Raw genomic sequence first — 72,089 nt, 5'->3', positions numbered from 1 at the left:
TGTATGAATCGTCAGTTTTGGGTTTTTAGGTTATTCGAAGTTGATTTGGAGGAATGAATTTCATGATTGAAGCTTTAAAGTTGGAAGAGTTGACTGAGTTTGACTTTTTAGTATTTGACCTCGGATTAGAGTTTTGATAGTTCCTTTAGGTCCGGATGGTGATTTTAGACTCGGGCGTACGCCCGAATTTGCATTTAGATATTTTTAGAAGATTTCGGCGCTAATTGGCAGAAGTTGGAAATTTGAAGGTTTGAAAAATGGAGTTGAGTTTGATGATATCGGGTTCGGATTATGATTCCGGAAATTTGAATAGCTTCGTTATGTCATTTGGGACTTATGTGCAAAATTTGAGTTCATTCCCAGATGATTTGATATGTTTCGGAGTTGAAAGTTTAAAAGTTCATTAAGTTTGATTTGAGGTGAGATTCGTCATTTTGATGTTGTTATATGAGATTTGAGGCCTCGATTAGGTCCGTGTTATGTTATGGGACTTGTTAGTATATTCGGACGGGGTCCCGAGGGGCCCGGGTGAGTTACGGACGTGTTTCAGATCATCTTTCATTCATGTATGATGGCTGGCCTTTGCTGGATCTGGTGTGACCTCAACCGCGGAGCCATGGGCGCAGGTGCGGAACCGCAAAAACAACAGTGGCATCGCAGAAGCGGAGACTGTGCTGGGGACAGGAGTCCGCAAATGTGGAGTTTTCTTCGCATCTGCGAAGGCGCAGATGCGGCGCATGAGGGTGCAGAAGCGAGAGGCAGTGCAGATGCATGAAGTTTGTTCTCACCTGCGTTTGTGCAGAAGCGGAGATTTTCCACAGGTGCAATGGACTAGTTGGCAGTGCTCTTCCGCAGGAGCGAGATTTTGGTCGCATGCGCGAGGCCGCAGAAGCGAAAATTGGTTCGCAAATACGAACGACGCTGGGCAGAAGCTATATTTTCGAGTGTTGGTCGTTTTATTCTCATTTTTGAGACTTGGAGCTCCGTTTTGGGCGACTTTGGAGAGGAATTTCATCACACAAATTGGGGTAAGCATTCTTAACAGTTTTGATCATATTTCACTAATCTATACCCGTTTTTGGTATTTGGTTGATGATTTCGAAAGAGAAATTTGGGTTTTGTTTCTAAAGTTTCATAGAGTGAAGTTTTGAGTTTTGAATATCGATTCGAAGTCGGATTTGAGTGAAACTAGTATGGTTGGACTCGTAATTGAATGAGTTATCGGATTTTGTGAGTTTCATCGGGCTCCGAGGCATGGGCCTGGATTTGACTTTTTGGTTGACTTTGAGTTTTTGATTAAAGATCTGACCCTTATCGATTAGAATTGTTTTCTTAGGCATTATTTGATGTATTTGAGTTACTTTTGGCTAGTTTCAAGCCGTTCAGAGGTCGGTACGCACGGGATGGTATTTTTGGAGTATCATTTGGCTTGCTCGGTATTAGATTTGGCTTGTTCGAGGTAAGTAACACTTCTAAACTTGGTGCTAAGGGTATGAACCCCTGAATAAGTGTGTTATGTGTTTGGTGTTGAGGTGACGCACATGCTAGGTGACGGGCGTATGGGCCTGCACCGTGTGAATTGTGACTCAGTTATTTCTGTAGTACTGTGTAGTTACCTAATCTTATATGTAACCGTGAAATCTCTACGTGCTAGAGTAATTAAGTTATGATCCATGTTAGAAATCATGCTTAGGCTACATTCTGGTACTATTGGGACCCACAGAGGTCGTTTTACATGTTGAATTAATTGCTTAATATGAATTATACTCGGTCACGGCTATTATTTGCATATCATATCTCAGTCTCTGTTGTCTTATATTCACACATCATATCATTATTGTTTGGACTGATTATCATGATTCCTGTGAGCCCGAGAGATTGATGACTGAATGAGACCGAGGGCCTGTTGTGAGTGATATTTATGGGATCGGGTTGCACACCGCAGCAGGCTTTATTGATTCATGCCAGGATTTGGCTTATTATAGCGCTTGGGCTGGATCGGCCCCTTCGGAGTCTACACATCCACAGTGGGCGCAGTTGCTATGGATTTTTGGGCTGGATCTGCCCTGGATTCATTTGCATTGGGATGGATCTGCCTTGGATTCATTTGCATTGGGCTGGATCTGCTCTGGATTTATTTGTTGAAAGATTTTTTTGGGAAAAATAACAGTTTTTCGGACCTACTCATATCTTTGTGATTTGGTGAAAGGAATTGAGTTTTAGTGGCATCTTTGAAAAACATGCCTATTTTTCCGTAACTGTGAACGAGTTGAGCATCATACCTCTGAGTTATTTTTCTTGCACCACTTTTATTATGTTGTTATGAACTGTTGTTGGTTATTGGAGTTGGACTTTGACCTTTGTCTCAACTCGTCACTACTTTCAACCTAAGGTTAGGTTTGTTACTTATTGAGTACATGGGGTCAGTTGCACTCATACTACACTTCTGCACCTTGCGTGCAGATGTTGGATGCCGATGTTGCTGTGTACAGCGGGAGCTGGATGTGAAGATGCACTTGCGTTCCAGTTATGGCTATCACTTGTCTTTGGTAGCATTAGATTCTAATTCTATTTCATTTACATTTCAAACAGATGTTGTAATTATTTCAATTCAGTTTTGTAAAAATCTAAATCTTAGAATTTCATGATTTGTACTACCAGTCATTGGTATTTTTTATAAAAGTTCGGTTATTTTATCATTGTTGTCTCATCAAATTTCATTGAAATCGATTTATTGTTAATTGGCTTACCTAGCGGAGTGAATTAGGTACTATCACCACTAGTTAGATTTTGGGTCGTGACAAGTACTTAAGTAAGAATTACAAACAATTCAATATCTTTCTTTATCCTTCTTGGTTTCATTAGCATTTGAATTAACATTTTTTTTTCAATTTGGGTTTAAATGTTTTTATGTTTTTGGCACACTAGATTCATTTTGATAGTGTTATAAACATTATATGGAGATTAAAACTAATTGTTAAATTGACGCAAGTAAAAAAATCAATAAAAGCAAAACCAATAAATTTATATTACTATATCTGGTTTATTTGATTTAAGTAGTTAAAAAAACCAACTTAATTAGTTTTGCTTTTTGTTTTTTTTCCTTCTTGAATTAGTCTTGCCTTCTCTTAAGCAAAAACCACAACACACCCCAAACCCGAATTCATCACCGGTAATGTAATTCGGGCACTACCCGACATTTCATTTCTATTCACAGATTAAACACTAGGGTTTTAGTAGTATTTTCTAACTAGGTTTTTGCTTCATTCCGTGAGTGAGATCAGAGAGGAAGAGTGACTCGTGAGAGAAACAGGATTAGCAGCTATGGCTAGCACCAAAGTACAGAGGATTATGACGCAACCCATTGTAAGTTTCTTCCTTCTTCCCAATTTTTCTTGTATGAGCAATTTATAACTTTAATATTTCCACTTTTGCACTAACTGGGGATTTTTTTTATTTTTAACAGAACCTGATCTTCAGGTTTCTTCAGAGTGTAAGTTTACTCTCATACGCCTCTTATTTATGCTTAGTTTATTTTTCTCAGTTCAACTATTACGTTAGGGATTAATTTCCAGTTACTGTTTGAATTATAATTGATGTGGTTTGATGTGGAAATTATTTTGCAGAAAGCTCGTATTCAGATATGGCTATTCGAGCAGAAGGATCTGAGGATTGAAGGACGTATTATTGTATGTTTTTTATTTATTTATTTTTATAGAAGAATGAAGATTTATGCTTTTTTGCTTATGAATTATTAACTCTTACCACTGTTTGTCCCATTACTTTATGGTTCATTCTCTTAGTTGCTGAGCACTATTGTTTTTTTTCTTAGTAGGTTATTTCTCTGATAAAATTCAGCTTAGAATTTAAGGGCAATGCCTCCTTTCTTTTTTTTTTTGGGTATGGATTTATGGAATTGTAATTTTTTGTCCTTTTTGATATTGAGTGAAGCTCCTTAGATTTTAGTATCTGGTTTTATCATTGAAACAATTGAAACCTAGGTTAAAAATTTATGACTGAGGATTTATCATTGAAAAATGATTTTGAGATGATAAAGGTGCATAATTTGGACATACTAAGGATAAATTCCCAACTAAGCTGGATATATCACCTGAAGTTCTTTTGGCAAGGCAAGGTAAAGCATGCAGCTGATTGAAAGTTCAGAAAGGCGAAAAGCAGTTTAAGCTCACATTCCTTTAACACTCAACTAATTGTGTTTTATACGTCATGTAGGTGAACTGCAATATAAATAGTACAAAGCATCTAGCGTAATTGTTGTCATAATATCTTTCGTTCCTGTAGCAAGCTTGTAATTGACATCTAGGTAATTGACAAGCAACTTTAGTTTTTTTCTTTTTATTGCCAGCTTATACTTGAATTTGGGATAGACTGGAGTCCTTATAGTTTAAAAGAGCAAAAAGAAATTCTCTGAAGCAACGCTACAAAGACATATCCACACTGCATAGCCTTGTGTTAGAAGAGCTTTAACCTTGTCGATTGAATTCAATTTTATGGTAGTGTAGCCCAAATGACAGAGAAAAGCATGTTTTGTCTTAAACCTTCTTAGAATTAGTATTTGATTATTTCCTAGGTCATTGCGTGATTTAGTTTTGATGAAGGTTGCTTGCACATGTTCTCTGCCAGCAGATTAAAAAAATGAGTTTTGCTGGATGCCCCTGAATTATTGCTTTTGCATGAGACACCTGCACTGTGTGCTTTTGGCTAGAGTTGTAACATTGGAGGACTAGGGAGAATTTAGAAGTACTATTATTGCCGCAAACTTTACTTATGCCTCAAGATCTTTTCTTGGCCTTGGATTTGTTGACGGAGACATAATTTGTTTTTGTTGTTTAGGGCTTTGATGAGTACATGAATTTGGTTCTAGATGATGCTGAGGAAGTCAATGTGAAGAAGAAAAGCAGAAAGCAGTTGGGTGGGTAACAAAAAAATTTCACTCTTAAGGCCTAGCCTTATTTTTCCCAAGAATAACAAGGAAAAACATACTTCTCTGTGCCTTTTGTGTCTAAATGTCTTTTGTTCCCTGTGCAGGGCGGATTCTTCTGAAAGGAGATAATATCACATTGATGATGAACACGTATGTTATTGACTCATTTCTATACCTATTTTGCTGATGCATAGTTAATTAACAAATACTAGTAGTAGCTTTTAATACTGCTGCCACGGTACCTCTTATTCCATCCGTCTTCTTCCCTGGTAGGACAATCCTGCTATTTTTCTCACTTCATTTGTGTTTTTCTCTATTTAGGGGGAAATGATTTCTTGTCAGCTGGATTGCGGAAGAAGTTTGATTTTATGGGTAAAATCAACTGTTGAAATTCAACAGTTGTGTCTTTGTGGACAAGGAGCACGATGTTGGACGCACGACCTTGATTTTGGACTTTCATTTACTTTTTGCTATTTGTAAATTCAGCCTGGTTTCCTCGAGTCTAAATGTCTAATACTGCAGGGATGTCATGGCTCTGACCTCTTTATATAGTGAGGACAATTGTATGAAAAGAAGTTGCTTGTTGCCCTAGCTATTGGCTCCAAAGTCAGAAGTGCCTTCTGATGCGCTGTTGTGGTAGCAAATTCCTGTTGCTCTTTAAAGTGACACTCAAGCAACTTATAAAAGCAAAGACTCTTTTAACTTCTTATCTGTTGTTGATAGCAGGGTAATTATAAGTGTATTGTGAAAGTAGCTTTATAATCGTTTCTCTATTTTGGGTAGTATGGTAGTCACAAGTATATTACAAGAAAAGAAGTGTGATAGCTTAAAGAGTTTAGGTATTAGTATGGATGTTGGGAATTTGCTTTAGGATGTAGGTATTGTCACCAAGACGTATGAACTTGCTAAGTTGTGGCACTGATGGGTACATGACTAACTTCCTTTTATTTGATTCCTTTTCGACATGTTCGTTATAAATTCCTCAGAAAATCTCCAAGAAAGAATTACTCAAACCATTTAAACATTTGATTGTTTCTACTTTTGTCTTTCATCATTGAGAACAAATTGCCACTAGATAAATTGAATAGAACCCCAAGATGAAGGAAGTAGATGTTATGCAGAAGCTATGAGAAAAAATCGATCCCCTCTTAGAACAAATGGTTCTTATGGTAGTTTTTTTGGAACAACTAGTTCTTATTTTTCAGTCATAGATGTCAAAGCTGAAAGTATTAAACCGTTTTTGTTCAAGTCTTATTAGTCTCTTGTCTAGGACTCTGAATGTCGGGTTTAAGATCTTGAGAAAATCGACGAAGAGAGGGCTAGGTGATATTGTCAATCACATTCGTCGTCTCTCGGTAAGGAACTGGGTGGTCTCTGTTGCTCGTATTTACAGGGAGGTTAATTAGAGCCTCGTTTTAAATGTCATGTGGCCTCAAACATACTCTGTATATCATCATATGGATATGCTTGCTCTTCAATCTTTGTAATTCAATTAATCTATCAGCACTATGCCCCTAGCATCTCTTCGTGTGTTGTTGGGGTTTCATTCCCTCACTTGATTTCTAGCTAGTTTTCTTTTACGGCAAAGGGCTAAATATAACCCCTCTACTATCGAAAATGGTCTAAAAATATCCCTCGTTATACTATTGGGTTATCTATACCCCTGCAATCACACTTTGGGTTCAAATATATCCCTCATTTAAACGGAGGGACACGTGTCATCGTCCTGTTGGTCAATTCTAAATATCTCCTAATTAATTAAAAAGACTCATTACCCATACACGAAAAATAATTTTTTTTTTGTAAAAATGAAAAAACTGAAATTATTTTTACTAAAAACTGAAAAAAATGAAAATATTTTATTTTCAGTTTTTACAAAAAAACAGCCTTAGAAAAAACTGAAAAATATTTTCTAAAACAATGTTTTTGTAAAAACTAAAAAAAAACTGAAAATCAATTTTCAAAAGCATTTTTTTTTAAAAACTGGAAAAAACTGAAATATTTTTTACTAAAAACTGAAAAAAATGAAAATATTTTTTTTCCAGTTTTTACAAAAAAACTGCTTTAAAAAAAGCTGAAAAATATGTTCTAAAACAATATTTTTGTAAAAACTGAAAAAAAAATAATAATAATTTTTTAAGGCAATATTTTTATAAAAACTGAAAAAACAAATATTTTCTTTTTTTTTTCAGTTTTTAGTTAAAAATATTTCAGTTTTTTTTCAGTTTTTACAAAAATATTGTTTTAGAAAATATTTTCAGCTTCTTTTTTTTCAGTTTTTACAAAAACATTGTTTTAGAAAATATTTTTCAGTTTTTTCTAAAGGCAGTGTTTTTGTAAAAACTGAAAAAAAATATATTTTCGTTTTTTCCAGTTTTTTTAAATAAAAAAAATAATATTTTTCGTATGAATGGGTAATGTGTCTTTTTAATTAATTAGGAGATATTTAGAATTGATCAACAAGACGATGACACGTGTCCCTTGTTTAAATGAGGGGTATATTTGAACCCAAAGTATAACTGCAGGGGTATAGATAACCCAATAGTATAACGAGGGATATTCTTAGACCATTTTCGAAAGTAGAAGGGTATATTTGGCCCTTCGCCGTTTCTTTTATTATTTTGTTTCTCTTTCGATAAAAAAAATGAAATTGAAAAAAGGAGTAGTGAGAAAACTATTTTAGACATTTATGTGAGTATTATTTATTGAATAATATTTCTTACATCATTTTTATGCATATGCATTTGTTTACCGGAAAAATCGGATAACGTTAGATTTGTGTATGGTTCTAAGGATATGCGATACAATTCGATATAAATCGCGTAGAGAGATGGAAATATGTGTATTGTTGGCTGTGAGAATGAAAATAATAAGCAAAAAAGAATGAATAAGTAAAACAAACATAAGAGGATAACTATCAATATAAGAAGTGATCTTCCTTCCTCCTCTTTTTCCCCTCCCTTTGGCTCGCAAGGATTCCTCTTTTTATAGAAGAGGGTTATTACAAAAAAATAATAAAATAAAACATATAGTGGAAGGCCCATGATGACTTGTGTCTTCTTTGATTCCCGCCAAGATTCTCTCTCTTGGTGCGGTTGCAACGGCTCTTGCTTGTGAGCTCGATACTAGCTCGAACTCGTTACTGGGTCGGGCCTTTCGGTCTCGGATCGAGTTCGACCTTCGAGATGGATGTCGCGTATTTCCGACCTCGAAGCAGTGCCTTGCGGATCGATTCGGTCACGGGCTCGATAGGATTATCGAGCCGCCTCCTCGAGTGACCTTCGAGCTCGAGGTTCGTTAGTACCGACCTCAGAGCTCACTCCCAAAACCTCATTCTGGCTTTTTATCACTCGAACTCGATCGAACGTAGGAAGGCCGAAATCTATTTAGACCGTATACAGATAGTCCCCTAGTTTCTCAAAAAAGGATGTGGCGAGAAACGATATGATTTTCCAGCAGCTCGATCAGATATACACTGATATTTTTATCGATCCCGACCATGACGTATGTAATGCTCGATCATCTTATGCGTCTTTACAGTCCCTGACTTTATCGAGGATACCCGAATTTTTTCTTCCCCCGCTGGGAATTGTCAGTTACCTTCGGTCCTTGGTGACCGGAGAAGATCAATCAGTGATGAATGCGACAGGGCCCGCCTGTCTTTTCAACGAGGCCCAACATGCTTTGAATCGGGTAACTTCTGATGGCGTTTTCGCCGCCTCTGTACAAAAAATTTGTAAATACAAATCTTTCTTCTTTTTGAAGAGAAATGGCCTTTCAAACTAAATAGATAGTTTGAATTTAAATCTCTGTTGCCTTCGGGCCTCGTGGGTAGTCCCATTTGCTTTATCGGGCTCGAGCGTCCTTCAACTTAAATAGTCAAGTGTTTGTTTTAACTCGAAGAAATGAGTAGTTTTGCTCGAAATAATGTAGTCCGTAGGCGTAATAGTCGAGCGAGTAATTGCTCGAACTCGAAATAAAGGTAGCCCGTAGGCTTGGCAGTCGAATGAATGATTCGAACTTGATGCAATGTAGCCCGTAGGCATAATAGTCGAAGTAGCCCGTAGGCTTAATGGTCGAGTGAGTGATTGCTCGAACTCGAAATAAAGGTAGCCCGTAGGCTTGGCAATCGAGCGAATGATTCGAACTCGATGCAATGTAGCCCATAGGCGTAATAGTCAAAGTAGCCCGTAGGCTTAATGGTCGAGTGAGTGATTGCTCGAACTCGAAATAAAAGTAGCCCATAGGCTTTGGCAGTCGAGCGAATGATTCAAACTCGATGCAATGTAGCCCGTAGGCGTAATAGTCAAAGTAGCCCGTAGGCTTAATGGTTGAGTGAGTGATTGCTCGAACTCGAAATAAAGGTAGCCCGTAGGCTTGGCAGCCTAGCGAATGATTCAAACTCGATGCAATATAGCCCATAGGCGTAATAGTCAAAGTAGCCCATAGGCTTAATGGTCGAATGAGTGATTTCTCGAACTCGAAATAAAGGTAGCCCGTAGGCTTAGCGGTCGAGCGAATGATTCGAACTCGATCCTGTTTGCATAATAAATCTTGAACATAGGATATCAGTAAAGAAGAGAGCTTTCTTTGCAAGTCATTATACATGGGTTCATGTTTTGCGTCAAGGCTCGGGCCAATTGTATAAGCATGGTTCGTTTTGACCATTTGGCCCTTACGACGTTTCCCGTTGAAACACTGTTTGTCATGAAATAACGAAGTAACTTCCTTTGCACCGAACTTGATAATCATCACAGATGCGTTCAATGATAAAGCCCTCTGTGTACGAGGTTGATTTTAAAGAGGCCTCGGATACTCAGCAGTAGTATCATTTCCGCTATATGGCTGGTATCGATCTCTGGTCGACTTTTGCTTTTTCGTAATGGACCTAGAAGTCAACTGGTCATCTTCGACTCTTATTTTGGATTGGTATCGATTGTGCACATCGGTCCAAGTAATACCTGGGTACTCAATCAGATTTTGCTTCAGCCGCCATGAAGCCCTCGAGCTCCTTTCATTTAGACCTTGAGCGAAAGCTTGAACAACCCAATCGTCTGTGACTGGTGGCAGATCCATTCATTCCGTTTGAAAACGAGCTACGAACTCCCTTGGCATCTCGTTATCCTTTTGTATTACCTTGAACAGGTCCAACTTTCTGGTTTCGACCTTTATGGCTCCGGCATGTGCTTTTACGAAGCAATCTGCAAGCATAGCAAAAGAATCAATGGAGTTAGATGGTAAATTATGATACCATATCATTGCCCCCTTTGACAGGGTTTCACCGAATTTTTTCAATAATACAGATTCGATCTCATCATCTTCCAAATCATTGCCCTTGATGGCACACGTGTTAGAAGTGACGTGCTCGTTAGGGTCGGTTGTTCCGTTATATTTGGGTATTTCGGGCATACGGAATTTTTTGGGGATTGGTTTTGGGGCTACACTTGAGGGAAAAGTCTTTTGAATGAATTTTTTTGAATCTAGACCTTTTATCATTGGTGGAGCTCCCGGGATTTGGTCGACCCTGGAATTATATGTCTCTATTTTTTTATCGTTGGCTTCGACTCGTTTTGTGAGTTCCTCGAGCAATTTAGTAATTTCGGGAGTAGTCCCCGATTCTTGCTCATTTGACTTCTCTATGGCTGGTTCCGTTCTGTGGGTTACTTCTCGAAGCGGATTGGGCTCCGACCTACTTTGTACCTGAGTTTGGCTCTGCAACTGAGCTATCACTATTTGCTGGGCTTGTAACATCTCGAAGATCATCTGTAAGCTGACTCCGATCTCCTCCACGTTATGGGTGTCTCGAGCTACGGATCGAGTACCGTCCTGAATGCTTTTTTCCGGTTCAGAACGCTGATTCGCCCCTAGAGCTATTTATGAATTGACATCCAATGGTACTTCGGCTCGAATTTTGGGTGCTTCGATTCAAGCCTCAGTGCCATCATCGAGTGACCTTCCGGCCCCGAGTGCCAAATTGTTAGTTTCATCTTGAAGGCCGCCTTCGTGGTCGATAGGTGAAGCCATTGCTGATTTGAAGTTGCAAACTGGCGTGTACTTTAGATTTATATCAAACGATCACTGTTACCCTTAGCCCCACGGTGGGCACCAAACTGTTTACCGGAAAAATCGGATAACGTTAGATTTGTGTATGGTTCTAAAGATATGCGATACAATTCGATATAAATCACGTAGAGAGATAGAAATATGTGTATTATTGGCTGTGAGAATGAAAATAATAAGCAAAAAAGAATGAATAAGTAAAACAAACATAAGGGGATAACTATCAGATCTTCCTTCCTCCTCTTTTTCCCCTCCCTTTGGCTTACAAGGATTCCCCCTTTTATAGAAGAGGGTTATTACAATAAACAATAAAATAAAACATATAGTGGAAGGCCCATGATGACTTGTCTCTTCTTTGATTCCGGCCAAGATTCTCTCTCTTGGTGCGGTTGCAACGACTCTTGCCTGTGAGCTCGATACTAGCTCGAACTCGTTACTGGGTCGGGCCCTTCGGTCTCGGATCGAGTTCGACCTTCGAGATGGATGTCGCGTATTTCTGACCTCTAAGTAGTGCCTTGCGGATCGATTCGGTCACGGGCTCGATAGGATTATCGAGTTGCCTCCTCGAGTGACCTTCGGGCTCGAGGTTCGTTAGTACCGACCTCAGAGCTCACTCCCAAAACCTCATTCCGCTTTTTATCACTCGAACTCGATCGAACGTAGGAAGGCCGAAATCTATTTCGACCGTATATAGTATTTCATACCAAACGGTCAAGAGAGACAAAAGTCTTTCTTTTGGCATGACGGGGACGATCCTTCCAAATCCGAATGAGGACATTAATCACAATACTGCAGCAAATAGGCGGTAGAAGTAGTAAAGATTGACAAGAAAAGATTAGCCCTTGAAAGGGTAAATTAGATCTGGAAAAGCCAATAATTGTATAGGGATGCAGCCTATGAATGCTTAGGTTAGGCTATTGCCTATTCGACCTTCTCCAGCTGGCTCTGTTCTCTGCCTGCTTTAAATATTCCTTCAAGACATCTTGGGAGAGTCCGGAACCAAAGTGATGCTTTTCTGTACTCAAAGTACAAAAATAGGATAAAAAAAGAACTGATGATCAATTTATATGTAACGCATTTCTTCAATGCGCTATACCTTAACATCACGTTTGTCCGTTAAGGTATAGCGCATGGGTTACATGCGCTATATGTAAACTTTACTGACCCACTAATAATTCATCTGAACTTTACTGACCCACCAATAATTGAGGATATAGTGCATGCATAATATGCGCTATACCCCTGGACTGGTTTTTTGCATATTTAAGGAGTTTCAGAATTTCGGTAAAAATCCATTTAGGATCCTTTAGGTCTTCCGAAATATTTGTTTGCTTAACTTATTTTGCATTTTATCATAATGTCCGAAGAGCGAAAAATTAGGGTTCGTTATATTCGAGGGTGAGATTATGGTTAAGGTTGTGGTGGAGAATAACTCAGTACGTTATAGTTGTTCTCCATGGTGTCATGTTAAGTTTCCACTTACAATGGAGTACGATAGATTGGTATCGTTGTTATGTAAAAAGCATAAGTGTGAGGAAACGTTCAGTTAATATTAAAATAACCGAAAGATATCCATATTCTGTTACTCCGCAAGGGGTTGCTTGTTATGCTGAGTTTAACATTGAAGATGATGAAACTCTGATAGATTTTTTGAGGACTCCGGATGAACACCGGGAACTTATTGTGATACAAATGTTGGAAATGTACGTCAAGGCTGAATACGGTCGCAATATTGAGGTTTCGTAAAATAGGGATAACCCTCAATCATCGGGTGGTTTTTTTTGGAGCAGTTTTATCCGAACAGGTTCCGTTTGAAAGAGTTTGGCCTGATCTAAACTTATCTCCACGGGCGAATGAGGAGCGAGGACATAATTTCTCCCCAAGTTTACATAATCCACAAGCCGGGTAATAAATTTTAATTTTTCCTTGTATTACGATATTTTGTTTTATGTATTGTATTTGTATTAACACTCATATATTCCAAAGGGGGTACCGCCCATATATGAACTTTACAAGTTATGAGCCAACGGACTGTTGGAATATGCCTAGTTTTGGTATGTTGGATCATGGTGGTCCATCCGGGAGTCATCAACAACAGGATGATGTGCATCATGGGATATCAACAGATTATGATTTGTAAGTTAAGTGATAAAGTTTATATGTAATGTTTGGATGAATTTGAGAAACTCATTATTTTATTGGTTGTGCAGTGAAAACGAGCAACTTGAAGGTCCTGTCCTTACTCAATTGCCCGAAGACGATATATTTAATCGGGATCTGGCAGATGCGCAGAGTCAGGAAGATGATAGTGATTATGACAACAATGCCGATGAGTCTAGAGATGACACACCCTTCCCTGATGAGGGTGATGATGAGGAGGACGAGAATAATGAACCTGATTTGACGAGGGAGCATGATGCCACCAATGAGCATGCTCCATATATGCAGACTCCACCTCCCATTAGACTGAGAGTGTACGATTCCCATGTGCCATTTCATTAAAGGGAGATTCCTTACCTTGATCAGTTGCCCAGTATGCCGGATGTGGATGCTCTCACAAGGGATCTTGACGACATTCGGACAACAATGTGTGTTGAATCTACACCAACGGTGTTGTTAAAAAATATGCTTTTTGCTGATAAAGCGCACCTAAGCAGGGCAATGCCAATGTATAGCATAAAAGAGTGTCGTGAGATCGTGGTTCATGAGTCATCTCTGGAAGTATACAAGGTTATTTGTCGTAGATGGATTAATGGTTGTACATGGATGCTGCGTGTGAGAAAGTTGAAAATAAATATGTGGATTGTGGAAAAATACATTGGCACCCACACTTATGAAATGGACACATTCAGTGGGAATCATTTTAACTTGAATGTTGACTTGATTTCTCTTGTCTTGATTTCACACATTGAATCGTCCGTAAGGTACAAGATTAAAGAGTGTATAACATCTTTCCACCAGGTATATGGATATACCATTACCAAAAGAAAGGTATTTCTCGGGAGTAAACGTGCGTTTGAGATTGTTTATGGTAACTGGGATAAGTCCTTTGCCGCTCTACCCAGGTACATGGATGCATTGCAACACTTTAACCCCGGGATTGTTGTTGAATGAAAGCTTGACCGGAGTCCGGGAATACAAGAATTCATATTCAGATATGTGTTCTGGGCATTTAAACCAGCTATTGATGGTTTTGTGAATTGTCAGCCAGTAATATCCATAGACGACACTCATGGCTATGAAAAGTATGATATTAAGTTGTTGATCGTCGTTACAGTAGATGCTAATGGAAGCATATTTCCCCTCGCATTTGCTATTTATGCCAATGAAAGCCAAGAGACGTGGACATTGTTTTGAACCACTTGAAGGAGCACGTTGTCAGACAGCGTTCAGGTATTTGTCTAATATCTGATCGGCATGGCGGTATTTTAAGTTGTGTACAGAAAAGTGCATGGCAGGAATCGTATGCCTACCACCGTTACTGTGTTAGGAACTTGAAGGCCAACCTCCAGAGGGCTCATCCGAACAAGGACTTACATGATTTAATGTGGATGGCTGCAACAGATCACCAAAAGTGTAAATTCAGGAGGCGAATTGAATTGATTAGGCAAGAAGACCCAGAAGCCTATCGTTGGTTGATGCGACATGAGCTTAATACCTGTCACTGCCATGATGCGGATGTCATTCAAGCAGATGGTGGAGAGGTTTATTACAAAGATCTAGAGGTGCATCGTCATTGATGGAAAGGGGTGTTGAATTTATGCCACAACCAATGAAACAATTTGAGAAATATAGGAAGCGAGCACAATGACATACAGTTTTGCAGTATTGCAGCGAGCGAAATATTTTTGAAGTTCGTACTGGTCTGCATCAAAACTGTGGGAATAATACACACACCGTCAATGAATCTAGAAGATTATGCTTGTGTAGAAAATGGTCAATCTATCACTTGACATGCTCATATGCCATGAAGTGCTTTCAACATACAGGTTTCGCGACAACGAGGTACGTTGATAAAGAATATAGTGTTGCTGCATACGTAAGCACCTATAGTGGACAATTGCAGCCAGTGGGTACTGAGCATTATTGGCCGCCAGAACTATTTAAAATGGTGTGTAACAAGGATTATGAACGTCAACGGCAAGTGAAGAAAAGAACGCAGATACGGAACCAAATGGATGTTGGTGGTACCGTTTATGCGCGTAAATGTGGCATATGTTCCCAAACAGGACACGATCGCCGTAAAAGTCCTTCAGCTGATTTGGGAAGCGGTGGTAATTTAGCTCCAGGTGGCAGTTCATCCAATGTGCCCAATTATCAAGGATAAACGTAGTGTTTTATTGCAGTATTTTTGTTGTACTAAATGTCTGTAAAGGTTCAGTTTGCAAAATTTCTAAAATAAAATTATGTTTCCAATATGGTTAAATCTAATTGATATTTAGCATTAAAGAATCAATACAACAATTTTAAATATTCCCCAAGAAATAAATAACAATTTTCATTCGTCATTGTCTGGCACTATTTCATTGTCACTGTCTTCATCTTCTTCGTCAACATCTTGTACGCACCCTTCCGGACCGAGGGCATCGTAATCTAGGCCCCAGTTGACACACATTTCTCATATTTTATCTCTATCATCAATAAGACCACTTGCTTGATTTCTACAATAATATAGGACTCCTACATCCAACGTCTGTGGTAGAAACTTAGGTAGTCCCTCCCACTCGACAACTGTTGGGAAAACAAGATAATTAATGTCTCTATGAAATTTTTCATTTTCTAATAGATCTCAATACTGATCCTCCGTTCCTTGTAGGTACTTAAGATCATCCAGTGCATAATGAACGGCTAGTGTCTTTTCCATCTCTAAAATCTCCTTCATCAAGTGCCGAATCACTTCTGGTTCATCTTTGTGTGTGTTTGTTTGGAAGGTTGCAGACAGTGCTTGTAGTACAACTAGGCCATGCCAGTGGCATAGTACTTCATAATCACACCGTTTTGAGTAAAGAAGAACCCATTGTAGTTTTTCTTCCCAAATTCGCATACCTTCAGGCTTTGTAGAATGCGTTTCGCCCTCAATAATGTGCCTTGCAACTTTGAGATCAGTGTGTATATTGATAGACTTATTTTCCAAGGGATGTAGAACACCATACCACTTGTCATCAACCAAATCAGTATAGCAACCTAGCATATTTGTTTCAAGGTAGGGATCGATTGTGCTGTGACGTGTTCCATATGGATCTGTTGAACTACCTTCACCTTTTTGCCTCTACTTAAACTACTTATTAAATATTAGTGGCATTTATGAAATGGATGTTGTAATGGTTCTTGAAATGGTCTTTGAATACTGATCTCTTGGTTCAACTTAAGAAGAACTAAATTGCACGAACTTGTATATTAAACGTAACGCATCACCAATATGTGTTATGTGTATTGTCATGTCAACCTGAAAAAGTTATCGATCTGAAAAGTTGCACCCACTTGTACCCTAAAGAATCATTATCACGTGAAACGTAGCACATCACCAATATGCTTTATGTGTATTGTCATGTCGACATAAAAAAGTTATCGACCTGAAAAAGCTGTCGATCTAAAAAGCTGCATCCACTTATACCCTAAAGAATCATTATCATGCGAAACGTAGCGCATCACCAATATGCGTTATGTGTATTGTCATGTCGACCTGAAAAATCTGTCGACATGAAAAAGCTATCGATCTGAAAAGCTGCACCTACTTGTACCCTAAAGAATCATTAGCACGCGATACGTAGCGCATCACCAATATGCGTTATATAACCTAAAATCACTCTTAGCTACCTATAAAAACCTCGCACATTTTAGTTATTATTTGCGTTGTAACGAAACAAATAAAATAACTTTCCATTAATTTTTTATTTTCGAGCATTACGACATGTCTGGACGCAATGACGCACCAAGGTGTTACTGTAGCAAACATGCGCTTTAGAAGCCATATTGGTCAAATTGTAATCTGGGGCGCAAACGTTGGATGTGTAAACAAGTTGTAAGTTATTATTATTGGAAAAAATATTTGTTAATATTTTTTATATAACATGTTAATTAATAGTCTTTTGTTATCATCCCCATTGGTAGGACGAAAATCAATGTGATTTTGAAGAATGGTATGATGAACCCATTAACCAGGAATACTATAAATCATGTTTGCTAAACATTTAAAATTTGACCGGTGAGTACGAACTCCAGATCTTGAAACTTCAAGAACAACCTGCGGCAGTGAAGGAGAAACTAAAAGAGGAAAAACAAGAAAATAATCGGTTTGAAGAGAAATTTAAGTGGTTAAAGCATAGAATAATAGGCGATAATGACTAAACAAACACATGGATACGTTTAGTATAGTTTTTTATTTTTATGTTGTACGTGTCATGTATTATCTTTAATTGTTAACGAATTTAAATTAATGTTAAGCTTTTTTTTTTGTGTTCTAGTGATAAACTAATAAATAACCCGAAAAATAAAAACACATGCGCAAATTATGTAAAACATAAATAATTTTGCTATTATATATTTAATGTCATTTATACAACTAAGAATACATATCAATGAGTCCCAACCGGACGATCTCTATGATCCTGTAAAAACCCGTCCCCTGAAGGCGTCTAACTATACGGGGATGCAGTGGGTGGTCCCTAATGAACTCTCACATATCGTCTATACGTCTGGGGCGGAAGGTCTGGGACAGACACTGCCCATACCAGATGTGTGAAGACCTATGGTTGCCCTGTAGCAACAGTAGCTCTCGAGATGCAAGTTCGGGATGCACAGGGGGAAGCTCTATGACGATGTGTGTAAATTGAACAATATTAATTAAAGTATTTTTTTCTGTTTAATTGTTTAACATCTTTAAATATATTGTAATATATTTTATATTAATATTTAATCGATAATTTTTCTATATTATTACTTAGGTTGATACATTTTCTATATTATTATTTTATATGTTAGTTTCTTACATTTTTTGACTAAACTTCGGCGGGATTTTGTTTGAACTATCATCTTTTTCAGCTATTTTTGGGTAAAATAGAATTAAATACTTAATTTTCATAACTATACATGATATAATTAATAAGTATTCATGTAAAAAATACTTAGTTTGACAAATTTTCTATATTGTTGTTTTATATGTTATTTTCTTACATTTTTTGACTAAAATTTCGAGAGGGTTTTTGTTTGAACTATCATCTTTTTCAGATATTTTTGGGGTTAACAAAGAATTAAATAATTAATTTTAATAACTAAAAAGATATTTTAGTAGTTACTCATATAACAAATACTTAGGTTGATAAATTTCCTATATTAATATTTCATATGTTACTTTCCTACATTTTTCTACTAAAATTCTACATGGTTTTGTTTGAACTATCATCTTTTTAAATTTATTTTTGAATTATAACTGAATTAAATATTAAAATTTCATAAGTAATCAAGATATATTCAATAATTATTCATATAAAAAATACTACAAACTTAATATTAAATAATATTAAATTTATTTCATTCGTAACGTTTTATTTGTTAATTGTCATATTTTGCCCAAATTTTCCGGCAGCGTCTCTTTTGTAACGTCAACTGATTATTTTATGATTCACATCTAATATTTGATAATTATTTACTAATACATTAAATCCATAATTGAGTACTCTATCCGAATTTATTAAGGAGAGCACGTAATTTTTATTCTATACAACGGAATCTTAAAGAGTACTAAAGTAACACTACTCTAAATGGCCATAAACAAAGTCAACTACCATAAGCTAAAATTTATTATCAGTTTTACTACGCTAAAGGGCATTACATAACAATTAAGGACACAACATAACACTAAAGGGCACTAAACAATAATAAAGCCACATATTAATATACGTACAATAATAAAATCACATATAATAATAATTATTCATAAAATAACAATATATATTTTTACTAATTGTTTAGCACATAAATAAACTAATGCGTATAAAAAACAAAAAAAATAATTAAATAACAAATCGATCACAAAAAAAACATACAATACATTAAATAACAACTAATAAGCATTTTATATACATGAGTGTTACCAAAAAGTAAGTCGGAATACCTCGATTTAAAGTTTTTTGAAATGTAAAAATTTGATGATTTGGAAGCCGAAACGAGCGATAGACGAGATCCACTACACGACAACGCCTTGGATCCGGTGTTAGCTTGCTAAAATACGGAGAAGACATAATTTTTGGGAGACGGGTGGCCTCCAATGGAGTTTTTTGATTAAAAAATGGGAGGGAGAGGGGGGGCTGTCTTTTCACCTTCTGCTTCTATCTGGTCGGGGAAGGAGACAAGCCCGATATTTTATATAGGTATATCGCATATATTGGATGCGCTATACCTACCCGTCTTTTCAACTTCTGGTATAGCGCATCCTACATATGTGCTATATATATATATATATATATATATATATATATATATATTGCCCTCCAATTTAAAATTCAAATATAGCGCATGTAACCCATGCGCTATAACTTCACGGGCAAACGTGCCGTTAAGGCATAGCGCATTGAAGATATGCGTTACATCATTCCTTTTTAACCTATTTTTGTGCTTTGAGTCCAAAAAAGTAATATTTTAGTTCCGGACTCACATCTTGAAGGTACCTGTTCCTGTTGGTCGAGAAACCAGAGTGTGCTTTTCAAAAATAATTCTTTTGAGTTAAATTTGCCAAAGTTATTGTTTTACCGACAAAAAGTTTACCTGAAAAAAGGCTTGTGAAAACTAGCATATCACTTCAAATCAATGTTTTAATATTAATAAATTCTTATAACTAAATCACTCCCCGTTCACTTTTATTTGTCCACGATACTAAAAATATATTTTTAATGTTATTTGTCAATTTTAGCAAATCAAGAGAAGACCATATATTTTTTTCTTGTTTTACCTTATCATTAATTAATCATTTCACAAATCATAACTTCTCATAATACTATTATTATTATGGGTAGTATGGTAAAATATGCACTTCATCTACTATTTCTTAGTCGGTGTACAAAGTCTATTATGAACAAGTAAAAGTGAATGGATGGAGTAATATTTATAAATGCGAAGGCATTTGGACAATATTCGGTTGAAATAAAAAGAAGTATTTGAAAGTCATCAAATTATGTTTACACATGAAGTTTACTTGGAAATAAAGTTCAATACAAAAGAGCAAAAACCATTGTTTTACATAATACTTGTCAAATAAGTTTTGAAAATGTTTTAACCAGTATTTCAAACAATATTTGTAAATATTGGTGGTTACACCAGTATTTATAAATACTAAATTTCAGTGTTTGTAAAGATTGAAATATTATTTATGAGCAAACAATAAATACTAAAATGGCAGAAATAAAGTTATATATAGATTAGTTAGCCCAAACCAATTTGCTACTATATGTAAAGGCAAAAGGCAAAGACGCTACTTAGGCAGTCTATGCGTTTGACAGCCAAAAACGAAGCAAAGCTTTTGTTGTTTCAGTGATAAAGAAATTGAAGTAGGGTATGCATATTGCCTTTCTTCTTCAACTTTTGCAAATAATTTGCTCCTTACATTACATGGCATTTTCTCCATCTCTTTCTTCTGGGGAAGCATTACTTTGTAACTAACTTCACAATAACGTTACTTTGCACAACTTTAGTTTGTCGTCGTCTATGCATTATTTGCTTGATTGATGAAAGAAGACATAGCAAAATTAAGTATTTTGATGTAGGGATATATATATAGGCACTGTTTGAAATGGAAGCAAAACTGAAAGCAGAGAAAAAAAGTGGTGGTGAGGGTGAAGCTCCAAATCACTCGAGGAGGAGAAGCTTCACTAGGTCTTCTTGGCTTCTCTGTACTATTGCTGGTAACCAATCTCATATATGCTCTTCTTTTTCCTCTTTCTCTTCATAACATTATTTCTACTTCATATCCATATTTTTTGTTAGACTGCATTTGTTTTAAAATATTTGTCGTTCTAGATAACATGAAACATTTACTTGCTTTTTTCTTAAATTCACTTTACAACTTTAACAAGTGAAGTGTTACTTAAGTGAGAATGTTTTCAACACATATAATATATATGGAAAAGGGTTAAAAATATCCCTCTACTATTTGAAATATCATTTATGTCCTTCGTTATACTATTGATACATAACAGGCCCTGACGTTAAAAAACTGGTATAAAATTACCCCTCCGTCGTTAAGACCCTCCACCATGACAACATTCTCCCATGTGTCCTGACATATTATTGACGTGGATTCCACATGGCATACTACCTCATCGTCCCAAATCCTATTTTTCCCCATCCCCGCCCGTTCTTCCTCTAACACCACTACAATTTCACTGCCACCACTTTGAATTCACCTCCACAACCTCCAGTAGCCCCCTCAATAATATCAAGTCTGCTCAAAATAGTGTTAAAAAGATGGAGTTCAATGCCTGTAGTAGTTGGGAGGCATGAGGTTTAACAATTACAAGGAACAGAAGCTAAAGCCACCTTTAACCCTAACGAAACAACAAAATGGTTCATTAAACTTGAAAACTGGAAGACACCCAGAACAATTTCTATGGAATATTGTAAAAATCATGCAATTTTGGATTCATAAATAAACTATCGTGGACTTAACCTCATATATTCCTCAGCAGAGACAGGTGCATTTTGATTTTCTACTTTAAAGTTTTCGTTCAAGTGTTCAACCTCTTCACCTTGGGGTATTTTATGCTTTCCACACAGATTTGGTGCTTATTCTTGTGCATTTAACCTTTCTTCTTAATTTGGTATGATGCATTAAGATTATGATAAGGTATATTATTTTGTTTTTTGATGATTTGCCAAACAGTCTCGAGGAACCGGTTGTGATCAATTCCTTTGTTCTGGTTCTCAGGGGGAATATGGTTGATTCGTAGGGGGAATAATGTGGAGATCTGGTTCTCAGGGGGATATCAATTCTAAGTTTGTCATCATCAAAAAGGGGAAAATTGATAAGTTATGCGTCTTTTGTTTTGATGATTTGACAAACGTCATGAGAGAACCAGATAAGGAACCTAATACAATTAGTTCCTTTGCATTCAGAGTAACTAGTCAGATGTCTGGTTCAATTCTCAATGAAATCAGATAAGGGAACATCAGAGGGAACAAATATGGATTAGTTCCCATGGTTGTCGTATAGTCAACTCTACAGCTGTAAAAGCTGCTACACTGTACCGTCTGGCAGCAGTACAGCAACACAACTGTAGCTTGCTAAGTCCAAACTAAAAGGCACTTTATTGTATCATCCTTGATGACATCACACACACATATCATCAACATGAGGCAAGGGATTTCATCTCTCCAATACTTGCAAATCAAAAGATAATATTATCTCAAGTGCTAGCCACCACCACTCTCAAGAACAAAGCTGCTGCAACCTCAAGGATCAAATCCAAAGATTGAAGATATCTTAAGTCCTTAGGTTTGTTGAGTCATTGTTATTTTGTTCTTCATTTGTAGTCCTACACTACTTTCAAGAAGTGTCTTTGTAGGACAGATTTAAACCACTGTTTGGTTTAGTTTCTTGACTAGAGTTAGTCAAGATTTGTTGCTTTGTGATAGAGTTATTGCAAAGGGCTTACAATAGAGTTATTATAAGGGGTGAGGGATTAAGAGTTTAATTCCTAAATTGCAATAGGTTGTAATCTGAAGTTTGCTCGGTTTAGTGGAGTTGAAATCCTACTAGGATAGGTCATGATTTTTAATCCCTTAAGCAAGGAGTTTTTCACGTAAATATCGCATGTTCTTTATTCACTGTGGGAACAGATAGAGAACCTGGTTCCCTATACTGTTTGGTTTCACAATTTATTGCTTACTGTGGGAACTGATAAAGAATCTGATTCTCTATAAAGTTTGGTAGACTCTTATTTTCTATCAATTGGTATCAGAGCTATCTTTCTAAATGTTTAACACCTACAAAGGATCTTCATCATGGCTGCTCCACCAAACTTCGAGGAAAGACAATCAACTTATAGACCCCCAAGATTCAACGACCAATACTATGATTGGTGGAAAACAAGAATGCATGACTTCATTATGGCTTAAGACTCCGAGCTTTGGGACGTGATTTGTGATGGCCCCTTTGTCCCTATGAAGGCTGTTGGAGAGGGAACAAAGACTGTTCCAAAGACAAGAAAAGAATACAATGGTGCTGACCGAAAAGTTATTGAGAAGAACTTCAAGGCAAAGAAGATTCTTGTGTGTGGTATTGGACCAGATGAGTATAATCGTATCTCGGCATGTGAATCTGCCAAGGAAATATGGGAAGCTCTTCAAATGGCTCACGAAGGGACTACTCAGGTAAAGCAGTCCAAAATAGATATGCTTACAACTGAGTATGAACTCTTTAAAATGAAAGAAGATGAGTTTATTCAAGAGATGCATACCCTCTTCACCTCCATAATCAATGAGCTTCATTCACTTGGTGAAATCACTCCAACCAACAAGCTGGTCCGAAAGATACTCAGTGTTCTACCAGGTTTCTGGGAGAGCAAGGTTAATGTTATCACTGAAGCCAAAAACTTGCAGAAGCTGACTATTGATAGCTTATTGGAAATCTCAAAACTTATGAGATAAAGAGAAATAAGGATCTTAAAAGAAGAGAGCCCAAGAAGGAGAAGAACCTGGTTCTCAAGGCTGCCAATAAGGATTCAAGTAGTGATGAATCCGACATGGAGTATCTCACTCAAAGATTCCAAAAGATGATTCAAAAAAATGGTGGGATTCCAAAGAAAGGAAGTTCCAACAGGAATTTCAAAGGAAATGATTGCAGTCATAAGTGTGGAAAGTCTGGACACTTCATTAAAGTATATCCTCTTCATAAGCAGGATCATTACAAAACCAACACTGATAAGGTGGCTAAGAGGAACCAGGTCCCTGACAGGAAGTTCAAAAGAAAAGATGCGACTGACAATGTGGTGAAGCAAGCTTTGGCTGACTGAGGAGATTCCTCCAGTGAATCTGAAGGTAAAGATGACCAAGGAGATACATCTACGATGATTGCTGACAATGGATCTTTATAATATGAGTCAATATTTGCACTCATGGACAAATCTGATGATGAGGAGGAGCAAATGTGTTGATTGATGCATATCATAGCCTCATTAATGAGAAAAATGCTTTAATAGAAGTAATTGGTGACATAGAACAAGAGAGGGATAATATGGTAGTTTCCATTGTATATTTGAAGGAACAAGTGGAAGAAGTAACTAGAGAAAATAACTTGTTGTAAAACCAAACGGAAACATGGATGGACAACACTAAGGGTAAAGAAGTGGCTAATGCGGCTCAACTTGAGCTTGAGAGTGAGTTTAAGAAAGTTAAAACAATTCTTGTTGTTGAGCTTGAAAAGAATCGATAACTTCAGGAGGATTTGAAAAGGGTTAAAAATGATCTTGAAAAGTCACTTAACTGTACCTGGTCCTCTGATGTAATAACGTCTATGTACAAGAGTAATGGTGGTAAAAAGCAAGGAATCAGGTTACAACCCTCCTATAATCCCCATAGCAAGTATGTAACCGTGGCTGATAATTGGTTGTGTACTCACTGTGGTCAAACGGGTAATTACAAGGACTCTTGTAAAACTACAATTCAGTATTTTGAGAAAAATAAAGTTTTGGTTGAAAAGAGGCCTACTGTTGAGAAACCTGGTTCCCTGGAAAAAAAATATGTGTTGCCTACATAGGCAAAAAGAAGTTTAATCCGCCCGTTCTATCATAATAAGGGACCCAAACAGGCTTGGGTTCCATTATGAGTTCTTAAACTAGTATACTACTATGATTTTATACATGGATAGCGGCTGCTCTAAGCATAAAACTAGAAGAACGAATGATTTCCTCTCACTCTAGGCCTTCCAAGGTGGGAGTGTGTCCTTTGGAAATGGCAAGAAGGCTATATTCTTGGTGTTGGAAAAATTGACAAAATACTCCCATGCAATTGAAAATGTGTACTATGTGAATGGCTTGAAATATAGCTTGTTGAGTGTGTCTCAAATATGTAATAAGGAAAAATAAAGTGAAGTTCTTATCCAAATCTTGCACTTTCACTAATCTTAAAACTGGTGAAATAGTATTGATAGCCAAGAGATTCAAGAACATCTATGTTGCAGACCTTGATTCACTAAATGGTGGTGATATAACATGCCTAAATGTCATTGATGATGATGCGGAGTTATGGCACAGACGACTGGGGCATGCGAGTTTTTATTTGCTGAACAAGTCAGTTATAGAGGATCTGGTTCGTGGGATGAAGCATTCAATACTGCTTGCTACTTGATTAACAAATGCATGATCAGTCCCTTCTCGATAAGTCTATCTATGAACTTCACAATGGGAGAAAACCCAAGCTGACTTACCCAAGAGCCTTTGGATGAAAAATATTTTGTTCTCAACAATGGTGGCAAATGGTCACATAACAAAGACGATGAAGATGAAGAATTTACTAATTCTCCTGGTGAAGCTATAGATATTGCAAATGGAAAGACTGATTTGATGAGTCAAGGCAAGCAAAGCGATTAAGGAGATGCAACAGAATCTCCAAAAGGCATAGAGGAACCTGGTCTCTCTATCACCTCGATGGAAGCTGAACATAGGGTTGTTGATGCTGCATTAGGTACTCCTGATGCAGAACAAAGGAGTGAAAGTCATAATTCTATTGATGTCAATGATGTTTCAAATATGGAGGAACCTGGTCCTTCAAATTCTGAAGTTTAAGTACTTCAAGGAGCTGCTAAAAAGATTTGAGATGGAGAATGCTAAGACCATTGATACACCTATTGCCACTACTACTCATTTAGACATGGACGAACCCAATTCTCCTGTCAATAAAACTATGTATAGGGGTATCATTGGATCTCTTATGTACTTGACTGTTAGCAAACCTGATATTGTTTTTAGTGTTGGGTTGTGTTTTGGGTTCTAATCAAGCCCAAAAGTATCTCACTTGAAGGCTGCTAAAAGAATTTTGAGGTATCCTAAGGGAACGTAGGACCTGGTCCTTTTCTATCCTTCAGGAGATAATTTTGACTTGATTGTATATGCTAATGTTGATCATGTTGGATATCTAGTGTATCAAAAAGAGAACATCTGGAATGGCATATTTTTTGGGGTCATGCTTGATCTCAAAGGGTACAAAGAAACAAAACTCGGTGGCTCTTTATACTATTGAAGCTGAATATATGGATGTTGCCTCTTGTTGTGCTCAACTGCTATAGATCAAGCAACAACTAGAAGATTTGGATGTGTTTACAGATTGTATGCCATTGTTGTGTGATAATAAAAGTGCTCTAAACATTGCAAAAAACCAGTACATCACAAAGAGACAAAGCACGTTGATGTGCGATATTACTTTTTGAGGGACAATGTTGAAAAAGGGATTAATTGTATGGAGGTTTTCAAACGGAGGATCATATAGCAGATATCTTCACCAAAGAACTTAGCAAAGAACACTTTGAAAGAGGTCGTCTAGAGTTAGGATTGATCAAGCTCAACTAAGGACCTAGTCCTTCGATGATTGGCTATGTAAAGAAGGAAAGGTACAATGCCAAAAAGTATTTTTGTGGTGGCATCTAACTCAATTATGTACCGTTACAGGTATACACACATACCAGTTTCAGGAAAAAACAAGTATGAATGACATTGTAATTCTAGGAGTTTTTGCTCAAATTTTTAAAAACCGTCAAGTAACCTGGTTCTTGTGACTCAGGTTAGTAGTCTTTTCAATACTTATATGCCTTTTTAAACTACTGAAGTGTTATGTAATTAATTTATTTCTGCCTCTCTCTTAATTTTTAAAGTCCAAAATGTTAAACCTTTCTGAACTGACTCGTTGCCCCAAAAACAAAAAAGGAAAAAACTATTTTATCCTCTCACACCGAACCAAAACCAATTATTTTCTTCAAAACCAAATCAACCTTATCTAAAAAAGAATCCTTCTCTTCAAATATGCCCGAAGTGAACCCAACTCTGTTACCTTCCAAAATCCTAACTACATCTGAATCGAAACCCAAGAAGTCTTTGGTAGATTTTGATGGGACTTTAACTGAAAAGGAATAGGATAGATCTAATATTCTAGAGAGTGAGGCTAAAATTGTTGTTAGGTTTGTAGAAGCCTTGAAGGATGGAGGAATTGGTGAATGTGCTGAAAAAGGGGGAATTGAATGAGGGACCTGCTCCCTAAATCCTTCTTAGGATACTAATTCTGATGATGATTTTTTTCTCTTGAGTTCTGTGCTTAAATGAACCTCCGATCCAGTAAAAAGGATTGATGAAAAGTAGGCTGATTGATGATGAAGTGGTGTGACCTGCTGATGTGGTGATTGTGGAAGAGAGGATGAAGTGGAAAAATCTTCACTTATGAGAAAGAATTCAAATTAAAAAAATGGAGAAATTTAGCTGAGAAAGATGCAGTAGATGATAAGGGTGAACAGATTAAGAAGAAGAAGAAGAGGGAGACATGGCCGCTCAGGGAAAGAAAGGGTAGTGTGAGTGAGGACCTTGGTTCCTTAAAGTAGCAAAAGGTTGAGTTATCGGGTTTGGAGAGGTAGAAGACTCTGAAGTCTCAAAAAGTATTGTTAAGCAGAGTGTTGACTTTGATATCGCTGAAAAATGGACGAACTTCTTGACATTGTTGAGTTCAAGAAAATAGAATCACCTCTTTGTTCCTCCAAGACCCAACGTTTATGAAGAAGAAGTAAAAACTTCTATGTTGTATGTGATACTCTGATGCTATATGTGCATGGGACTGAGTTTTTTCTTGATGAGGAGAAGCTTGGGAAGATTCTTGGTGATCTGATTGATAGTTCAACCTGCTCGGATAGGTAGAGAACCAGGTCCCCATGGACCCTTGGCAGAATAGATGTCATGACCCAAATTCTATAATAGGCCGTGAGGGCACCCAGCGTCGTCGTTAGGCAAGCCGATAATGAACTAACCACCTGATTTCTCTTTTTAATAAATTTCCAAGTAATTAACTTCTACCAATATATAGGTGTTCCCACATGAGCTCACAAACGGACCCATAAAATCAATGCCCCAAACATCAAAAATATCAATCTCCAGGATGGTGGTGAGAGGCATCTCATTTTTCTTGGAGATCCCACCGGCCCTTTGACATTCATCATAACGCTTAACGAGCTCGCTAGCATCTTTGTACAAGGTAGGCCAATAGAATCCACAACTTAGGACCTTTGTAGCAGTACTCGCCCCACCATGGTGACCACCATAAGGCAAAGAATGGCAAGCTTCAAGAATACCCAATTGCTCTTCTTCTGGAACACATCTCCGGATAACACAATCGGTGAAAATTTTGAAGAGATATGGCTCATCCCAATAGTAGTCCAGGCAATCCCGTTTGAGCTTCTTCCTTTGGTTTGAGGAGACCTCATTCGAAACATTTCCACTCACAAGATAGTTGGCCACATCGGCAAACCATGGTATACTAGTCATAGAAATGGAAAGAAGTTGTTCGTCAGGAAATGAATCATTGATCTCAAGACCATCATGTGGCCTCCCCTCCTCCTCCAATCGGGACAAGTGGTTTGCCACTTGATTTTCTCTACCTTTTCGGTCTTGAATCTCTAGATCAAACTCTTGCAATAGAAGCACCCACCGCATCAACCTTGCCTTAGAGTATTTCTTGCTCATCAAATAACAAAGTGCCGCATGATCGGTGTGAACAATCACCTTTGTACCCATTAGGTACGGGCAGAACTTCTCCATAGCAAAGACAATGGCTAGGAGTTCTTTCTCGGTTACTGTATAGTTGACTTGAGCCTCGTTCATGATCTTGCTAGCATAGTAGACCAGATGAAAGATCTTATTAATTCGTTGCCCCAATACCGCACCAACTGCCACATTACTTGCATCTAGGGCTGGCAAGTGGGCCGGTCCCGGACCTAAACGGGCTAAGTGGGCCGGTCCCAAAATAAACTGGACAAACAGTCCCGGACTAAACGGGCTTTTTGTAGAGACCGGGACCGGGACCGTTTAGTCCCGGGCTAAACGGTCCCGGCCCGCGGGTTAAACGGGCTAAGTGGACCCAACATATTTTTTAAAAATAAATAAAATTAAATAGATATTAGAGACAAAAGGATGCTAAAAAAAATATCTAAGACAATGCTTTGTAAATTTTATTATAGAATTATGACCTAAATTTTAATATTCAATATTTAATATCGAATATATATAGTATATAAGATGTATATATAGTATAGTATATATATTAAATGTATATATAATATATAATATATATACATATATAAGATTTATATATAGTATATATATATATAAAAACTATATTCGATAAGCTATATATACATCTTATATACTATATATAAGATGTATTAGTATATAGGATGTATATATATTAAATGTATAAAAAGTTTGGGGTTAAAACAAAGTTGGGGGGGTTAAATGACTTTTTTATAAATAGCCAACGGCTATTTTTGACAGGCCAACGGTCCGGGTCCCTGGCGGGCTAAATGGTCCCGGACTTGGCAGGCCCAAATCATAGGACCGGCTCAGGCCCACTAAAACCGGGCCAAACGGTCCTGGCCCGTTTAGCCCGTTTGGCCCGCGGTCCCGGGCCTGGACCGGCCCACTTGCCACCCTTACTTGCATCACACATGAGCTCAAATGGTAAGCTCCAATTTGGCGCGGTGATAATAGGAGTGGTAGTCAAGAATATTTGGATAGATTGTATTATTTGTCATCGTTTCATGATGTCATGCACCAATAATATGAAGAATAAACTTGCAATATTCTAAAGAAAAAGTAAGGTACAAGATAGAATTATTATATAAAAAGGTAGAGTAAAAGATAAAATAAGATTGTTTAATAATAAGGAGGGGCAAGATGAGAAAAAAGAATAAAGGAATGACGCAACCACATCAAATTAGTCGTTCCATAGAGTCATATTTTTCATACTATGTAACGTCGAATTTAACGATACGATACAATGAAATTTAAGGAAAAATTAAAATAAATATTACTCTCTCCGGTCCACTTTAATTGATTTGACTGTTTTCATACATATTAAGAAATTCACCTTTAGAATTAATTAACAATAAAATTAACTATATTAATCTTAATTTATTTATTAGAAATATAACAAACACTTATTGGTTCTTTACTCCAAGTCCAACTTAAAAGAAAAATAATTTTTTTATATTTAAAATAAATAAATATTATGAACAATAAAAAAATTAATTAAAATAAACCGATAAAAATATATTTAAAGTAACAATAAGTACCCTCCAAACAAGTTGCAAGTGGATGGGAGTTGAGACGGAACAAAAGTCCCACACGTCACGTTCCTCATTTTTATTTGAAGAAAAGAAAAAGCAGTGAACAATTTGCTATGGCTATTTCAATATCCTCTGCCCAATTATTCGCTTCAATTCAGCCATTGCTCCCTTCTTCTTCTCGCTCTGTTTTCCTCAGAAAAAGTTTATCTTGTTCATCCTCAAAATACATGGAACAGCAGAATGAAAACAAGTCGAAATTGAAGGAATTTCCTTACGTGTCGGTCCCACATAGGGAGTTGATGGTTGAACTTATATCGACTGTGGAGAATCGGCTTGGAACAGCTCTTCTGCCTTGTACTCTGCCTACTAACGTGCAGTACTTTGAGAATTCGACTGCTACTGCTCATGCTTCTCTCTATGTCAGATCTGGCCACTCCTCTTCCCAGGTACCCCTCATTTAACCTCCACTACTTATATGTGAATACTACTTTATTGAAGAGCACAGTTTATATTGCGGTGTTTGGCTGAGTACAGAGTTTAAGGCCAAAATAACTTAGAATTTATGGTTTTAGACATGTCAAGTGATATATGCGGAGCCAGAATTTGAAGCTTATAACTCGAGGATTCTAGTCCTTTTAAGTTATTGAGTTTTAAATTAATAATTTGAATGTATTCAATGGATTTTCTAACACAAGTATATGGTTTGGCCCAAAGCTATTAAGTTCGGCCGAACCCTTAACCTAAACTCTAACTTAGCCCTTGTGCCAGGATAATTTTTTATGGCTATAATAGGATGTCATGAAGGATCAAATGCACAGTTTAAAATTAAAGAATTTCCAAATATAAAAAAGTGACATTCATTTTTAAACAGAAAGGAAAGAATGCTATGTGTTTGACTCAAAATATATTGAAACCTTTTTGAACAAATCAATCAAAGAAAATGAAGGGTAAATCCTAGTTAAGGATAATTAACTCTAGATCCGAGATGAATAATATGAATAGAAAAACATAGCCGAGTATAAATGTTGACAGTGATTATGACCAGATTTAATAGCATAAAGAAAGATGCATTAAGTAACATTAAGTGGCAATAAAATGTAAATAAAGGAAAAGATTCACTCAATCTTGAGTGGGACGGATCTTCTTTTATTTGATAAAGATGAATGATAGACAAATACAAGAACCTTAGGACCCTTGTTGGATCTGATGAAGGTCTGGGATCATAGATCCTCCTATCTCTTTAGAGAGATGTGTTTACATATATTCTAGAGAGAGGGAGAAGGAAAGAGCCCGAGAGCCCCCTTGGGAAGTCCTCCCTTCCTATATATAAGGGGTATTCCTAGAAAAACCCTAAAAGAAAAGGTACAATTAGAGGGAGTATTTAGTAGAATATTCCTTTTGAGGATTCCACAGCAGACTAGTTGTTTCATCACTGCCCACCTCGTCTTGTCCGACCTTGGCCTGTCCGACCTCGGCCTTATTGATGATTGTCCGACCTCGGCTTGTCCGACCTTAGCCTGTCCGACCTTAGTTTTATTGATGATTGTCCGACCTCGGCCTTACGTCTCCGTGTGCTGAATTTCTCTGATCTAATTTTGACCCATACAGTTAGTCCTTCCGTTTATCGAGGTCGTCTCTTGGTTGAGCTCGGTGAGCGGACTTCATTAATCACAATTCGAGAAATTCGGATGGAGAGGTTGACTAGTATGGATTGTGGCTGAGGGTGCCGATGCCGAGGGAGAATTTCTTGGAGAGGTGGTGAAGAGGGTGGTGATAGTGACGCCGAGTGAAAAGATAGCTGTCTGTTTTGACTATTGATCCAGGCCGTATGTAATCCGCAACTATTTGCGCAGTGACTTTGTATAAAGAAGAATTTTTTGTTGTTATTCGCCTTGTACTTTTTTGTGTTTTTGCTTTTCGCGACTTTGGTGCAAGGTAGATTCCCGTGTGGCGAGTCCCGGTCTTTCTTTCCCTTTATATTTTCTGACGGTACTTGGTCTTAGGAAAATTTCGAATTCTCTTTGGCGATGGCTCGTAGCCCCGAGGGTGCGTTTTCGAACTTTTATCGAAATATCATCCCGTCGTTGTCCGATCAAGGTCGGACTCTTCTTTTTGGCGAAGGCCCATGGCCTTAGAGGGTATTATTTCGATCTTATCGAAATATTGACCCGTCACCGTTCGATCGAGGTTGAACCCTTCTTTTTAGCGAAGGCCTTTGGCCTTAAAGGGTGTTATTTCGAGCTTGTCGAAATGTTAACCCATCGTGGTTCGAACGAGGCCGAAGGTTGATTCGGACGAGGCTGAAAGTTTATTTGGTCGAGGCCGAAGGTTGATTCGGACGAGGCCGAAGGTCGATTCGGACGAGGCCGAATGTTGTTTCGGTCGAGGCCGAATTCTTCTTTTTGGCGATGGCCCTTGGCCGTAGGGGTCGACCTATTCTTTTTTGGCGACGGCCCTTGGTCGTAAGGGTCGAGCCCCTCTTTTTTGACGATGGCTCTTGGCCGCAAGGCCGATTCGGACGAGGCCGAATGTTGTTTCGGACGAGGCCGAATGTTGGTTCGGACGAGGCCGAATATTGTTTCGGTCAAGGCCAAATTCTTCCTTTTGGCGATGGCCCTAGGCCGTAGGGTCAACCTATTCTTTTTTGGCGACGGCCTTTGGCCGTAAGGGTCGAGCCCCTCTTTTTTGGCGATGGCTCTTGGCCGTAAGGTCGATTCGGACGAGGCCGAATGTTGTTTCGGACGAGGCCGAATGTTGGTTCGGACGAGGCCGAATTCTTCTTTTGGCGATGGCCCTTGGCCGTAGGGGTCGACCTATTCTTTTTTGGAAACGGCCCTTGGCCGTAAGGGTCGAGCCCTTATTTTTTGGCGATGGCTCTTGGCCGCAAGGTCAACCGGACGAGACCGAATGTTGTTTCGGACGAGGCCGAATTCTTCCTTTTGGTGATGGCCCTTGGTCGTAGGGGTCGACCTATTCTTTTTTGGCGACGGCCCTTGGCCGTAACGGTCGAGCCCCTCTTTTTTGGCGATGGCTCTTGGTCGTAAGGTCGATTCGGACGAGGCCGAAAGTTGGTTCGGAAGAGGCCGAATGTTTGTTCGGACGAGGCCGAATTCTTCTTTTTGGCGATGGCCCTTGGCCGTAGGGGTCGACCTATTCTTTTTTGGCGGCGTCCCTTGGCCTTAAAGGGTGTTATTTCGAACTTGTCGAAATGTTAACCCGTCGTCATTTGGTCAATGCCGAACTCTTCTTTTTGGCGAAGGCCCTTGGCCTTAAAGGGTGTTATTTCGAACTTATCGAAATGTTAACCCGTCGTCGTTTGGTCGATGTCGAACTCCTTTTTGGCGAAGGCCCTTGGGTGTTATTTCGAACTTATTGAAATGTTAACCCGTCGTCGTTTGGTCGATGTCGAACTCTTCTTTTTGGCGATGGCCCTTGGCCGTAGGGGTCGACCTATTCTTTTTTGGCGACGACCCTTGGCCTTAAAGGGTGTTATTTCGAACTTATCAAAATGTTAACCCGTCATCGTTTGGTCGATGTCGAACTCTTCTTTTTGGCGAAGGCCCTTGGCCTTAAAGGGTGTTATTTCGAACTTATCGAAATGTTAACCCGTCATTGTTTGGTCGATGTCGAACACTTCTTTTTGGCGAAGGCCCTTGGCCTTAAAGGGTGTTCCCTGGGGGAGTCCCAATTTGCTTAATTTTGCTAGCATTGGAGAATATGACGTATTTCCTGGGGAGTCCCAGTTTGCTTAATTTTGCTGGCATTGGAGAATATGATGTATTTCTTGGGGGAGTCCTAGTTTGCTTAATTTTGCTTGCATTTGAGAATATGATGTATTTCCTGGGGAGTCCCAGTTTGCTTAATTTTGCTTGCATGGGAGAATATGATGTATTTCCTGGGGGAGTCCCAGTTTGCTTCTGCTTCTATTCCACTTAGAGAAATAGTCAGTTAAAACAAAATAAAAGCGTCCGTTACCTCGATTTGATCGGTCGACTAGTGGATAGGAGTGACCATATTCCCTTCTCCGGTTATGCTTTCAGTGGCCGCTACCAATTTTGGCGTGGCTGTCCGTTTTAGTAAAGTTTTTTTTTTGTTGTACAGATAGCATATTATGATATTTCAAACATAAAGTTAAGATTGCTCCATCTGCCCTCTTTTTCCACTTCGACGTTCTATGGGCTGTCATTTTCTTGAGTTCGTTTTGTGCAATTGCAGCCCTTCCATCTTTGTAACTTGGAAGTTTTTTAACTTCTATGTCTAAGCTCTTTTTATTTAAGACAATTGAACTCGTAAGTCCTTGAAGTCACTTATCTGTTTTCTACAGTTGAAATATATAATCAAATTTATCCAATGATAAGAAACGCCTTTGATTTGGCATTTAAAGAACACGGAAGTTGTACGAATATTCTCTTATACGGATAGTATATTAAAAATTTGAAGCTGCAGAAGCGAAAGAGAGTTTAAGAAAGCTATTTCGTCTTTCCATGTTATGCTAGATAGCCGTACTAGGAAATATCTACCATGAACAGAACGTGGAACTGGAATTGAATTCCAGATCTAGAGGAAACTAAAATTCTAACTAGAAAATCCCCACAGATGGCGCCAAATTGTTTGACTCTAAAGATATTGAAACCTTTTTGAACAAATCAATCAAAGAAAATAAAGGGTAAATCCTAGTTAAGGATAATTAACTCTAGATCCGAGATGAATAATATGAATAGAAAAACATAGCCGAGTATAAATGTTGACAGTGATTATGGCCAGATTTAATAGCATAAAGAAAGATGCATTAAGTAACATTAAGTGGCAATAAAATGTAAATAAAGGAAAAGATTCACTCAATCTTGAGTGGGACGGATCTTCTTTTATTTGATAAAGATGAATGATAGACAAATACAAGAACCTTAGGACCCTTGTTGGATCTGATGAAGGTCTGGGATCATAGATCCTCCTATCTCTTTAGAGAGATGTGTTTACATATATTCTAGAGAGAGGGAAAAGGAAAGAGCCCGAGAGCCCCCTTGGGAAGTCCTCCCTTCCTATTTATAAGGGGTATTCCTAGAAAAACCCTAAAAGAAAAGGTACAATTAGAGGGAGTATTCAGTAGAATATTCCTTTTGAGGATTCCACAGCAGACTAGTTTCATCACTGCCCGACCTCGGCTTGTCCAACCTTGGCCTGTCCTACCTCGGCCTTATTGATGATTGTCCGACCTCGGCTTGTCCGGCCTTGGCTTTATTGATGATTGTCCGACCTCGGCCTTACGTCTCCGCTTGCCGAATTTCTCTGATCTAATTTTGACCCATTCACTATGTAAAATGGAAGAGATGGAATATTGCATTTTTTTTTTTGGCAACTAAAGTTTGTGCTTTATTTTCACTGTTCCTTGAGCCGAGGGTCTGCCGGAAACAGCCTCTCTGTCTTTACAAGTTGAGGGTAAGGTCTGCGTAGTGTTTGTGGGATTACACTGGATTTGTTGTAGTTGTTGGTAACTAAAATTTGTATTAATCACCAAGTGAGCTTTTTACAAGGGATGATGAATATTACATTCACTATTCTTTTTGTAGAGACTAAGTGTGGATTTTGGTATTAATTTAACTATACTTATAAATGTTGTTGGAGGATATCTTGGAAGGACAATAAGCAAATTCAACTTGAACAGCATCCACGGAATTGGTCCTTTCCTTTTTGGAGGATGTTGGGACTTGAGACTTTATTGAATAAATTGTTCTTCTCAGCATTTCCCTTGATCATGATGTTGCTTCCAATAGAATGCAGCACGGCTCCTATGTGAGAACCAATCCTCCTCTCCTTCACTGTTAAATTTACATGGTGAAGATAACAAAGAGAAAAGAGAATCTTCTGGACCTCTTTGCTTTATTATATTTTCCACATGATGTTGTGCATTTGAGATTTATTACAATAATGATTGATAAATCCGAACTCTAATCATCTAACTTTAGTTGGTTTGGCTTGATTAAGAGGATTTAAAACCATGCCAAATTGTGCTTACGTAAGTGTGAGCTTTCTTATTCATTATGCTAATTTAATTTCAGCCATTTAGGAGTAAGAACACAAATTGAAAAGCCAAGTGCAAGTTTAAGAAGAGCAGCAAATGTAATTTTGTTATCTCCATGCCTTTATCTATATACGAGGATCATATTGAACATAAGTAGGGATTTTGTCTCCATTTGAACTTGGGATTGGTTATTCCTCTACAAAGTTACATAAGGTGTTCGTTGAATTTTGCAGCGTTCCTCTGTGATTATGGTGAATTCAAGCAATTTTCTGCTTACCACTAAATAGGAACAGTTTAAGGTTCAACTTGTATTGGAGATGCCCCTATGTGTGCAGATGAAAAAAGACCCTTCTAGCTCTAAAATTTGTACTACGATGGGTTATTAGTACCCTCAAAATTGATATAATCAATACGGTTATACTTGGTGCGGACACTATCCTGGCTGGACTTCGTTTCAGAATTATCCAATTGCATAGTTTGTAGTCTTCAGTGCTGGTGTAGAGTTGCTTTTACTTGATATATTCTTATTGAAGTATACATCAGGAGTGCAAGAGCAAGGTGGAAAATGTAAACAGGAAGTCTTATAGAGCATCGAGTTAGTTCCACTTAAGGCTTAAGGAAGTAACTTTGACCACAATCTGATCTTCCTGTACTTATTCATTCCTGAATTTTGATCTGGTGTCTACTCATAAGTTCTTATTCCGTCATTTATCAGCTTAATCAATAGTTTCATTGACTGCTCTACAGTTCTTCGTTAGGTCTTGTTTCTCTTTGTGATTTGATATTCTATTTCTAACACGTGTTTTATATAAGATACTTTTGGGAACATGCAGTAAATGATTTCAACTTTTACACAAGTTGAAAAATCGTCTAATAAAGCAGTTCTTGTCATTCTAGCATCCGATGTTTATTAAAAGCTTTCGCTTCATCGCTTGATGTGTTTATTAAAAGCTATTGCTTCGTCGCTTGAAGCGATTCGAAGCGGGGGGGTTATTGCTTCAGTCAAGAAATGCGCTTCAGGGGAGTGTGGGGTTTAAAAAAGTGAAGGCAATATGATCCAAACAAGAAACAATAGGTTCTTGGGAATCTCAACTTTGACGAGTAGATTAATATAGGCCTTATTGTATATGAGATGATGAAATTAGTTATTATAATTGCATATTCTTAAAGCCTTAAATTCATATACGTTTGGAATTTTTCAAATTGTGCGCTTCGCTTCTTGCTTTTTCCTTCAAGCTCCATGAATCTTGTTGCTTTTTACTAGCATCAGGAATACATGCGAAGTCAACATTTTGCCTTTCTAATGTGTGACAGGTTGATTTCATACTGGGTAGTTGGGTTCACTGCAACTTGCCCACAGGTGGAGCCTTGAACATTACAAGCCTCTCCGCCTATTTGAGACCTTCAACTGATGCACCAAACTTCTTAATCGAAGTCATCCGCAGCAGTCCAACATCTCTCATCCTCATTCTTGATCTACCTCCACGAAAGGACCTCGTCCAACATCCTGATTACCTTAAAACCTTTTACGAGGAAACACAATTAGACGAACAGAGACAACTTCTCGAGAAGCTACCTGAGGTGAAGCCTTACTTCTCTTCATCTCTATATATCCGAGCTGTTGTCTCTCCGTCAGCTATCTTGGTTTCCATAGAAACCGAAGCTTCTCAGGCCGTTCGCATTGATGAGATTATTCAGGACCACATAAGTCCTGTTGCTAAGGTAATGTTGGAGACATGGTTGGATCTGTGTGCTTGTGCTGAGAGAAAATTGACAGAGGATGAAAGTACAGCTTTGGCAAAGAGGGATAAAATAATTAAGAATAAGACAATTGAGATAGATCTTGAATCAAGCTTCCCTAGGCTTTTTGGTCAAGAAGTAGCAAACAAGGTTTTAGTAGTACTAAGGGAAATCTACAATGCTTGAATCTCTTACTTATGCAGCTGTTGATTAATACAGAAAGGTGATTATTGTATGTAATCTTGTTAATTCTTCAAATATCAGAAAAGGCAAATTGAAAGTAATTATAAAAGTTGCATTCTTCTGCTCCTCCCTAGATTGTTTTTCATGCTGTATATTGATGCTCTCCCAAGTACAAGAACTGTGCTGGTTTACTTTGACACTTCCTCTAGCTAGACTACTATTCCAGCGAGTGTCTGTTACCTCCCATCAACATAATTGACGTGCAATTTTGTCCACTAAGGTTTAAACAGATGGGAAAAGTACCTAGGGATATTTCTATCTATTGTTTCAAGATGGGTTTTCCCAAGGTCTCTATGACATTTTTTTGGTGCAAATGTAGTATTTGGTTAAAATATGTGGGCTAAAGCTCAACTGGTGATGGGACACTTGTTCCATGTATAGCCCAAAATGTTGTTGCAACTTTGCCAGTTCCAGAAATGCTTATTGGTCAACACAGTCCTACTGCCTTTGTTTCTTAGATGGTGATTTATTTCCTGTTATGTGAGGGTAAACTTAATAAATTCAAGGAGATTAGTGATTTTATTGTTGCATAGCATAGAAAAGATGAATTCCCAAAAGGAATACCTGCTTCAGTTTCAAAGCATACACATTTTTTAGTTCGGATTAAATAGGAAAGTTGTGACAGTTAAATTATTTGGAGAATCCAACTAATTAATGAGATACTCCAGTTGATAGCAGGGCCAAAAATGAACACCAGAAGGAGCAGCATTTCATTCCCATTTTTGGTATGAATAATAGTACTCATAATAAATATAGCTGAAGCTTTTTTAATAACTGAATTAAGGGGCACATCTCCAGAGAGGTTCATTAATAACGAGTCTCAGGCTTTAATCCAGTCTGATAATTAATACACCTATTTAGGAATACCTAAGGTATTGAAAATTCATTCTCAGCTACTCAAAGTAGAAGTAGGACAGTACCCTAAACAAGAAAGGTCTAGCAATATTCACCAGATCCAAGAAGAATGCTAGCGTAGTAAATGATGGCAACCACTATTGGCATTGAATTATTTAAAATATTTTTTTTCCCATTAACAATTTTTGCTAAATATAGCAGGTTATTTATTACTCCCTTTGTCAATTTTTGTTTGTTCACAATAAGTGTCCAATTTACTTTTAGCACGCCCATTAAAAAATACTAAATTCTATACAAAGATATCTACTATGGCTAAACTACTCTTAATTAAACATTTAACGTGAGGAGTAAGAAAACTTTTTAGGAATATGTACATAGGGATTATTTTGTAAAAACAAATTGAATTCTTTCTTGATTACATAATTGGACACTTTTTTTGAACCAAAATAAAAAGGCAAATTGGACATTTATTGTGAATCGGAGCGGGTAGTATACTAAAAAAATGTACTATCACTTTTACAGGTCCAGTTTGAAAAACCAAGAAATACTTTATATCTGTACTTATTTTACTCTTATACTAATAATTTTCAATAAATTGCACAACATATTATAATTATAGGTAATATAATAAAATTATTATTTTATTAATTGCTTCTTAAAACATGAACAAGCAAATTGCACGGAGGAAATACAATTTTAGAATATCAAAAATTTACCTCATGTTGTAGTTCATCTTAACTTCATGACTACAAAAGTTGAGCTCTTTTATATTAGACGGCAAAAAGCAGGGGCGGCCCGACAAATTTTGTGGCCTAAAGCCAAACTTTATAAGTGGCCTTAATTTTTTAATTTTTTTTATTATTTATTTGAAGTCTATTTTTGTTAGTTTTTCTTAGATACAAAATTATTAATAATTGTCTTATAATCAATAACTCCTAATAAGTATTTCTCAATTGACAATATAGTTAATCCATTCAATCTTTCTTGTGACATTGTTATTCTTAGGTAAAAAAAATTCAATTTTAATTTTGAAAACTTCTTTCCGTTGAAGCAACGGTAACATGAGTTATGGACATTATTCCATAAGTAATTTAGACGTTTAGAAAAAAAATAAATCTTTTTATTTGATTAAGTATATCAATTAAACTTTTTTCTTCTAATTGTACTATTTTTCTTAATACTTTTAGTTCAGAAAATATATCTAAACCATCAATATCTAATTGATTATTATGCTTTAAGGAATATTCAAGATTAACGCAATATTTTTTAAAATTTTCAACATCTAGCGATCTTAGTTTCTACTGTCAAATAGAAAACTAAAAATATTTTCATATGCTTCGAATTGTTCAAAATCTATTTTGAAGTGAAAATAGTCTTGTCTATTATGTATAAAAGTAATCAACTCTAAAGAGCACTTCGAAAGATTTTGAGATTTCATTATCAACATTCGCATCAAATTGTTACTTCTTATATATCGCATGTTTCTTACGTAATTCAGGTTCGATATTCCTTTTCAAGTGCAATTTCCTTGGTAGAAATCATAGCAGTTGCAAATTCTTCTTCTTTGTATTTGTTAAAGAAAGAAATCAAACTTGTTCACTTTACAAAACTCTTTTTTAAACTTATACATAGTCTATTAGGTGTAACAAAAAATAAGGCCCCCACAAATATACATAGCGATTGATTTACTTGCTTTATGGAAGGACCGCCCATGGCCAAAAGTCTATTAAATACAATAACAACGGCCCAGGAAAATCTCATTAGTGATGTCTAGGAGGATAGTGGGTACGCAGATCTTACCCCTATCCGAAGGAGTAGAGAGATTGTTTCCGAAAGCAGCTCTATGCCTTTTCGGGGTGATTAATCCCAAGAATTTAACGAAACAGTTATTAATGCTGTTATATTGCTTTCCTTTATTGGGATCCCAACTCACAGATTACAGAGATTAATCTTTAGTAGTATGATCTCTCAGCTAGCTAATCTTGACTTTTCAACTACGTAATTCCTATTTATTCGATAAATTAAATAAGTTGTCATCATTACTAAGCTAATCACATCCGGCGCATCATGCCAAAGAGAAAAAAGAAAACATCGTTTCATGCTTCTAAATACACAATGACACACCCAGAAAAGTTAAAAGAATAAAATAAAATAACTGTAATTAGTGTAATTTTCAGAGTCTATATACTAATTTTACAATTCTTGCACTACACCTCATTCATATGTCCTTAGTCCTATCCAATTGGGCAAGAAAACTGCATCGCCAATTGGCTTTCGTACATAAAACAACTACATTGTATAAGTACATATTTTACTTTGTGATGAAAATGTGGTAATAATAATTCCCAATTGAGCAAGTACATCTTTTACTTTGTGATGAAAATGAGTATAGGTGAAGGGACCAGAAAACTCATATCCACATGGGGGCGTCCCGTTCTTTGAATAGGTGTCGTAACTTATACGGCAAGCTCTGTTGGCGCTGTTTCTACATATTGTTTATTTGTTGCTGTCACTCTCACTTTCACTTCCATCTCATATGGTATCTCTTCTACTGCTTGGAGAACTTAGTGGCTTCTAGTCCTATATATTACTCCGTCCGGTCTATAATAAATGACCATTTTACCTTTGGCATTAAGAAAATACAAACTCCTAAAGAAAAAAAAATGTATTTACTAAATTAAACTTAATTAATTGTTATCTTGACACATTAAAATATGTAAATAAGTGCAAATTTTGAAAAAAATAAAATTAATTCCTTCTTGATTATGTAAATGGACACTTATTTTGGACAAAAATAAAAAGATAAAATAGTCACTGGATCAGAGTTAGAGGATTAAGTATCGCTTCATTTAAATAAATATAATTTTATGGCGGAGAAAATTAGTAAATTAATACTAATATATATGAATTGAAGACGAAGAAAGCTGGATGCGAGCTGCCTACATTGTTAATCCATATTAATTGTTCATCTCCAAAATCCTAGTCCTCAATTAAAAAAGACAAAAGAATAATTATTAGTATTTAGGAAAGAAAAGCATGAACACCTAAACAAGGTATTGGTGTAGTACCAGCAAAAATAAATAAAGAAGCAGCAACTGATACTGTTGTGGTCAGTCTTCAACTTCCTATTCGAACCCATTCGTAGCGACCTTCCAATGGCTCCTCCTTCTCAAAGTCGAAGTTGTACCTTTACCAATTACACACATTCATTATGATCTTCATAATTACGTAATTAAAAAAAAAATTGAATAGTTTGAATTTTTTTTTTCTTTTGTCAATTTGGAAAAATATTGTTGAAAGTTAACAAAAGCCAGAGGAAAAAACATAAAAGGAAACAAAAACAAAAGGCCAGAAAAGAGAGAGGGAAATGTACTTTTCTCTAAATCGTTTAAATATAGCTTTCTGGCGAACTGCAAAAAAATCTTCAATCTCTTTTTCAGACGGCATTTTCTCCGGCGTTCGTTCACGCTCGCTTGATAATTTCGCCTCTTTACTGCAAAAAGTACGTTTTAAATTAAATACCGGTAATCGTATAAATGTTGAAATAAATTACAGTATTTTTTTTTTTTGAATTTTGAATTGGAAAAAACAAATTTAATAATAACACTATTTACCTTTCTGCAGACGCTACCACATTGTTCTCCTGCATTACAGAAGATTCAAAATTCAAGTTTCACATATATTCAACATATCCTGATTTTAAATGCAAAATACACTTATATATACTATATATATTCACACATATATATCCATATAGGAGAAAATTGAATTCTAAGTAAGTTATACTCAGAAGCGTCGTACATTCAGATCTAGGGATTTCGCGTTGCTCTTTGTTACCTCCGTTGATCCATTCCTTGAACAACAAGACGCTAAATCGTGATCTAAGTTAGAATCATCATCATTCTCCTTTAAATTGACCGAACCCGACGGAGAAACCAAATTTCCGGCCGGCGTATCTCCGACTCCGGTGTGACTTCGGCAGCGAAGTAGAGCAGGAGATATGAGCTTCACATCTCCATCACTTGATATCTTCCTTTTTTTCGTCGTCGTAGTCGGCACGTCCAAATCTACATCATCTGACACCTCCATAATTGGCACCTTTCCAATTCCCTTGCACTTCCTCAAATACCTTCCCATCAATTCTTCTCACTTATATACCATATATAGATGTAGGCTTTATTCAATAACAATAGCCTAGATTCTATATATGCGAATTAGCTAAATATTAAATTTCGAACTCAATTATTAGTATTTGAGCTCGCTGACCCTCCTCGATCGTACACAAAAATAATGAAATATCTTTATCTTCAATTCTATAACAGAAGCTCTGAACAAGAATTTCAGAAATTTCCTTTCCCTTAAATTAAAGTACTCACTGAGCAGACCTTCTTTTGCAGAGAAGAGAGATAGAGAAACAGAAAAAGAGGGTGAGGATGAGAGCAAATTTCGTCGGATTGTGGTTCTTATTATTGGCTGATGAGTAGTGCTGTCATTTCTGTGGTCCTGAGTTTTTAACAGCCGTTAAATGAGATCGGGAATCGTTTAGTTGAGTAACGGAATTTCTGACGTCGCCGTCAGCTAATCCTGTGGGGGTAGAGAAGAGGGGACTAGGTAAAAGCTTAAAACAAAGCGAGCAACTGTTTTCGTCGTTTTGGTGGAAAGTTTGTTAAGAGAATGTGAAAATTACAAAGAAGTTAAAACAGATAGAGCTTAAGTTGTGTGGCATGATTGTGTAATAAAGTATGTCATAATTATGTTTACGTAAATTATTAGTAGTATTAAAAATAATATTTAATAATTAACCTTAGTAATATGAAAAGTCTTTAAGAGAGGGATGATGGAGCTGTTGATTTTTGGATGTTAAAATGTTTAAGAAGGGTCATTTTCGTACAATGAAAATAGACGGTTATCAAATTAATTAGGTCATGTAGAAGAAAGGTTCACGTCTACCGGAATCAACTAAGATGCCTCACTTAGGTATATTGCTACATTTCTACTTCTCACCTATCATAATAATAAACAATTCATCTTGCCGTAATTTTCTCTTTTAAATTCTCGATCGCTCCATTCTTGTAGGGATAGAGAATTTGTCGTGGTTAACTATTCTTACGTAGGTTCTGCTGAAGTGGGACAATGTCATTAACTTATACTTATGTCCCATTTGTCAATACAATTTTTTTTCCTTTTTTTCGATTTTTTTTTTTGAAAAAAATGTGTTGAGTTTTTCAAAACCAAATTTTTTCAGAATTTTTTTCCCACCGCAATATTTTTTCAAGGAAAATGTATGTCCAAACAAAAATTTAAAATTAAAATATTATTTTTCAACTTAACTCTAAATACTTCTCCTCTTTTTTCTTTCTTTCAAAAATAACAGCTTTTATGTCCAAACACCTACTTAGTAGTCAATGATAAATTGTTTGGAATGTTATTTTAATTAATTATTAGAGTTAAATAGAACTAAATACCACAAAACACATATTAAATCGTTAGTTAAAATTCAATTAATTTAAAGCCAGTAAATAATCGGAGGAAACATAAAAAAAAAGGAATAGGATCGAGAAGTTAGATTCCCCCAAAATTAAAAGCCGGTAAAACATAGACAAAAATTTCAAAAAAAAAAAGGAAAAGGAGAAGAATTGGATAATGTATATCTATTCTCAAAAGAAAAGAATTAGTCTTATTACAACTCATCCTTTGAACTCATGAAACGTACATTAACTATGCTTGTTTTCTTGTGCGGATTAATAAATTAGTAATCCACACGTTTCTTTCTGCTCATAAAATAATAAAACTTTCCCCATCTAAGAATTACTTATTAAATTGTTCATACGAGGAATGTACAATATATGCTTAGTTTTTTTAAAAAAATCCTTGTGTTTCAACTAAATAACATTAAAGGGTTAAGGAAATAAATCAAGTAATTTCATTTAGTGACATGAATAATTCGTAGAAATTAACTTACCATCACAGCGGCAGAATTCTTCCTATATATATGTACCTCTCCTTTAATTTCCTGCAATAAAAAGAGTAACATGTTGAAATTAGAAAGTGTAGAAGATTAAAACATATTTTAATTTAATATATGATCTTTGTATTCAGATTGAGATATAATTACCTGAAGACTGAGATATAAGTACAACTAAATCTGTTTAAAAGCAACAGAGATTAGTACTAATGCCCTGAAAAAGATGAAACCAATAACCTCTTAAACACAAGAGGGGTTTGACTCTATTTATAAATACTACAGAATCTATAGTTAAATTACTTATCCGTGCAATTATTCGTTTAGACAATGACTAATACCGCAAGTCTAACCGTGCAATAATTACAATAACTGTGTAATATTGATAGATTCCCTTTTGAAATTCCTTTAATATCTTTCAGATTATCAGATTTATTAGGTACTATATTCTTTCAAGGAAAGTTATATTTAATAGTTGTTGGCAACTAATTAAATTGTCGGTTGTCAGAGTTAGCTAACCACCAAATGTACGAAAATATCTCCAAGTAAGGAAGTAATGAAGTTAACTGCTTTAATCTAAATTTTGAACTAACATATGTATTTTTATAGATTTTAATTTTCATATATTATAAGTGTAAACTAAATTTTTACACTACCAAGTCATCTAAAAAATAATTACAAATGATCTCACATAAAAGGTATTGGAAAAAAAATATATACTTAAAAGATACTATATATTATCTGCTACAACTAGGGAGGTGCATTTGGATCGGATATTTAAAATCCGAACCGATCCACTCAATTTCGAATTTCAAATATTTGGATTGGATTTCGGATTATCTTTATTAAAATTTCAGATATCCCGGATTGGATTCGGATTGGTATATTAATTTTAACCCAATCCGAAATCTGAAATTATTAGGGCATGCATAAATACTAAACTTTAATTTCGGATAGTCAGTATTTCCTTTACATCTTCCTCCAAGTTATTACCTTTACAATGCTACATTTTGCTACATTGGCATCATAGATCTCTCATAATTGCAGAAACATGAATTTTTCTTGCTATATTGCCTCTTCTACAAAGAAAATATAAGTATGAGTTTTGCAACTTAGAGGCATAACAACTCGAACCTCTAGAGAAATATTTTCTTAGAGATGCAATACTGATAAAAGGGATGAAAAGCAACAAGATATTTGTATTAGCACATAATACAAAAGAAGCAGATAAGGTAGATGCATTAGCCGATTAGATTAGCAATAGCCTTAATAATACGTATGATCTGATCCGAAAATCGGACATATTTATCCGATCCAAACTTTAAAATCTGATTCGATATTAATTCGGATCGGATTCGAATTGCATTTTGTAGAATTTGAAATTTGAAATGTGCTAAATCTAATCCGACCTGATCCATGAACAGCCCTAGCTACACCTATACATAAGTTAAATTCATAGTGTGTGTGTATATGTGTGTGTGTGAAGGGGGAAGGGGGCGAGCGCAAAACACAACAAGGATTTGATGCTCGCTAGCCAAAGATAGTATATTTTAATTACTATCTCCTACAAAAACTAGATTTAAATAATGTTAAGTGATTTTTGGGTTAAATGCTATTCTGTCACGACCCACAATTTTAACCTCAGATCGCGATGGCGCTTAACATTTCACTTTCTAGGAAAGTCAATGTTAGCTATATTTATTAGCTAGTTTTTAACAATTTCAATCACATTATAACAATAACAACTATATAATCTGAAATAATGTGATAGGCTACTGAACGACGTAATCCAAATATAACCTAGAAACTGGAGTCACGAATACATGAGCATCTAGAATACTATAGATAATAGTCTGAATAAAATATAACTATTCTAATCAAAATAAACAGTAATGGTGACATAGAAGGGGACTTCAGGGCTGCGAATGCCGTGCAACTATATCTCAAGTCTCCGCCAGAAGCTAGATCCGGGGAACCTCACTGAATGATGTCGGGACCAACTCCAGTATCTGCACAAGAAGTGCATAGTATAGTATGAGTATAACCGACCTTATGTACTGTATAAGTGTCGAGCCTAACCTCGATGAAGTAGTGACGAGGCTAAGCGGATCACTTACAATAACATGTACGCAGTAATAATAATAAAACAAAAAAAAATAACAGGAAAAGAAATTGGAAATGGAAGTAAAGCAATTAACTCATGAAAATGAACTCCAACCTCACTATCAGAAAGCCCAGAATAATAAGTTTCATAATCTCATATAAAAATGTCGAGACCAACTCAACAATAACAAGTACAACATACACAATCCATTGCGGCACGCAGCCCGATCCCACCATATCGTCATGTGTTAATGTCAAGTACCACATATACCATCCTTTGCTGCGTAAAATCCGACCCCACTTTACCATTTATCAATATTATAATCTATCCTTATTCTACTATTTCAATTCATTATCTTTCAATTTTCGTTGTGGCGTGCAACTCGCTCCCCAAGTATTTTTAATCAACTATAGCAATTCAACAATCAAAATTTGCAAGAATTTCTACGTCAAAAGAGTAAATGTATGAGGCAATGTAGAATCACATAATAATCAAAGAATCTCTAACAACTCGAATGACTCAACCTTACCAACTCATCGATATCTATCAATTATAAACCAGTGAAACCACATCACATATAGAAGACATCAAATACTACAAAACTATGAGGCAAGAAGGACATATGACAATTTAGATATACAAGTAAAGCAATTAGCAAATAAGCATGAAATCATGGAAGGAATGGAGAGTTTAATACAAGAATAGCAAAATGACAAATAACAATTTTGGCAAAGAAATCGATAAAGCAAGTAGCAATTAAGGTATGAAATAAGATATATAATAAAGTAACAAAAACATGGAAGCAAGTATCATAGTGGCGCATATACACTCTTCACCGCACATATACGCCTTTCCCACATAATTCACATAATATGTAGTTCAGGTTCCTAATTCCCTTAAATCAAGGTTAGACCCAACACTGTCCTCACTCTGTAACTCAAGCAATCAATCAACCACGACCTTGTCTTTTGAACAAGCCTCCAAACTAATACTATCTAGCAAATTATTGACCAAATGATACAAAATAAGCTTTAGAAATTACCCACAAATGAAAGAGGTTCAATTTTGATCATTTTTTAAAAGTCAACCTCGGGCTCGTTTGGTCAAAACCCGAATTTGGACAAAAATCCGATTACTCATTCACCTCGAGCCCAATAATGTGATTTGTTTCGAAATCCGGCCTCAATTCGAGATCTAAATCGCAATTTAACAAAAACCCTCAACTCTACCCAAATCCCTAATTTCTACCATGGAAATCAAATATTTGAAGTTGAAATCTCATGAAATGTAATGGGTAATTGAAAAGAAATAGATTAAAGTCACTTACCAATGAACTTGGGAAGAAAAGTCTCTTGGAAAATCGTCTCTATAGTGTTTAGGGTTGAGAAATGGTGTAAAATGAGCTAACTCCAGTTTTTTCCCTCTTTTACCCAGCTGCAGGTGTCGTAATTGCGAAGTCATGTTCGCAATTGTGAACACCGCAAAGGTGAGACAAGGGTCGCAAATGTGAACCGTGTCACAGTGGCCCCAGATGTCACAATTGCAACATTTAGCTCGCAAATGCGAACTCCCAATATTTTCGCAAATGCGGACCTTTCCTTTGCAAATACGAAGATAACTCAAGCACACACTGAGTGGCAAATTCGATCTCTGATAGTTCGCAATTGCGAATATCTTCCTCGCAAATGCGAGGTTCCCAGTAAAATCCTATGGTAGCAAATGCAAACATTTATTCGTAAAAGCGAGGCTCGCAATTACGAGCCAATGCGAGATCTGCAGCAGAAAACCAGCAACAGAAGTGCACCAACTATTCCAACCTCAACCATGCTCATCCGAAACACGCCTAAAACTCACCCGAGTCCCTCGGGCTCCAAACCAATCATGTACCCAATTATAATAACATCATACAAACTTGCTCACGTGATTAAAACACCAAAATCACACCTAGAATAACGAATTGGACATCAAAATGCATGAAAATTCAAGAACTTCCAAATTCACAATCGAACATCCAAATCATCTCCGTTTTGCACTAAATTTTGCAGACAAGTCTTATATGAAAAAAACGAACCTATACCAAGTCCAGAACTGAAATCCCATATGGTTAAACTTCGGAATTCTTTTAAACCTTCAAATTACTAGTTTCCAACAAATCACGTTAAATCAAGTTAGGGACTTCTGGATTTAATTTAGGGTATACGCCCAAGTCCTGAATTATGATATGGACCCAGCAGGATCGTCAAAATACTGATCCGGGTCCATTCACATAAATTGTTGATCGTAGCAACTTAAATTATTTTTAAGGCAAAAAGTCACACTTTCTTCAAATTTTCACATAAAGACTTCCCGAAATAAGACGCAGACCGCGCACACAAATCGAGAAATGCTAAACGGAGCTAATCGAAGTCTTGAAACATAAAAATGGATTTAGATAATTCAAATAATTTCTGGGTTAATGCTATTTAGGATGTTCAACACTTTGATTTGGGATGATTATGAACTGCAATTAACTAACTAAAATTAAAGAAATTAATAATTGATCAAAGAGAACTAGAAAGTATAGAAATTTATTATTATTAATTATAATATAAAGAATAAGGGTTTTGACATGATAGGTGCAAGACTGCTATCTTAGATTTGACACTATTAAATTTCACTCTTAAAGTTCTATTGATTCTCACAAATTCAATAGGTGATTATCTTATACTTCCGATTTAGATTCCTCTCTCGAATAAACATAAATCTTTCAAATAAATTAATGTGAAGAGCAGTGAAACTCGCAAGAAGTTCGTTGGTAGGAATGGTCTAAGAGAAACTTCTCGTGAATACTTTTCAATCTTAATTTAAACGGCAACTCAAAAATCTCTCTCGATTACTTCAAAGAATTACCAAAATAAACTAAGTCATACACTGCAATACTATTCAATATATTATTCCTCTTTCGATTAAGCAATATAAAGAGTAAAATCACAGCTAGTATTATAGCTCCTCCAACAAATTCAAACAATAGTCATATCCATAAACAACAACCAAGTCATCAAATCATGTCAAACCCTAAGGTAAACTACTCCATAGATATGGAGAAAGTCATCAACATTAGAGTTAAAGAATAAGAAAAAACCAATCCAACGTTGCAATCCAAACTTCCATATTGAATTGGTCGAAAGATGATGAAACCTTGTGCCTTGAAGCCTCCAATTATCTCTCAATTGTTTAAGTCCAAAAGTCCCTTTAAAAACGTGTTTCAGTGTATTTATACCAAGTAGGAACGGGGCCGGACGAAACTACCCTCTCTTAGCCGAAGTGAAAAAAGTTAGGCACTATTTTATACTAGCGTGTGATTTTTCAAAGAGCTAATTTTTTTCACTCTACATGAATTTTGCTCGAGCGTCCCGTGGCGTGGTAGTGTATTTTTCTCAAATTTTGACATCCTGACTTGGTCATCAACCATCCAATGCGATCGCGGTTTAATCCCTTGAGCTTTTACTTAAACTTTAAAGCTCCCAATCATCCAGCTTAGCTCCAAAATCGCTCCTTACGCGAAATCACTTCCGACAAAGTATAATACACGTAATTAGTATAAAATACTAGCAATTAAGTTCAAATACAATCAAAGTGAAGTAATTAGAATACAAAATATAGTTAAAACGTGAGTTCCACGCGCCCATTACTCCGTGCTATTTGGTTTGATTGTTAAAAACTAAGTAGGTAGTACTTGGAATAAAATGTGTTTCTAGACTTGCAGTTTCTATCAAATTTCGCTCCATATTGTACATAGATTTAAAATATATAGGAGAATGATAGACTTTCAGATATTAAAATATATGTAAAGGTGGAAAACCCCAAAAGAAAATCTTCGTTCCAAACAAAATATTCTTCTTGATTTTTCATAGTAAGCCAGCACATCCGCTAATTTATTTGCCTCCCTGAAAACATGTTGCAGGGAAGGGTAAGTGGGCAACTCACGGCGAGAAACCTGCAATCATTTAACAAATGTAGATATAGTGTAGTTTTAAAGTCTGCGTTAATCTGATTTATCACTTGTGAATATGCTTCAACAATAGGAGGAAACAAGTTCTTATGCGCACTATTAGGGGTTGTTTGGTTAAAAAAATACTATGTATAAATTTTATTATCACACCAAAATTAAGAACCACCTTTGTTTAGTACTCTATCCGCTCTTTCTTAAAATTGTAATGTTTGGCGTTTGCATGGCCTTAAAAAATAATTAATTAAGAGGTAAAGGGAGGAGGAAACAAAATACATATGCATCTATTATAAATATATATATATATATATATATATATATATATATATATAAGGCTTTCATTGGTCATTTTAGATGTTTATGAGAAATATATTAATGTATTCGTGTTTTATAATTATCCCTTATAAAATAATATCTATATTAATTAACAAGAATCATGAAGATAGTATTATATATGCAGGTGTGATGACCTGATAGGTCATCTTATGTTTTTGAACCTAATTCTACGCTTTGAGGCCTTAACCCTTCTCGATTTGTGTGCGCAACCTAAGTGTTTTTTCGAAAAGCTTTTATGTTAAAAACTGAGAAAATATGAAATTTTTGCCTAAAAATCCATTTGAGTTGACTTCGGTCAACTTTTTGAGCAAACGGATCCGAATTTATGTTTTAACAGTCCCGGTAGGTCCGTATCGTGATTTGGTACTTGGGCGTGTGTCCGGAATCGAATTCGAAAGTCCCTAGCCCGAGTTATCAGACTTTGTCGAAATTTGAAGTTTAAAAGCTTAATGTCCTTGAAATGTTTGACCAATATTTGACTTTATTGATATCGGGTCCGTATTTTAGTTATGAAATCCGGTATAGTTCCAATACTATATTTATGACTTGTCTGTCAAATTTGGTAAGGAACAAAGTTGGTTCGACGTGATTTGAACGTCCGGTTGAGAAATTAGAAGTTCATAGGTTTTCTTGAAAATTTCCTTTGATTTGATGCTAAAGTTCTAGGTGTTATTTTGGCGATTTGATCGCGCGAGCAACTTCGTATGATGTTTTTAGACTTGTGTGCTTAGTTGATTTATAGTCCCGAGGGCTCGGGTGAGTTTCGGATAGGCTACAGAGTGAATTTGGACTTAGAAACATTGTTGGTGTTCTTCAGTTTCTGATGCAGGTCTCAGACCTCGCAATTGCGGGGTCTGGCCTCGCATTTACGATATGGAAATATACTTGTCAGGTTCGCATTTGCGATCATATTCTTCGCATTTGCGAAAGACCCAAATGCGCAATTGCGACTAGGTCTTCGCTTTTGCGATTGAGACTGGGAGAGGGGGAGGGAGTTACTTCTCATTTGCGATCAATGGGTCGCATTTGCGACCAGGTCCAGTTCGCATTTGCGATGGAAGCAGAGATGGGAAGGGTTTCGCATTTGCGATGATTTCTTCGCATTTATTTGTGAACCCCAGGCCGCAAATGCGACATCTGCAACTGATCAAAATGGGAGTTAGACGGGATTTTTGTTCATTCTATCAAATTTTCAAACTTAGAAACCCTAGAGGAGATTTTTCAAAGAATTCTTCTTCTCCAAATCATTGGTAAGTGATTCTAAACTAGTTTCTTTCAATCTTTCACTACATTTCCTAAGATTTCAACCAAAAATCTTGTGTTTTCATGGTGACAATTGGGGATTTGGGTAGAATTAGGAATTTTTGTAAAATGATGATTTAGACCTCAATTTGAGGTAGGCTTCCAAAAAAATTGCATAGCCGGGCTCAGGGCTGAATGGGTAATCGGGTTTTGGTCCGAATTTCGAATTTGGACCAGGCGGGCCCGAGAGTTGACTTTTGTTGACTTTATATTAATAATGACCTATATTGAATTCTTTGCAATCGTGGGTAGTTCCTAAAGCTTAATTTGAATCATTTGGTTGGTAATTTGCTAGATTCTTTTGGTTCGGAGGCTTGTTTGAAAGGCAAAGCCATGATTGAGCTTTGAATTGATCCTTTGGAGCGAGGTAAGTGTCGTGGTTAACCTTGACTTGAGGGAATAAGACTTCCCTGTCTATTTTCTACATGTTTAGATGTTGGGTACAACGTATATGTGAGGTGACGAGTACTACTTATGTGTTATTGTCGGGTTAAAACATGCGGGTGAGACCTGTTCCTTGCAATTATTGCTTATTTTGATCATGTTATGCATGCTTAGACTAGTTATTTGTTAAATTGATCGTTCTTGTCGTGTTTATGGGTTTTTGGTGATAATTGAGTATTGATTTCACAGTTGAGATTGGTATTGTGGAACCAGTATTGAGATAAGGCTTGTACTTGTTATTCTATCTCCCTGTTGTTACTTGTTCATTGTTATATGGTAAGGGAGAGTGTTAATGCACGAAGGGTGATGTCGTGACGTTTGTGAGTGTTAATGCACGAGGGTGATGTCGTGCCATATTGTGAGTGTTAATGCACGAAAGGTCACTATGCAAACATGGATTTCACATTCGCAAAAGTGGAACATGACAAAAGCTACTCATCTTTTCCTATAAATAGCAAGCTCTCTTTGTATAAGGATATAATCTCTTTGTCGCACCTCCTTTTTCCGCACCCGCGAGGGTGCAAGGGAGTTTTTCCAATTAAAGGACAATCGAGACGGGATTGGTTTATTTATTTCAGAGTCGCCACTTGGGAGATTTAGGGTGTCCCAAGTCACCAATTTTAATCCCGAATCGAGGAAAAGAATGACTCCATATTACAGTCTGCGTACCAGAAATCCGGATAAGGAATTCTGTTAACCCGGGAGAAGGTGTTAGGCATTCCCGAGTTCCGTGGTTCTAGCACGGTCGCTCAACTGTTATATTCGACTTGATTGTCTGATTTTATACAAATATGAACTTATGTGCAAATTTTATCTTTTAACCGCTTTATTATTATTGTTTTTTAAAAGAAATATGAACATCGCTTAAAACACGTCTTTGGACTGCGTTACATGAAATGCACCCACAATCCGGAACACGTTTTATTTGATGTTTTGGGATTTGGATCCGGGTCGGATGAAATGTACACCCAGGCTTAAGAAAGTAAAATATTAAACATGCGCCTAAAGAGACTATCGCGTTATTATTTTGGGGAAGACCGTGAAATTCGCTAAACGGTCCTTCCGAATTCTAATTAAACCATACATTTTGTGAGGGCCCCGCAATCTATACGTTTTATTTGGCGAGGCTCGTCTCATTTTTATTTTTACAGGATAAACCTACAATGACTATATTTTCTATTAAGTTCGTCTCTAAACTAAAAGAAAATCTCTTAATTATTTACATGCTGAAAAACGTAACTTATTAGTTATTAGTTTACGGCTAATGCGAATGGAAAATTGCGATCGAGTTTGTACAAAGAAAAACTGCTTTCATTTTATATTCTGTTATTCAATAATACTAGAACATGAGATTGACCATAATATCAAAAACAGATTAATTATTCTCCGTAATTTAAAATAACATTATTAGATGAAGAAAGTATACATATGCAACCTCATTATTCATTAATCATTCAACTACATCTTTATACGAAGAAAGAAAAATTATATTCAACCACAAATCTAAACAGGAGGAATTCAACAGGAACAAAGCCTGATTAATATTTCATTTTTTGCTTCAAGCCGAGATTGTACAAATGTGTACCTGGAAACAGCAGTACAAGAACAAAAGAAGGAGAAGTCAGCAGCAGTAATAACACAGCAACAGCAGATTCAGCAACATCGCAAACCAGTACAGTAGGAATAGCAGAAAACCCAGGAGACTATAAACGACTCCAAGTATAGTGAAGAAGTAAAAGGCAGGAAGGTTATGACTATTTCAGATCTTAAGCGAGGCAATAAAGCAGTAACTATTTTTTTTCAACTTCAAAACTCACCAAAATGAATTTTGCCCCTGTATATTCAATGTATACAGAATGTATATCGGGTGTATACTTCTCACTCCGCCCCCTTTTTTTTTCTTCTCTCTATCTAGTTTTTCCTTTCTTTTTTTCCACCCTTCTTCCTAAATTTTCTCTTCTATTTATAGCAAAATTTTCGAAATTTTCAGATTTGTTTTTTATTATTTTATTATTTTTTAATTAAAAGAAATCCCACTTACAAATTGCTTTTATTTTTTTAGAAAAAGAAATCCCACCTTTATTTACTTTTATTTTTAAAATTCCAACTTTAATTACTTTATCTTATTTAAAATCCCACTTTTTATTTTTTTAAAAGAGAATCTCACTTTATTTAACTTTTCTTTAAAAAATAAACCACCATCTTTTCTTTTTCTTTTAAAAATGCTACTTTCAATTACTTTAAATTTTTTAAATTTTCAGATATCTTTATATTTATTTTTTAATTCCAACCTTCTTTTACTTTTAAATTTTTTAAAACTTTTTACTTTTTTTTAAATTTTCTACATTCTTTTACATTTTTTTATTTTTTTATTTTTTATTTTTTTAAAATCATTTCCGAAATTACTATATATATATATATATATATATATATATATATATATATAAACTAAAATAAATATATATATATTTTTTAAAATAAAAATAATAAATAAAATAAAATATTTTCGGATTTTTTTATATATATAAAAAAACAAAAAATAAAACTATTAATAGTGATAATTCACTTTTTTTTATTTTTTATTTTTTTTGGTTTTGTTTTGTGTTGGACAAAAATGAAGAAGGGGTGTTGGGTTAATGGACTGGGTCGACCCAGTTCGAAATGGACTGGGTCGTAGGGAAGATTGGGCCATTTTTTGGGCCTATAGCTTGAAATTGAAGAAGAGGCCCAATTCCGACTTTCTTTATATTTTCGCTCTCTTTTCTTCTTTTATTTTTCTAAAACTAAATTATAAAAATACTTAAACTATTATTAAGAACTAAATTAAGTTATAAAGGCGCAAATTAACTCCCAATAACAATTAACGCACAATTAAGTATTAATTAAGCATAAAATTGTATATTTGGACATTAAATGCTAAAAATGCAAACGATGCCTATTTTTGTAATTTTTAATTTTTGTAAAACAATTTTAATTACTAACAATTGTAGAATTAAATCCTACATGCAAAATGCGACATATTTTTGTATTTTTTATTAATTTAGCGAATAAACACGCACAGACAAATACAAATAATTCTTCAAAATATCACAAAATTGTACACCAAAGAAAAATCATTTTATTTTTGAATTTTTTGGGAGTAATTCTCATATAGGGCAAAAATCACGTGCTTACAATTGTAACACGAAGGGTGATACTGTGCAATTTTCTTCATTGTGCTTAATTATTTTTACTGGTTAAAGTCTTATTGACTATTCTGGTTATCATTTCCACTGTATCTCTCGTATCTTGTATCCCATTAGCATGTTCCCCTCCCAATAGTACATGTTTGGCTTTTATTCGTTGTTATCTTGTACATATACTGTTATCTGCACAGGTTTATTACGTGGGTGTCTTGTCATAGCCTCGTCACTACTTCGTTGAGGTTAGGCTCGACACTTATGGAGTACATGGGGTCGGTTGTACTCATACTACACTCTGCACTTCTTGTGCAGACTTTGGTACCGACCCTAGCTGTTCATGAGGCGTATCAACTTGGATTTGCTCATTGGAGACTCGAGGTAGATCTGCTGACTTTCGCAGACCTTGAAGTCCCCTTCTATTTTACTATTTTACTGTTTCTTTCGCTCAAAACAGTTCTATTTCTTTCAGATTCTGTATGTAGAAAATCTTACAAGCTCGTGAGTTGTGACTCCATATCCGGATTGTAGTAGATGATATGGACATTTATGTTATTCCGCACTCAGTTTTATTTTATTTTGGCTTAATTTACTTTATTTATTGAAATTGAATGAAAATTGATTGAACGGTTCTGTAACGTTAACTTGCCTAGAAAGTAAAATATTAGGCGACATCACAATTCCGAGGATGAAAATTCCGGATCGTGACAACACGAGACAAATATACCAATTGAATGTTTTATTATTAATGTAGAACTTTATGTCAAAATTAGTCCAACGGGAGATGGAAGAAGCCCTTATTTCATTTGTTTTTTGCACCTTATATGCGCGGCAATCATTACTTAAGCACTGATTACTAAGATGCATAAAGAAAGGTAGAGCGGATATATTTGTTTGAAATGAAATAATACTACTTCAAGCATCGACATCATGACACTTGAGATTAGACATAATGTATATTATTTATTATTATTATTATTATTAATGTGTGATAGGCGACAAAAATAAAGGATAGCGACAAGGGCACATGGACCTTTTTCTAGGGTGGGCAGGCGATCCTAGAACACATTTTTGGGCCCTCTTTTTCTTTTGAAGGATTAAAAAAAAAAATGAAAGTGAAGCGGCAGCCATTAAGTAAAAAGTGGTATAAATATATTCTTGAAGAAGCTTAGTCATATGGGACTCCACCGTAAATATATTTATCTATTTAGTACTCTATTGGAAATAAGTTTTCTGAAGAAGCTTATCACTCCTGTACTCGGTTATGGATAAACATTACCCCGGTAGAAGATTATCCATACTAGGTATAATAAGCTTATTCATTCAGTACTTCGTTATGGATAAACACTGCTCTCAGTAAAAGATTATCCATATCTGGTATAATAGCAGCTTACACAGCAGCTTGCAGTAGCAGCTTGCGTAGCAGCTTACACAACAGCTTCCTTTCTTCTATAAATAGAAGAGATTTCAGTTAATTATGTACATCAGTTTGAATTCGAATAATATAACAGTTTCTCTCTATACTTGTCTTTACTTTACAGTCTTTATTTTATAACACGTTATCAGCACGAGACTCTGCCATCTCAAGCAAATATTTTGAAAGTATCTGAGGTAAGAACTTTCTTTTCCTAAATAATGTCAAATCTTTCTAAACTTGAATTTGTAGCCTTGGATATATCGGGCAAAAGCTACATGTCTTGGGTGCTTGATGCTAAAATTCATCTTGATGCGATGGGTCTGGCAGACACCATCAAAGACAAAAATCAGGCATCAAACGAAGACCGTGCCAAAGCAATGATATTCCTACGCCATCACCTTGATGAGGGCCTAAAAATAGAATATCTTACAGTTAAAAATCCAGTCATACTGTGGAATAATTTGAAAGATATATATGACCATCTGAAGATGGTCGTTTTTCCACAGGCACGATATGATTGGACTCATCTAAGGCTACAAGATTTTAAATTTATAAGTGAGTATAATTCTGCTATGTTCAGAATTATTTCCCAATTGAAATTATGTGGTGATAATATTACTGATCATGATATGTTGGAGAAAACTTTCACCACTTTTCATGCCTCGAATATGATTCTGCAGCAGCAATATCGAGAGATGGGATTTAAAAAGTATTCTGAACTTATCTCACATCTTCTTATAGTCGAGCAACATAATGAGCTATTAATGAAAAACCATGAAAGCCGACCTACTGGTTCTGGACCATTCCCTGAAGTGAATGAGACGAACTTCCACCAAGCTAAACGTGGAAGAGGTCGTGGCCCCAGTCGAGGTCATGGCCGTGGTCGGGGAAGAAACCCCAATCATGATAATAATAATGCACCAAAGAACCCTCCTCATCACCAGCAGTGAAAAAAGAAGGAACAAAAGCATGAAGCGGTGCAAGCACCAAATGCAGAAAATGCATGCTATAGATGTGGAGGAAAAGGGCACTGGTCACGTACCTGTCGTACGCCAAAGCACCTAAGCCTCCCTGAAAAAGACAGAGAAAAATGCTGAAACAAATTTTATTTCTGAAGATAATTTAGACTTCATGCAGTTGGATGTAGCTGATTACTTTGCACTCCCAGAAGGAGAAACAAGTCATGTAATCGGTAGTAAATCTGTAGAAATGTAAATATTTTAATTTTTGTTGTTTGTAATAGATAGTATGGTTATGTAATTTTTGTACATAAATAAAAGTTATGCTTTGATAATGATGTTTACTATAATATATTTTATTTATGTCATTTTGAAGAATATAGATAATCCTCAAATTATGTTTGGATCAAAGACAAATCATGAAGATATTTGTGTTATTGATAGTGGAACAACTCATTCCATATTCAAGGATCAGAAATACTTTTCTTATTTGCATAAGGAAAAAGAAAATGTTTCAACAATTTCTGGTAATATAAGTTTGATTGAAGGCTCCAGAAGAGCCATTATATTTTTGTCTAAGGGAACAAAACTTATTATAGACAATGCATTATTCTTCTCCAAGTCCCGAAGAAACTTGTTGAATTTTATAGATATCCGCCGAAATGGGTATCATGTTGAGACAATAGATGAAATGAACAGGGAATATCTTTGTATTACAAAGAATATTTCTGGCCAGAAATGCATTGTAGAAAAGTTACTAACTTTATCTTCTGGCTTATACTATTCAAAAATTAGTACAGTTGAAGCACACTCTATCGTAAACCAGAAGTTTATGGATTCAAATACTTTTGTGCTTTGGCATGGCCATTTGGGCCATCCTAGATCAATAATGATGAGACGAATTACTGAAAATTCGAGTGAGCATCCATTAAAGAACCTGAAGATTCTTACAAATGACGAATTTTCTTGTGATGCTTGTTATCAAGGCAAAATGATCACTAGACCATCACCAATGAAGGTTGGCATTGAATCTCCTGCCTATTTAGAGCGTATACATAGGGATATATGTGGACCTATTCACCCACCAAGTGGGTTGTTTAGATATTTTATGGTCCTAATAGATGCATCTTTAAGATGGTCTCATGTGTGCCTATTATCATCTCGCAACCTGGCGTTTGCAAAGCTATTAGCCCAAATAATTCGATTAAGGGCACAATTCCCAGATTATCCTATAAAGGCTATTCGCCTTGATAATGCTAGAGAATTCTCATCTCAAGCTTTTGATGATTATTGTCTATCCGTTGGGATAAAAGTTGAACATCCTGTAGCTTATGTTCATACTCAAAATGGCCTTGCATAGTCATTTATTAAACGCTTGCAATTGATAGCAAGACCACTACTTATGAAAACAACATTGTCCACTACTGTTTGGGGTCATGCTATCTTGCATGCAACATCATTTATCCGTTTCAGACCGACACATTATAATAAATATTCTCCGTCACAATTAGTTTTTGGTCATGAACCAAATATTTCTCATCTACGAATTTTCGGATGTGCTGTATATGTACTAGTAGCACCACCACAACGCAGTAAGATAGGATCACATAGAAGGATAGGAATATATGTTGGGTTCGAATCACCCTCTATTATTCGCTATCTTGAACCATTGACAAGAGATTTATTTACTGCTCGATTTGCAGATTGTCGGTTTGATGAAACAAATTTCCCACAATTAGGGGGAGAGAAAAAGGAAATCAAAAGAGAAATTGTGTGGAAAGTTTCATAATTATCTCACTTTGATCCCCGTACTCCTATATGTAATCAGGAGGTCCAGAAGATCATCCATTTACAGAATATAGCAAATCAAATTCCAGACGCATTTACTGATTTGAAAAGGATAACTAAGTCACATATCCTAGCAGAGAATGTGCCTATCCAAATTGATGTCCCAGTAAGACCATCTACTAGCATAAGAGCTAGTGAACCTAAAGCACGCCTGAAGCGTGGTAGGCCTTTGGGTTCTAAGGATCGAAATCCTCGAAAAAGAAAATTGACAAATTATCAAAACGATACTATGAAGGGATCTCCTGAAGAGACCCAAGATCTGATTAGTTCTGAGATTCCTGAAGAAATCAATTAACCCGAAGCTTATGTGAGTGAAGAACTTTTAATAAGTTCGACCAGTGATGGAATTAATTTAAATCGATCTGAAATAGTGGTGGATAATATTTTTGTATATAATGTTGCACTTAATATTATGCAAGATAGTGAGGATCTTGAACCTCGATCTGTCGAAGAATGCCGACAAAGATCTGATTGGCCAACATGGCAAGAGGCAATTCAATCAGAATTAAAGTCACTTGCTAAAAGAGAGGTCTTTGGATCAATAGTCCAAACACCTGCTGGTATAAAACCAGTTGGTCATAAATGGGCTTTTGTGCGAAAAAGGAATGATAAAAATGAAGTTGAAAGATACAAAGTTCGCCTTGTTGCACAAGGATTCTCACAACGACCTAGAGTTGATTTTGATGAAACATATTCACCTGTTATGGATGCCATAACATTTCGATATCTCATCAGTTTAGCACTGCATGAAAAGCTTGAAATACATCTAATAGATGCAGTTACAGCTTACATGTACGGTTCACTTGATAATGAAATTTATATGAAAATCCCTGAAGGATTTAAAATGCCTGAAGCAAAATCTCAGGAAATGTATTCAATCATATTACAAAGATCTTTGTACGGTTTAAAGCAATCTGGGCGCATGTGGTATAATCGCCTTAGTGAATATTTGCTGAAAGAAGGTTACATAAATGATGTTATTTGTCCATGTATTTTTATAAAGAAAATGGCATCAGAATTTGTTATACTTGCTGTTTATGTTGATGACATAAATCTTGTTGGAACTCCAGAAGAGCTCCAAAAGGCAATTGAATATCTTAAGAAAGAATTTGAGATGAAAGATCTTAGAAAGACAAAACTTTGTCTTGGTTTGCAAATTGAACATTTAGCAGACGAGATTTTTATCCATCAATCTGCCTATACAGAAAGGGTATTAAAATGCTTTTACATGGACAAAGCGCACCCATTGAGTACACCAATAGTTGTTCGATTACTTGAAGTGAATAAAGATTTGTTCCAACCTCCAGAAGAGGATGGGGAGCTCCTTGGTCCCGAAGTACCCTATCTCAGTGCAATTGGTGCACTAATGTATCTTGCTAATGCTACAAGGCCTGATATAGCATTTTCTGTTAATTTACTAGCAAGATATAGTTCTTCTCCTACACGGAGACATTGGAACGAGATTAAGCATATATTGCGATAATTAAAGAGAACTCTTGATATGGGTTTGTTTTATGCTAACAAAGATAGTGCAGATCTTGTTGATTATGCAGATGCAGGTTATTTATCTAATCCCCATAAAGTTAGATCTCAAACCGGGTACGTATTTACATATGGAGGTACTGTAATATCATGACGCTCCACAAAACAATCTATTGTTGCTATTTCTTCAAATCACGCTGAGATAATAGCTATTCATGAAACAAGTAGGGAATGTGTATAGTTGAGATCAATAATTCATTTTATTCGAGAAAAATGTGGTTTGGAATGTGAGAAAAGACCCACAATTTTATACGAAGACAATGCTGCATGCATATCACAATTGAAGGGAGGATTTATAAAAGGAGACAGAACGAAGCACATTTCACCAAAATTATTCTACACACACGATCTTCAGAAAAGTGATGACATTGATGTGCAACAAATCCATTCAAATGATAATCCAGCAGATTTATTCACTAAATCTTTGCTAACTTCAACTTTTGAGAAGATGGTATACAAGATTGAAATGCGGAGACTCAAATATTTAAAACAAGGTTTTCATCAGGTGGAGTAAAATACGAGATGCACTCTTTTTTCCTTACTAAGGTTTTTTCCCAAGAGGTATTCCTTGTAAGATTTTCAATGAGGCACATAGCAATGCGTATTACTAAATATGTGTACTCTTTTTCCTTCACTAGGATTTTTTCCCACATAGTTTTTCCTAATAAGGTTTTAATGTGACACATTATCTTTTAATGAACATCCAAGGGGAGTGTTATAAATATATTATGGATGTTCATTTAGTACTCCGTTGTAAATAAGCTTCCTGAAGAAGCTTATCCATATGGGACTCCGCCGTAAATATGTTTATCTTTTTAGTACTCTATTGGAAATAAGCTTCCTGAAGAAATTTATCACTTCGGTACCCAGTTATGGATAAACATTACCCCCGATAGAAGATTTTCATACCGGGTATAATAAGCTTATCCATTCAATACTCCATTATGGATAAACACTGCTCTCAGTAGAAGATTATCCATATCTGGTATAATAGCAGCTTACACAGCAGCTTGCAGTAGCAACTTACACAACAGCTTGCACAGCAGCTTGCAGTAGCAGCTTAGACAATAGCTTTCTTTCTTCTATAAATAGAAGAGATTTCAGTTCATTATGTACATCAATTTGAATTCGAATAATATAACAGTTTCTCTCTATACTTGTCTTTACTTTATAATCTTTATTTTATAACAAAAGTACATATCCAACCCTTTTCTTTCTTTCTTTCTTTCTTTCTTTCTTTCTTTCTTTTGGTACAAGGATTTTCTTTTTCAATAGGATTGAAATTTTATTTTAAAAAATTGGACATGTTGGTGCTTTTACGAATTTTAATGAGATATTACAGAAGATTTAAAGAGAAAGAAATTTGAATTTCATATGTGTAATTGTTTGTTGGCAATTATTGTATTTAAAAAGTTAATTATAAATAAATATTTATTATAATTGCGAATAAGTAACTTGAGAATGAATAGCCTTGTCCAATTATTGAAATTATATTGATCTAACAGAAACTTAGCCTTGTCCAATAACTGAAATTATATTGATCTAACAGAAACTTAGCCTTGTCCAATAACTGAAATTATTATCATTGTATATAAGTTGAATGTTGATAAAGTGGTATAGAATAATGACATAAGAGTTGGAATGTTTGATAAAGTGGTATAGAATAATGACATAAGAGTTGGAATATAGTGATCTGAAATGTAGTTGTATAAAGATGTTAGAACATTAATTAAACATTTATAACCGAGATCAAATATTATAATACATATCTTTTTGTTGAAATTGAGGAAAAAAATGTGACAAAATGATTTTATAAGCGATATCAAAATGATTTTCGCGTTGCCCTCACAGTACCAAGAGCCAAACCAAGAACAATAAAGGATTTCCATTTTAATTTACAATTTCCTTTATATTATAAAATAATAAAAGAAGAAGAAGAGTATTGCAGAGAAAAGTAAGGAGAGATAATTCTTATTAATTTGGGGTCAATTATAATGGAATAGAACCCCTCTATTTATAGGAAAGAAAGTGGCTTAGCCACCAAGTAACAAGCCCTAAGATCTCTCTAAAATATAGACATTCACCTTAAATAGAATTCTATTTATAACACTCTCCTTGAATGTCTATTCAATAGATAATGTGCCTCGTTAAAACCTTAACTAAAATAAAATCTAGTGGGAAAAAAATTTTAGAGAAGGAAAAAGAGTACAACGCCTTTTGGTTGCCTCGTTAAAAACCTTGTAAGGAAAACCTAGTGGGACAAAACCTTGTAAGGGAAAAAGTATACAACACGTATTAACTCCCCCCTGATGAGAGCATCAATTCACATCCTTGAGCCTTCACATTCCAATCTTGTGTACCATCTTCAAAAGATCGTTGGTAAAGATTTGATAAACAAATTAGCCATATTAACTTGTATGAATTTGTTGCACCTTTAAATTATCATTCTTGATAGATATGTAATGTCTTCATATAATATCATGGAATAACTTCTTCAATATCTTCTTAGAGGAAATCTCGCTATCACATTATCATGCTTATAGTTATACAAGATACATATGTGCACAAATTGTACTTAGGATGTGGTACTTCAGGATCAAGAATTCTATATGATTTAAGCGATTTAAATCCTTCATGGATTGTCATATAAGTTAAATCATATAAGCCATATGAATGGACTTTAGATTCATATCAAGTTTTCATGTCATGCTAGACAAATAAGATATCGAAAACTGATTGCACATACCATTGATTTTATACTTTCAAGTGTTTGAACTGCAGGTCGAAAATTACATGTATTTCATATGAAACCAATTCTACTTGAATTGTTTCTTCAAAATTAAGATCCTCATAAATATTTAGCGTTATCATAGATGTAATCGACGGACATTTTATATCGGTTCCAATATTTTTCATAAAGACATAACATAGAGAGCTCTCCATTCATATATTCAGGTACCTGAATCTCTCCTAAGATTTTATGAAGTGTTATGTCATGTGATTTTCTAGATCACTTGCCTCCTTACTATGATCATTTAGATCATTTACTCATCTTCTTTATCAAGAATTTTATTTGAAACCGATTTGTCTATACGCTTTAAGCGTACCATAAACTTTGTCCTTCTAGGACTTATTCTGATAGGAGCATCTGCAATGAGAATATAGTTACTTTCTTTGGGTCAGCAAATGCATCTGGCATGCTTTGCAATATATTGCAGATGAATTATCTTTTTATGAACTTCAAGTTCATATTATCTCATTCGAGGATCTAGATATACAAATGATAATTCCTTCCACGTAACTTTTTCTCAACTATTTATTCTCTCTCCCCCTCATGTTAGAAAAACTAACTTGCTTCCTCAACTTTGAAAATTCACATTTGTGTGTTATGGTGTTAATCAAAATACACATTGCACATCAATAATAATAGGATGAAATTATTTGGTTCATGACCCTGAACCACTTGTGAGGGGAGAAAGTAATATACTTTCGTATATAACATATATCAAATTGATATTGTCACGACCCTTGTTCGCCCTCCGTGAACTGCCGTGATGATACCTAGTCTCTATAGCTAGGTAAGCCTCATGCGGAACATAAACAAAACTTGCAGAAGAAATAATCAAAAGCCAAAATAATGGAATGGAGCAATAGTTATAATGTCGCTCGGCATATACAACACAACATTCTCAAAACCAGTACAATATCCCAAAACCCGGAAACTCACGAAAACATAAGCCTTTGGAATATCTAACAATCTAACTCCAGAATGTCTAACAAGAAAGAAAATACAAAAGGGCAATGTTTAACAGCTAAATAGAAAGGGACTTCTCGGTCTACGGACGCGGCAGATGTACCTCGAAGTCTCTAGAGCAGTCGCCTCCCTCAAGGATGGTAGGCCTGAATAGTGGTACCTAGATCTGCACATGAAAAACATGCACAAAAAAGGCATGAGTACACCACAGCGGTACTCAATAAGCGCCAAGCCTAACCTCGGTTGGGTAGTGACGAGAAAGGTCAGGGCCCTACTGAGGTTAAATAAAATACAAAGATCGACAGTATAGAACAGAACAATATAAATAAGTACAACAGTAAAATAACACAGGATGTACATGACAACAACAACTATACAGAAGCAAGGTAAACACAGAAAGAAAATACAGCTCAGCACTAATAATAACAATCGGGGATCTCCTAGGATACTGTCATGTAGTCCCATATGTACATATCCAATGGATCTCCCAAGATCCCGTCCCGTAGTCCAACTCATAGTGCGTGGGGATCTACTGGAATCCCGTTTTATAGTCCCAAATGTAAATACCCAGTACTGGGGGAATCTACCGGGTGCATTCCCGTAGTTCCATACAACTATGCAGGGGGATTTACCAGAGTTCCACATAAGTAGTCCCAAAATAAACAGACAAAGGGGAGCTACCGGAATCCCAGATCCGTAGTCCCAAAATAAACAGACAATGGGGAGCTACCGGAATCCCACATCCGTAATTCCAAAATAAATACACAGCAGCAACAGAAAAATATACAGAAATGGAAAAAATTTCATATTAAGGCAACAAATGATTCTATCCTAGCATGTTGCACAGAAGTCAAGTAAGGCAGGTTGAACAAATAAAGCAGTTAAGTCATATAGACATGCTTTCCTAAGCTAACAATAGACTTAATAGTGCAAGTAATAGAAACAGGAAAGGAAACATACTAGTAATTACTTAAAAAAAATCGGATTTCCAACAATTAGCACAGGTACACACTCGTCACCTCACGTACAAGGCATTTCAATTAACAAAAATACCAATCCTAAGGGGAAGGTCCCCCACACAAACACACACAAGGTTAGACGAGCCACTTACCTCGAACCGACTCAAAATCAATCCCAAACCAAGCTCTTGCCACAAGTACTTGACTCTAAATGGCCCAAATCTATTCAATTCAATTTCATAATGTAAATAACACTTCAAGTAACTGATTCTACAATTAAATTCTAAGCTAATACGCGAAATTAGGTAAAATGACCAAAACGCCCCTCGTGCCCAAGTCACGGAATCGGGTAAAATTTATATTTCTAGAATCCTCACACTCTCACGAGTTCAGTCATACCAAAAGCATCAAAATCGGACCTCAAATGGTCCCTAAAATCATCACTCAAAGGCCTCCAATTAGTCAAGCCCTAACCCCCAATTACCACTGATTATCCTTAATTTTTCATGCTTAAATTGATAAAAATCATTTCAAATAATGAGTTCAGGGACCAAAGACCTTACCCCAATGAACTCCTCTGAAAATCCCTCTTGAAAAGTGCTCCTCAAGCTTCTTCATGTTTTGAAAAAGATGAAAAATGGCTAAATTTCGCGAAGGCAAGAATTTATATGTTCTGCCCAGCGATTTCCGCATTTGTGGCTTCTGCGAGGACTTCGTCGCATTTGCGACTTTCACTTAAAGGCCAATTTCCCAATCTGCAGTTACCTTTCCGTAGGTGCGGTACCGCTTCTGCGATGAACTACCCACATCTGCGGTTCCTGAAGAGATGGCCAAATTCCACTTCTGCGGCCACTTAGCCGCTTTTGCGGTGCCACACTTGCGGAACCCAAACCGCAGGTGCGGTTATGACAGAACCAGCAGCTGAAGTTGTAACTTAAATTCCAAAATCTTTCCGTCAACCACCCGAAATCATCCCGAGGCCTCCGGGACCTCAACCAAACATACCAACCAATCCTAAAACTTCATTCAAACTTGTTCCAACCTTTGGAACACTCAAAATAACATCAAAACACCTATTTTTCAAAGAATTCGAGCCTAAAAATTCCAAAAATTCTAAAAATATACTTTCGATTAAAAAGTCTATTAAACCTCGCTCGAATAACCTGAAATTTTGAACACACATCACATTCAACACTATGGAGCTACTCCAACTTCTGGAATTTCATTCCGACCCTCGGATCAAAATCTCACTATCGAACCGAAAACTTCAAAAATTCAACTTTCAGCATTTCAAGCCTAAATTAGCTACGGACTCCAAAACACAATCCGAACACGCTCCTAAGCCCGACTTCACCCAACGGAGCTAACGAAACCATCGAATTTTCATTCCGAGGCCGTCTTCACACTGTTCCGACTACGGCCAACTTTCCAACACTTAAACTCTCATTTAGGGATTAAGTGTCCCAAAACTCCCCGAAACTCAAAATCAAACGTCCCGGCAAATCCAAATAGCATAAATAAACTCGGGGAAAGAAATTAATAGAGTATCGGGGCGTTAATTCTTAAGACGACCGGCCGGATCGTCACAGATATAAATAACTTTGTTCTCCTAAGCAATAGTTTAGCTATTAAGTGGAGGCACTCAATAAATCATTTTGCTAAACCAATTGTGATATAAACCAACTTATCAAGATAAACTATCTTGAATAGAAAATCTGGAAATTATGCTCTAAATTAAATTATTGAGCAACTTACCTCGCAAACACTAAGTTGTGGGTTAATAATATCGCACATGTAACCATCTCATAGATGCATCGTATGTGACATACATGGCAGGTGAATGAGCCCATATTCACCTTTGATATTTCCAGCATTCATGGGATTCAATCCCAATTTTAGTTGGTATGTTAATTAATGAGAACAAGCAACATAAGAGAATTCGTAAAGAACTTTCTAGTTCCTTAATATTTACCCATGTGAATTCTCTTTTATTTTTGTACATAATACTTAAATTAACATAACTAAACCAATTATGCCAACTGAATAAATAAACAATATTGATAAAGTTAAAGTTTACACCATGACATCTGCAATTATCAATAAACTCCAAGTTTATTATGATATGAGTTTTTATATCAATAAACATCCACTTTATTATGATATTCTTTTATTTATGTAGTACAAACTGGAGAATAAAGCGGGTAATTTTTCACATACATATTACCCCATTATAAGTTGTAGTAATAGAAGATATTAAATCTTTCCATTATTTATAGTCTCAATATAACCAACCGCATTGGCGAATACTTTAGAAACTAAATAAGTTTCTTTGAGACTAACTAAAACACAATACCTTATTGGTAATCAATTGTGTTTCTCCAAAATAGTATAATTGACTCTTGTAAAGTTCTCAATTAATTTTATAGTACCACATATTCATCAACATCCATATGGTGAGTATTTCTTTCAAAGAGAAAGTTATACCATTATGGTAATTGTCAAAATTATATGCAAGATCTGTTTCTTGCATCACTGTTGTCCTTTAATAATCACCTTACCAAATTATTTTGGCGTACAATAGGTACATGACCAGTGACCATTTATGCTATAATAATGACATTATTTTCTTATTTCATCTTAAACCTTCCTCTAGAGGTGACTGTGGTATATTCACTACCACTATACGTTCATAATAATATGTATTCATAAATCACATGTTTTCACATTCACATCATGAATGGACCGTAGTCATCTATATGTGCTTTAAAAAATCTCATGTCAAATTGATGACAAATATTACTTTCACAAAGTGAAGGATTATTTTGAGAATCCTTATTGTTCTCATTACCATAATGATGACGATTATAATTTTGTCTATTGCCACGTCCACATCCATTGATACATTCATAGTAATAATTTTGTCTTCTTTTGAGACTTATCACATACTAGTATCACATTCTCTCAAGGGAATGAGAATGGAGCAAATTCAATGGGACGGGTTTTTAATTTTTTGCCCACAATCATACATGAATTTGATCATGACAAGACATACAAAATTTTACCACTTTGGATGGTTATAATTTCTTTCAAACTCCATTAGAGTTACAATTAAAATTTATCGTCTTCGCTTGTATTTAAAATCAAGGCCAAATGCATATACAGACCATTAAACTTGGCCCAAATTTTTATTTTGGCTCTTTAACTCAGCTTTGCTCTATTTTGGCCTTCCAACCTGGATTTTTTTGTTCCACTTTGACACAAAAACTTTTATCCCAGGTAAAAATGTAGCGCGGAAAAATACCCAGCTACTACCCCCACCCCCCGCAATTTTTTTTGTAATTTCAAATTATTATTATTTTTGTTTTTTCTGTCCCCTCCCGTGGAAAAAATATTTTTTTATATATATTTTCAGTAATAACTACGGTTCAACTTAACCCATAGCTTTCAACGCGGAGTAAAATTTGTATGTAAAATTCATTAAAATTGTAAAAAATAGATATAAACCCATAACATTTAAAAATATAATGGGTTCTTTTGTTCCACTTTGACACAAATTTTTTTATCCCGGGTAAAAATGCAGCGCAGACAAATACCCAGCTGCTGCCCCCACCCCCACCCCATTGCCCCCACCCTCCGCAATGTTTTTTTTTGTAATTTCAAATTATTATTTTTTTCATTTTTTCTGCCTCCCTCCCGTGGAAAAAATATTTTTTTATATATATTTTCAATAATAACTACGGGTTTAACTGAACCCATAAATTTCGACGCAGAGTAAAAATTTGTATGTAAAAATTCATTAAAATTATAAACAAAATAGATATAAACTCATAACTTTAAAAATATAATGGGTTCAATGTTAAAAACATTAAAATTGAATCTATAAGATTTAAATTCTGGATCCGCCTCTATGTTGGGAGTATGAAATTTGGCTTAAAAAATGGCTCTCACACGCCTACAAGGGTGAGACAAATCACACATGGAATCTAGTCAGTTTTTGTGTCAAAGTGAACAAAAGAAATGGGGTTGGAGAGCCAAAATGGAACAAGGCTGAGTTAAAGTGCCAAAATAAAAATTTGGGTCAAGTTTAATGAGTTGTCTATGTATTTGGTCTAAAATCAAATTATAGAATGTCAAGAATTTAAAAGAGAAAAATAAAGTAAAATACTTACCTTAAATCTAGAATTTAATCATGAAGGAAGTTCATGGAACAATTGACAATCATTATGCTTAATCCCAAAGCTTCTACTCAATTGGTTAGAGTCTCGTGCTGATAACGAAGAAAAATAGGGAGAGAGAATTGTTATTGATTTGGGGTCAATTACAATGAAATAGAACCCCTCTATTTATAACAAAAAGTGACTTAGCTACCAAAAAACAAACCCTAAGATCCCTCTAAAATATAAATATTCAACTTAAATAGAATTATATTTATAACACTTTATAACTTCAAGGATGCTCAAACAATATAAATACCGATTTTTGGTAGATTACATAGCAATTTACGTATGCTTTAATTACTCCCGGTGATACCTAGTTTCAAACATACTTTATTTCCCCTGTTCCTTTTTTCTTTTCACAAATTTTTGGAGGGAAAGAAAAGTTGGAGAGTAGGCAATGTTTTTCCCACTTCTCAGACTAGAAAGTCCAAGACCACAAGTCTTGAGGGCAAAATTGACTTAATAGTTCTGGGGGGGCGAAAGTGGAGTGGAGAAAAGCAGATAAAGAGTCCAGTTACAGAAAAGATCAGGATAAATTATTTATTACTCGCTACTAAAAGGGACATGGCTAAAAATGCAACTTTAAAGAGGAGATCAATTTCTTTTCATGTACTCCAGGAGATTTTTCAATGGCTAGCTAGTGCACTAATGGATTAATGGTCCACGTCTCTTCTCATCTTTAAAGGCAGTTAGTTCCTTCTAACTTCACTCTTCCCACTTATCATTGATCATCCTTCTCTTTATATTTTTATAAGACATGCATGTAAAAAATGAAAATCCAATGCAATGCTGTTAGACATAGCACACTTTGAATTATCTCTCACGTATGAGTTTGACTCTTTTTCATGAGTCAAGCACATATTAATTTTTTTAATAATTGGTGATGGTGAAATTTCAACTAAGAACATCT

At 35.9% G+C, this 72,089-nt stretch overlaps 3 protein-coding genes across 5 annotated transcripts; 2 read left to right on the top strand and 1 right to left on the bottom strand.

Moving 5' to 3' along the window:
* Window positions 1-3,207: 3,207 nt before the first annotated feature.
* On the top strand, window positions 3,208-5,651 carry LOC107810445 (uncharacterized). The gene is made up of 6 exons (XM_016635232.2): window positions 3,208-3,366; window positions 3,467-3,493; window positions 3,627-3,689; window positions 4,855-4,933; window positions 5,050-5,095; window positions 5,267-5,651. The coding sequence occupies exons 1-6, from the start codon at window positions 3,325-3,327 to the stop codon at window positions 5,274-5,276; spliced, it is 267 nt and encodes an 88-aa protein (XP_016490718.1). The 5' UTR covers window positions 3,208-3,324; the 3' UTR covers window positions 5,277-5,651.
* Window positions 5,652-30,420: 24,769 nt separating this feature from the next.
* LOC107825518 (red chlorophyll catabolite reductase, chloroplastic-like) lies at window positions 30,421-38,380 on the top strand. Its single transcript, NM_001326152.1, is given in 2 exon segments — window positions 30,421-30,757; window positions 37,645-38,380. Coding segments are annotated over 2 exon segments (945 nt in total). The 5' UTR covers window positions 30,421-30,424; the 3' UTR covers window positions 38,257-38,380.
* A 3,671-nt stretch (window positions 38,381-42,051) lies between these two features.
* LOC107825520 (uncharacterized) lies at window positions 42,052-43,629 on the bottom strand. 3 transcript variants are annotated; one of them, XM_016652381.2, is made up of 5 exons: window positions 42,970-43,629; window positions 42,783-42,811; window positions 42,542-42,661; window positions 42,237-42,355; window positions 42,052-42,153 (listed from the first exon to the last, which is right to left on the bottom strand). In XM_016652381.2, the coding sequence occupies exons 1-4, from the start codon at window positions 43,303-43,305 to the stop codon at window positions 42,286-42,288; spliced, it is 555 nt and encodes a 184-aa protein (XP_016507867.1). In that variant the 5' UTR covers window positions 43,306-43,629; the 3' UTR covers window positions 42,052-42,153; window positions 42,237-42,285. The 3 variants fall into 3 exon arrangements, with proteins under 3 accessions (XP_016507867.1, XP_016507868.1, XP_016507866.1); XM_016652382.2 differs by having other exon boundaries at window positions 42,052-42,147; XM_016652380.2 differs by having other exon boundaries at window positions 42,052-42,355; window positions 42,970-43,628.
* Window positions 43,630-72,089: the final 28,460 nt, after the last annotated feature.

Source organism: Nicotiana tabacum, chromosome 21 (genome assembly GCF_000715075.1).
Source record: "Nicotiana tabacum cultivar K326 chromosome 21, ASM71507v2, whole genome shotgun sequence".
Taxonomy (NCBI): Eukaryota; Viridiplantae; Streptophyta; class Magnoliopsida; order Solanales; family Solanaceae; genus Nicotiana; species Nicotiana tabacum.
Note: the sequence above shows the minus strand (reverse complement) of the source record. Positions and strands in the feature narration are given on the sequence as shown.

Bases quoted from the DNA above. Each gene is read 5' to 3' on its own strand.
- LOC107810445 (XM_016635232.2), top strand. From the start codon at position 3,325: ATGGCTAGCACCAAAGTACAGAGGATTATGACGCAACCCATT. The intron at 3,494-3,626 runs GTAAGTTTACTC...ATTATTTTGCAG, and splicing joins TCTTCAGGTTTCTTCAGAGT to AAAGCTCGTATTCAGATATG. The intron at 3,690-4,854 runs GTATGTTTTTTA...TTTGTTGTTTAG, and splicing joins GGATTGAAGGACGTATTATT to GGCTTTGATGAGTACATGAA.
- LOC107825520 (XM_016652381.2), bottom strand. From the start codon at position 43,305: ATGGGAAGGTATTTGAGGAAGTGCAAGGGAATTGGAAAGGTGCCAATT. The intron at 42,812-42,969 runs GTACGACGCTTC...TCTGTAATGCAG, and splicing joins CGAAATCCCTAGATCTGAAT to GAGAACAATGTGGTAGCGTC. The intron at 42,356-42,541 runs GTACATTTCCCT...TAATTGGTAAAG, and splicing joins TTTAAACGATTTAGAGAAAA to GTACAACTTCGACTTTGAGA.